Genomic DNA, 60,889 nt, shown 5'->3' on the forward strand with positions numbered 1-60,889 from the left:
TGCTGGCTGCGGTAAGACACAGCCGGCAGTGGCAGCCGAACCCGGCACGATACGACCACGATGTCTGCACCATCTCCATACTCCTGATAATAAATAATAATAAAAAAAAAATAAAAAAAAGCCTTTTATTTCATGCTTAAATTTAGTAAAATTTTTCAAAAAACGTGCATGCAAAGTAGTTTGTACATACAATTTATTAAGCTTAATTTAATGCATTACAAAGGAACGTTAAAAACATACTAAAGTTAAGGTCAAGGTGTGAAGTATGTTTAGAAAGTATTAGTAAGTATTACCTACGTAACATAACGTGGTATAAAATATATGTATATATATGACGTCATATATAGATACTTCGATAAATGGTAGATTCAAAATGAAAACATTAATAAATTGGTTTAATTGATTTGATATAGTTATCAAGAATCCTCTCTTTACTGAAAGGTAAAGTACTCCTGATACATTACCACAATGTTCAAATTCTTATATATTTTTTCATTAAAAATATCATTACAATGTTATATAGTGCAATAAAAGTTATTTATGCAATTGTTATGTAATGAGGGGTATTAAAACACGGATGTGGGTTATAATAGTGTCACATGAGTGTTTTAATACCTAATTATCAACAGTTGCATACAAGACTTTATCTACACCCAGAATATGAATCCTCTAAAAGATTCTGAAACAGTTAGCTTTCTGCTAACATTAAAACAGACAGTCCTAGTAGTAAAAGTCCTAATATCATGCAATACTGATTATATACAAATAAACTAAGTATTAATGAAAGAACTATTTATTTTAGTAGTAATTTACATTTTGTATAGTGCAATTATTAAAATTCACTTGAATATTATGTCCTTTGCAGCGTTTAAAATATCCGGCGGTGTGCTGTCAAAACTTGAATCGCTCATTTTTGCAAGAAAAATGGCGGGGTTCCGAATAACCTACTTTTTTTTTACGGCGCGCCATGTTCTGGTAGTATGAAACGCGCGTAAACGAAAATGTTCTTTTTTTGAAATTCATACAGATACCACGCATCGAGCAATAAGAATGTGGCTGTCTGTTGAAACTCTTTGCGCATGAAGGGATCGAAAAAAAAACCAAGGAGTGTTGTTATGAAGTTCAGTACAACATTACAACACTCGTTTGGATGATGTAATGATTATTAGAACATTGGGTGTATTAATGTTGGTAATAAGCTAACTGTTTCAGAAACTTTAATAGACGATTTAAAGCATGGGTGTAGATGAAAGTTATTTATGCAACTGTTGTGTAATAAGGGGTATTAAAACACGAATGTGGATTAATCACAGGGGGCGAAGCCGAGTGTGATAATAGTATCACACGAGTGTTTTAATACCTGATTATCAACAGTTGTATACAAGACTTTATCTACACCCAGATTATGAATCCTCTAAAAGATTCTGAAACAGTTAGCTTACTGCTAACATTAAAAAAGCCAGTCCTAGTAGTAACCAAATATCATCCATTACTGATTATATACAAATAAAATAAGTATTAATGAAAGAATTATTTATTTTAGTAGTAATTTACATTTTGTATAGTGCAATAATTAAATTTCACTTGAATATTATGTTCTTTTGGAAATTAATCGCTCATTTTTTGTAAACAAAACAATAAAAATATCGAAGAAAAATGGCGGGGATTCGAATAACCTACTTTTTTTACGGCGCGCGACGTTCTGGTTGTGTGGAACGCGCGTAAACGAAATGTTCTTTTTTTGAAATTCATACATTTACCACTAGGTAACTATTTGCGTATGAAGGGATCGAAAAAAAACATAGTAGTGTTGTTATGAAATTCAGTACAACATTACAACACTCGTTTGGATGATGTAATGGTTATTAGAACATTGGGTGTTTTAATGTTGGCAATAAGCTAACTGTTTCAGAATCTTTAATAGAGGATTTAAAGCACGGGTGTAGATAAAATTTATTATTTAATAGCCTGAGAACGGTCGCTCCTTTCCCAATCTGCGATATCATTAAGAAAGTCATCAATATTCTAGTGACCTGTATCTACACCCATGCTTTAAATCCTCTATTAAAGATTCTAAAACAGTTAGCTTATTGCCAACATTAAAACAAACATTACGTCATCCAAACGAGTGTTGTAATGTTGTAATGAATTTCATAGCAACACAATCACTTAACACCAGGTGACCCATACGCTCGTTTGTCCTCCTTTTCGATAAAAAAAAATATTTCTGCAGCTATTTTGTCATTTGGTAAGATCAACAATCATATACTTATCAACCAACATGTTAGTCCCGATGAGTGTGTACATGAGGGCACTGATCTCGCACCAGGAATGGTAGACACCCAGCAGCCACTCCTCTATGGGTTTGAACGAGACCGCAGCTTCTCCTTCGGGACGCTCCGTCTCTGTAAACAAACAATATTATTTGCTCATCTAAAAAGTAAATAGATCGCATAAAATGAGCACCTTGTGGCGGCGACGTGGGACGGGGCGTTCCCTTCCCTAGAATATTATAATATATAAGGGACGAGATGGTAATTGATACGCCCTGCCCATTACAATGCAGTGCCCCTCAGCATTCTTGAAAAACCAAAAAATTCTGTCACCTCGAGACATAAGATGTTAAGTCCCAGTTGCCCAGTAATTTGACTAGCTACGGCGCCCTTCAGACCGACACACAATAATGTTTACACATTACTGCTTCACGGCATAAATAGGCGCCGTTATCAATAATCTAGCCGGCAGCCTGTGCAAAGGAGCCTCGCACTGGTATATATGAACACACACACATTTCATTTCTTGTTACTAGGTATAGGCAGGCCGAGTGAGCCCCAATTGTTGCCACCTTAATCAGCTACCGAAGACAACATAACGAATACATACCACACACAAAGTGCAGTAGTGCTGCCTCATCATCTGGAGTGATGACGGCTTCCTCAGGTGACACTGTGCCCTCCGACACCCTGGAACAAAGTCAAAACGCATTGTGTGTTTGACATTTGTGTTTTTGAGTTGAGTCACTTTACTTATTGTTATTGAAATAAATTCGACGTAGTTAAAGGACTCAAACCACACTCTGGTCAAAAAAGAGATACGCCGCAGTTATAATTTTTAATATTATTTGGTTGTGGCTAATTTATGGTCGACTATTCCTGAAGACCACAGTTTCTAAAACTTATTTTGATCACCGCCCACTGTGAGAATATGTTTTTTCTAGAGTATTTCAGTGTATTTTTGCCATTTTAAACTATATTTTTTAATCTACCCACGCCCCATCTGCGCCATCTCAATGCCCCCAAATTTTTTCTGGGTCAAGTCTCAAACGCCCACAAGGGGGCGTTATCGCCCACGTTGAGAATCTATGCTGTAGACAAAGAAATACCATAGACAACCGACACATTGTCATCAAATCAAATCATTTATTAATAACACCATGTTACAAGTCAAAAAAAAGGTCGGTTAAAAATTCATATTAAACTCAAACTCAAAATCACTTTATTCATGTAGGTCACGGAAATGACACTTATGAATGTCAAAAAAATATTTTTCTTATTGAATTTACCGCTACTTCGTAAAGGGTTGAGCTAACGAGAAGAAGAAGCAAGAAACTCATTGCCACTGTTTTATATCAAGATTTACATTTCCATCGATATACAAATCATTTCAATTACAATATAATATGTAAAGTAATGCAACAGACACACTCAAACGTCAAATAGTCAATGTCTCACACGAGTAAATCAAAAAAGTAAATGTAAATTAATACAAAAGTTATTGAGTACAGTAGCTGCATCATCCACACACACCATAAATACATATATATCTATATATATAAAAATGAGTTGCTGTTCGTTAGTCTCGCTAAAACTCGAGAACGACTGAACCGATGGGGTTAATTATGGTCTTGAATTATTTGTGGAAGTCCAGAGAAAATTTAAAAGGTGAATAAATGGGAAAATGCTTGGAATTAAATAAAAACAACAATTTTGTTTTCCCTTTGATATGTCCCCCGTCGTTCAGAAATCAAATTAAAATAATAGTTTCAAATTAATAACTAATTAGAATTTTTCATTTCTTTCTTTCTTTTTTGTCACAAATTAAATTTCGCAACTAAAATAGGTATTTGACATTTGACAACTAACTACATCTTAATATATATAAATTACGTGACACATTGTTTGTCCGCGATGGACTCCTAAACTAATAAACGGATTTTAATGGGGATTACTTCATGGAGTGCAGTTTTGTCCAACTTGAGAGATAGGATAGTTTTTATTTCGATTTGGGATCCAGAATTATTTTTATTTTCAATATTTGTTTTGTATGGACATATTTTCTATTAGAGAATTTAGTGACGCACGGTTTGACCGTTCCGCTGTGAAACAATTTCATTATAACAACAGGGAGCACTTTTTACGAAACAATTATTGATGTTTTGAAATATTATTGGCAAATTCCTATATAACTGTATTATTTTTATTATCTACAGAACAACGTCTGTCGGGTCACCTAGTTATCTAATGCATAAAATTCTCATGTCTGTAGTTAAACTCCATCGAAACGGCTTGAGTGCATATTGGGTAGGTCTGAGAATCGGACAACATCTAATTTTCATCCCCCTAAATGTTAAGGGAGGTCCACGCCAAATTCTTTTTTTAATTTTTTGACATTCTTCTTTAATTTGTTTGATTATGAGTCAGCATTAAAAAATACATACATCTTCAAATTTTCACCCATCTACGATCAACAGTTACTTTTGTATCGCGATTTTAATATCGGCAATACAACGTTTGCTGGGTCAGCTAGTATATATATTATAACTTTTAAGAATCTGAAACCGAGTCTCTGGGAACAGGATCATCCTGCTACCACAAGCAGCGCCCGTTCACGAGAATGACGTATATATATATATATGTGTGTGTATATACATATTATCATTTTGAATAGGTAGGAAAGTCCTACCTCACAATAACACAGTATTATGTAATTATATAATAAATATATATTGTTTACGTATTGCAAAATAAGTGTTGCCTAGTCAAATAACTGGCTTAGTAAAACTCCTCCACTGAGTATAACTTGCAAACTCCACTTAACCGAGTAGTAGGCATTATAAACTGTGCTGCATTATGTCTGTTGCTGGTGTTAATATTATGGTTATGACAGTTTCATTAAGATTATATTGTGATGCAACAGTTAAGATGTTAATATCTTTGAATTTTGCTCTTCATGATTACTTAGGATTTTAATTTATAGCGCGAATAGCTCTCTTCTGCAGCACAAATATTGTATTAATATCGGCTTTTTATGTCTGTTTGACAGCTCTTCCAAATAATAATTGAAATCCGAAAGTGCTGTTTTCTGTCAAATATTCTATTGCCAAACTTGTGACAATTTTTATGTCACTTTGTGTTAACACTAACATGCACACGCGTGCATTGCTCAAAATATAGTTTAACTGTCAACCTCAATTCTAATATAGACGTACAAATGATTTAAGGGTAAAAAGAAAAAGTTATGACATTCGTAACTGACATTTTTTTAGTGACAATAAGGGACGAGATGAGCAGGACGTTCAGCTGATGGTAATTGATACGCCCTACCCATTTCAATGCAGTGCCGCTTAGGATTCTTGCAAAATCAAAAATTATGAGAGGTACTACAACTGCGCTCGTCACCTTGAGACATAAGATGTTAAGTCTTATTTGGCCAGTAATTTCTCTAGCTACGGCGCCCTTCAGACCGAAACACAGTAATGCTTACACATTGCTGCTTCACGGCGCCGTTGTGGTACCCATAATCTAGTTGGCTTCCTATGCAAAAGAGCCTTCCACTGGTAAACCGGTATAAAAATAATATAAAAAATAATCTTATGTCTCAAGGTGACGAGCGCAATTGTGGCGCCGCTCAGAATTTTTGGGGTCTTTCAAGAATCCTGAGCGGCACTGCATTGTAATGGGCAGGGCGTATCAATTAACATCAGCTGAACGACCTGCTCGTCTCTTCCCTTATTTTTATTAAAAAAATATCCTGTTTGTCTGCAATGGATCAAGGGACACAGCGGTTCGTTGGGTAATGGTGCAGCGAATGAACTTGCAAGGCGGACATCGACAACCCAAGTGACTGGTCCGTTGCCTTATCTGCCACTGCCCTTCAGCCACCAACTATTTGACCATCTGGAGAGGAAGAATCCGGGACCAATTTACTATGGAGACCTGGAGTCCTCCGAGGAGATCTTCTCGAAGTTAAATTCGCCACAAGTTGGCACCGTGACAGAAGAGTGATGGAGGGGTAAACCAGGACGGTAACGAAGACGCAGAATGGAAGATTTAGAGAAGATTAAGAAGGAGTGCCCGACGACGAAGCCATAGCTGTGGTCGGATAGGGGAGATAGTAATCAAGGGACGCAAAAAATGAGAACTTGTTTGTCAAGAAAATGTGCCGGACCTAAAATCCGGTACATCTCCTGTTGTTTCGGTCGGTACCTAGGTCTTGATGACCGAAAAGCTGGTAAGACCATGGGAAGGACGTGGGATATGTACCCTTCAGGCAAATACGCTCTCTCACCAACAACCTACATAAAACCCAATGGATGAATGTCTCAAGCTGTAGACAGTCGAAAGAAGCGATACCTGCACTATCGCCCAAACTGACTCGTCAACTTATCATAAACAGACATGACATCCAAATCATGGTGGGCATAAAGCGTCACACATCACTATACAAGCACCTTTTCACAATCGGCGTAACGCACTTTCTTCTGCAGACGCTTACCAACTGGCAAAAACCTTAGTGAACACACAAGGTCGCTCCAAGAAGTCTGCGAACACCCCTGGAACGTTCTGAACTTCTGGAAGGTGCTGGAAGGCTGGTGGGAGTAACTGGCCAATACTGCACCCAAAATGGACCCAACTGAGTGGATTAATTGGGGAAACAGTAGCCCCTTAACCATACCATACTTATTTGTCAGACACTTCAAATAATAAAATCCAAATAAGAAAGATATATATATATATATATACATACGTGTTATTCGATGATTGTACTTCCTCCACCGATGGTTCTTCACGTGCGTTCTCCTCGGCAGACGCCAGCAACTGTTAACAATATTATATGACTTATTACAATAATTATTCATCACATGTGGATATGCAATATACACTTAAACCAAACCAAAGCTACCGACATAGTCCAAATGATTGGGAAAGTAGTCTAGTTAATGATAATTCTCATTTGCTCAGTAATTTCACTAGCTCCGGCACACAGTAATGTTTACATATCCTGTGCAAAGGAGCCTCCCACTTCCACAGCTTGTCACTATTGAATGTCTTCTCAATTCTTTAATAAACTAATTATTTATTAAAACGCGTTTAATTAATTTACGCAATATAATATTTAATATTCCATCAGACAATTACCTGCAGTATATCCTCGTGACGGATGAGCAGGTGTTCGGCCTGGGATACAGGCTCGGCACTCAGCAGGGGCAGAAGGAACTGACCCATCGCTGGGGCTTCCACCTGCTGGAGATTCGCTTATTACTGACTATCGACTGTGTCATGGGGGTGTTCTTTCCCTAGATCGCTTCAAAACTATTATAACAGTGGGAGGCTCCTTTTCACAGGATGCCGGCTAGATTATGGGCACCACAACGGCGCCTATTTCTGCCGTGAAACAGTAATGTGTAAGCATTATTGCATTTCGGTACGAAGGGCGCTGTAGCTAGTGAAATTACTGGGCAAATGAGACTTAACATCTTATGTCTCAAGGTGACGAGCGCAGTTTTTGGCGTTTTTCAAGAATCCTGAGCAGCACTGCACTGTAATGGGCAGGGCGTATCAATTACCATCAGCTGGACGTCCTACTCGTCTCGTTCCTAATTTTCATAAAATAAAATACCTAATTATCAACAGTTGCATGCAAGACTTTACTACACACATAATATAAATCCTCTATAAAAGATTCTGAAACAGTTAGCTTACTGTTAACAATAGAAAAGCCAGTCCTAGTAACCATAATATCACCCAAAGGACATTAAAATCAAAACCACCATTCCACCTAACGTGTCCGGGTCGGTGTATGACTTAAGTCTGATGCTCGCTTCACTCTCTTTTACATCCCAAGTTCTTCTAGTCGCATCACTCATTGTCATTTCACGGAACCAACCCTGGCATTTGATCAAATCACTAGGTTTGTTTAGATTTTTTTTTTTTGGTTTTCTGCGTCGTGGCAATCTGTTATTTCAAACAATAAGCCAATGTTTTGGCTGCATATATCTGCTGAAAGAGTCATCGTCGAGAGCCCGAAATTGATATAAAATTACTTTGCATCAAACTCACCATTTATTTATTTTATTATTGATATCTTTTACTGAGATTTGTGATATCATCTCTCTTAAGCCTGAAGAACTGGATGCCACCATTTCCGCTCAAAGACTTGGCTAGCTCGTTGACATGTGTTGTTAATTGGTATTTCAGGCTAGTCTGGGTTATTTCTTGCCGGACAGTTTTAATGCCGAGCTCTAGGTACATGTATTTGTTACTAATACACTGTGGGATACTGAACATGGTTCCTAATGTTTTGTTCTGAAATCTTTCTAGTATTTCGATATTACTATTACTGGCAGTCACCCACAGCTGTATTTGATCAAATCACTAGATTTGTTCAGAGAAATGATAAAATCGTGTTGTTCTTTACACATACTCCGTGATTTGATCAAATCACTTAGAGAATTGACCAAATCTCTGTTATTATCATTTCCCTGAGACATAATATATAAATACTCACCGATCTCTTGCCCTGGTAACCCGGACTGGCATCTTCGACAGCTGTTCCTTCTTTGTCCGATGACCCAGCTGAAACAAACAGATTATATTGATAGCAATAATAATATAATAAAAATAATTAATGCTTTATTAAAAGGCATTTCTTGTCTCAAAATTGATTGCTTTAGAATTCTTTTTGATGTCATTTCTAATATACTAGATACTACTACCGCTTCGGAAACTTTTTTTTGCGCTCTGTTTAATAAAAATAAACAATATTGTACTTTCATTGCTATTGCTATAAAATAAACATAATCTAGACCCAGGCTGTCCGATCACTTAGATATTCAGCTATGGAGTAATAGGATTTACGACAGACCCATTTTTTTATAAAACATTTAAATTTATTTATACATTGTAGATAAATTTATTTATGCTTTGTAGAGCGCTAGAATGTGAGCCGCCTTGAAGTATTGCCGTGCCCTATTTATGACACCCAGATTCAACGAAGCCAATTTGGTTTTGCCTTCCAGATTGACCGCAGAGCTGGCAATAGCTTGAGATTTCGAGACCCTGTATTCCGATACTAGGCGAGGCTGTAAGGGAAGTTTTGTCGAAGAGCTAAGGTGATACGACAAATGGGGTTTTTTTAGTGGTCAACGCGCAAAATTGAGTCGTCTGGGGGTTAAATTGGACAAGGTTCATTAAACCGCGACCTTTAAGACAAAAGATTCTTCCGGCACTGGTCGATAAATTCCCGAGAGAGACCTGCATGGCCTTGTGTATACGACATTACCAGTACGGCCGTCTGCATAGCAATGTATGTTGGAATTATGTCAGAAGGAACAGTGTAGGAGATAGCACACAGCCTTGGGGCAATCTATTCTTCTGTCTTGCAAGCCTTGTGAATCTATAAGCTAGTATTTTGTAACTCTATGATCAACACCATCGTATATCATCATCATCATCAGCCGGAAGACGTCCTCTGCTGGACAAAGGCCTCCCCCAAAGATTTCCACGACGATCGGTCCTGCGCTGACATCATCCAACGTATTCCGGCGATCTTGACTATATCGTCGGTCCATCTTGTGGGGGGCCTACCAACACTGCGTCTTCCGTCGTCGGCTATCTGTCCGTCGGACTATGTCGGACCCTCCCCACTGCCATTTCAGTTTCGCAATCACTTGGACTATGTCGGTAACTTTGGTTCTCCTACGGATCTCCTCATTTCTGCTTCGATCTCTCAGGGAAACTCCGAGCATAGCCCTCTGCATTGCCCTCTGAGTGACCATGAGCTTTCTCGTAAGTCATCACTGGCAACACACACTGGTTGAAAACCTTCGTCTTCAGACACTGTGGTACCATATATACCTACATTAATTTAAAAGCTGCATCAACATTACTACAAGACACTACTTTTTATATCTATGTTCAGAGAAGCATTATTGAAAAATATTAAAAGTTTCTAAGCTAGGAATGGCCAACTTTGAGCTTGAGCAAATAGGCCACCGGGCCACATTCGATGCACGCACACATACATACGACTTACACGACCGCTAAGCAATCTTGGGGAGACAAAAGTATTGAGTGGCACGCAGTACGACGCCGAGACTGATCGCTGTCCAAGTTAAATTAGTTTTTTAGCAGTCTTTGTAGACTTGTCGCACTTACAAGTGTCGTCGAGCTCTGTCCACTGGTCGTCCGAGTCCGAGTCGTCGCCGACGTCCGAGGCGTCCGACACGTACTTGGCTCGTCGGAGTCGCCACGAAGCGCGACGCGCGCCCTTACTGCGAGCGCGGGCCAGCTGCAAACGACATACTGCATCAAAACACTTATAAATCAAATCAAATCAAAATCACTTTTTTAGGTCAAGGTCAATTACTTATGAATGTCAATTTTTTGAAGTGATAACTTCTTATGTGAGGGCAAACCACTTAGTAACGTAACGCGTTACGGCGCCAGTGTGTCTGGCTTCCCTTTCTCTCACGCATACGGCGGCGGTAGACAGGCTCCTCCTGTCTCACTCTAACCAATTGTTACTTAAATAGGATTAAAAAATTATAGTAATAATACACAAAATTCTAATTACATATTCAATTATTGTAACTAAGAATAAAATATATTTTATAATTATATAAGATTTTATTGATAAATAACCGTTTCTTACATTATTACATTAATATCTACCTATACACAAATTTAAGTCATAACCTAAGCGTTTCTTAAGTAAAACAATTTCAATATTAAATAGTTCAACTTAGATTCAAATTTGGAGTATTCTTAAATATTTTATGAAAAATAAGATTAAATTATGAGTATCTCTCCTAACACTAACGTGAGCATGTATTTTTAAGAATCTTCAGATAATTTTCTAGTCTTACTAGAACTGAGTTACTAAGAGATCTTGTAAATTCATCATCGCTGTAGAAATACTGCCTGACATTGGGTATACTGTGGTGGACATCACTGACCTTTATTATACACCACTGGACTGGCGGCTGTCAAAGTGCTTTTGTGCCTGTTTGATATTCGCCATTGTGGCGCTGTTGGCCATGTAGCGAGAGTCTGCGGTACTAAAACTAGTGATAACAACCTCAGCAAACATCGATAGATGGTGGGAAACTATTTACAAAAAAAATGTGTACTTGATTACGTTGATTCTTGGAGTATAAATTACACGGAAAACGAACGAAATTAATTCAAACAGCAAAAATACTTCAGAGTATTGTACGTTCCTATCGCAGCCATTTGTATTATACGTCAAAATTAGTTCTCTGGACGCTTGCGAGCTCTCTGGCGCTTCAAATGGGCACAAAAATTTGCTGTCAAACATATGGAACAGCCTGTACAGTGGTATTTATACAGGTCAGTGGGTTGCCATTCCACAAAACCACAATAAAAAAAAATATATACCTCTTTGTTCTTTGCGATTGGCCTCTTGCGCTGCGCGCGTTGCAGTCGCGAGGCGCGGCGGGACTTCGCCCCGCGAGCTCCAGACCATGACGAAGATGTAGATGAAGACCCGCTGCCTGACGAGCGTTGGCCTATCTGTAACGTTACGATTACGATACCTTTAAACAAACGAAATAAAATTTAAAAAATTAAAAATCTCAATCATAGATCACGCAAAACCACAATTGATAAATATCTGAAGTCATTGGACTACAATGAGACCGAAAATATACTAAAAAATCTTATTTGACCAGTAGGCGCAAAGGCATTTCTTCCCCTCGGCTACATAAATACAGTACACACATAACCCTTCACACATACACACATCCCTACACATACACCATACCCATACACACATAACAGTCATAACGTAAATATAATATAACACTTGATCGATTTTGAACACAATACCTAGCTTGGATAAGTTTGCTAATTTCAAGTACACGCACCTAAATATCGCTGATCTAAGGACGATGGATACTATCCTTTCGTGATACAATTTTTACTAGTACGAAACTTGTTAATCAGTTTAATGACAGCCACTAAGTTACCTATACTAATGAAAGTTAACTTTGAATAATAATTAGTTATATTGTATTTAGTTATTCCGTCAGATTCTGGCCGTTTGTAACACTAAAGAAATAGCTTTTACTAAATGAACGTACATGAATATTTACACAAAAGTATTTGTTATTTCTCCTTCCCTCAAATATGTGCTAGGGGAACGATGGCTGGTCCATATGTCATCTAACGGACCTATTATCGTTACTAAATCATTGTATTTGTTGGATGCAATTACTAAATGTGACAGTAATCACGACCATCGTGTTCACGAAGCATCCTTACTCAAACAATGAGTTCAAGCTCTAAGGGTCGATGCATCTAATATATGATAATTTATATTTATACATTTAATTGTTTATTACTTATTATGAAATAATTTAAATATTATTCAAACACGACTCATATATTGGGTGCAGAACCTTACAAACTAATTAGTTAAGTATATTACAGCCATTGTAAAATACTGTATTGATTGAAAAGAGTGGCCGTTGAGTTTCTTATATGTTCTCATCACGAGCTCAACTATTCACGACCATATGGTAAATACAGTAATTTAAAAGAAATAATTGTAGTGACGATTCAAAAGATCTTAGTTTAAGCCTGATTGAATAAAGTTTTATTTGAGTTTGACTTTGTTCCCAAAACCGATGCACTACCGACTGTCATATGAAAATAATTTCAGGCTTAGATATTTTCTACCTTACCAAAAATACATTTATTTTGAATGTTAAAAATATATTGTTAAACAAAGATGACATCAGTCAAACCACCTTAATTATTTAAAAAAAAACACTCATAATAACAGCACACTACACACCCAAACACACACACAGAAAACATGATATTATGCGTACATTTATTTTTTATAGTTGCTCGCTTTGCTATATGTGTTTTATCTCGAGTAGATTATTTATGAATTCATGATTATTTTTTAGTATTTGCCTTTATAATATAAAATCACTGTTGGCCAATGATCTGTACTTTATTACCTAGCTAATAAGAGATGTAATGTGCTGTAGATTTTATGAAATAAATAAATAAAAAATAAATTGAAGGTTTACGACAAAAAAAATTTGAACCTATCAAAGATTTGATCTTTCAAATACATGCTATATGAATAGAAGATGGATGAATATACATTAACTCCACAAATTCACTGAGTCTATCAAGACACATAAATAATCTAAGGTTGCCAGCAACATAAGTACACATTCTCATTTTAAACTTTACTTACATCGGTTAGATTTGCTCAATTATACATATGAATAATGGAGTAAACAGGTGGCTGCCTGGTGGCCTAGAGATGGGCATAGAAGCCATGGTCGCAAATTGAGAAGATCGGAGGACAAACTGAAGCTGATCCTAAGTCCCTGTTGGCTAAGAGGGAGAGCAGATGGAAAAGAGGTGGACTATGTTATAGTAAAATCAAAATGTGTGACAGTAGAAATGAAAGGCTTTATACAGCGATACGATTGTCAGCTTGATGTGTTAACAAGCGCTACCAACGTCATAAGATATCCCAATTAATAATTACATTCTGTTAATATTTAAATACTATTTAATATAATTATCACTATGATTAGAAATTACTTAGCATATAATATTTAGATCTTTTGTTAACTTGAGTCATATAAGTTAGTTGCCACTACAGCAGTGCCAACTAACAGTTGGTAGCATCATCCAGGTAATATAATACAGATACATATAAGCCAGAATGCTAAGTTAGAGTGGGCATTACTTATTGTGAAGTCTAACCCCTTGTTTACACCAAGGTATTATACATGTATTTGACAAGTTTCATTCAAATCTCAAATACAAGTTGTGTGCAATGTTTTCAAAATACAAAAACATAAAACTTGTCGTAGACAAAATTTTTATGAAACTTGTCTGATGAAATTGTTTGTTGCCTACTAGTTGTCTATATGTATATGATCTCATGTTTTATACTTGTTGTAGGCTTGTAGCTAAACTTTTTTGACATGTCAGTGCAGAAGTTGATGAATATTTATGTTAATTGTCTACTGGTACGGACAATAGAAAGTGAATGTACTGCGGAACTTTGCTTCATGAGTGCAGTATACTTGTACATCATAAAAAATAAAGGAAATTCAAGAAAACCACGCAAGTACAAGTCCCAATCATTATTGAGGAGACAACAGTAAGAAGGGGCCTATCGTTCCTTATTGAATGATTTAAGAACAGAAGACAGAAGTGGATTCAGAAATTTTGTTAGAATGACAATTTGCTTCAAAAAGTTGCAACATACATTTCTTAGCAGACTTCACATTATCGAGATACCATCACTCCAGCAAAGCAATTATTTTTTTTATGCAAAGGAGGACAAATGAGCATACGGGTTACCCGGTGATAATTGATCACCGTCGCACACATTCTCTTGCAACACCAGAGGAATCACAGGAGCGTTTCGGCCTTTAAGGAAGGCGTATGTGCTTTTTATGTTGGCTGTTTGTTTGAGATTTCTAGCTGCTGGTGATTCATATTCTTCTTTGTTGTATTTGCTCAGGTATCAAAGGAAAAATGTTGTTAATGAATTACTTGTGCTTGCGAGACGATTATAAAAGTATCAAAAGAATATCTTAATATAAGCCGAGATAAATTTTGCTAATAAAGCTTATGTCTTGGACCACTCCACCAAAAAAAAAGTGGTCTGTCCGGTAAATGTTTAAAACTTTATCCACCAAGCATGAATAGAGTATAAAACTTGTTTTAAATAAGTATTATACATAAAAATCAATAAAATTAACAATTCTTGTTAAAAACATGTATGTTTTATCTGTCAATGTATCAAACATGTCTCAGATCTATATGTGAACGAAAATGTGTTTTATACTTGTATAAGAGCTTGTTGGCAACACAGTGTGAACGCAAGAATGTTTCAGACAATTGCAATACATGCTAAAAACAAATAATTATGTTATGACAAGTATTCTACAAGTTTTGTATAAAAAAAAGATATTGACTTGTTTCTTGGTAAGCAAGGGGAATAAAATTAGCAATACTTGCTTAAAACTTGTATGCTTTATGTTGGTTTGAACACTGTTATGGTATTAGACTGGATCAAACATGTCTCAGGCCTATTAATGAACGCAAATGTGTTTTATACTTGTATGTAGACTTGTTTTCAACACAGTGTGAACGATGCTATGTTTCAGACAATTCTAATACATGTTTAAAACAAATAACTATGTTTTGACAAGTATACTACAAGTTTTATATAAAACAAGTGTTTGACATGTATCTTGTAGTAAACTTGATTGATGTTCCACCTTTAAAAGAAATATGTTTGAGAGGTGGTCCAACATCTGGCAGATTTCCAAAACTGCTAAAGGCATCTTTTATGGTGATATACAACCCATAAACCCTTTAAAACCGTGGTTCTACAAAATTTAGATTCCCCGAAAATCAATAGTATCAACAGTTTGCCAGTTAGGCTTAAACCACTCTTGCACTCCAGTATTCTTAGCCAAACTAAGAATGAGAGACCATTCTCTATGTGACTGTGGACTTGATGAGGGAAATGTAGACCATTTGTTCTTTAATTGTCCTTTAATGAAGTCTTCCTTGTACAATTTTATACCTCCTGAAATCCCCCACCTCTCCTACATGAAATGCCTCCTCCTTCTCAATATTAAACAAAATAATATTAAAACACAATAAATGTTTTATATAAGTATTATTATCAGTGTTTGTCCATTATAATCGAACAGCATGTTTATTTGTTTCAGGTATAATAAGAAAATAAATCTGTTTTGATTCTGGGCACCGGTCATTACTATAATCACTTGTAAATTCGTTTACACCAATCAAATGACACACTCTAAGCTTGGCGGTACCTTCCACAGGTGCCAGTAGTAGGAAGAATAGAAGCTAGATATTGATAGGTTTTTTTATGATAATAAGGGACTAGACAAGCAGGACATTCAGTTCTGATGGTAATTGATGTGCCCTGCCCATTACAATGCAGTGCTGCTCAGGATTCTTGAAAAACCAAAAATTCTGATCAGCACTTATATAGTAAATGATATTCAAAGATGATGCCAATAAGAATTCTTGTATAGTATCTCAACAACCTGTTCAAAAAACTTTTAACCCAATAGTAAAACCTTAATTAGTCAAAAAACCTCAAACTCAAAGTAAAAATTTTAACCCTATATAATATATATGTCAAAGTAATTATAAAACGATGAGCCATGAGCTAAACAAATTTCTCCCTTATGGAACTTTTCACTAACATGGCTGTTACCACTTATCTGCTTTGATCTACTGCATACCAATATACTTTTTATTCATAATTATGTATAATACCTTATTTATTACTCTTTAACTTGAAGTTGACTTACACAAAATTAAAGACTACAACATCATGAACTATTTTCACACAAAATAGATGTCGGGTGGAGAAAAAAACAAAGCACTGAATAGCAAAGACTTTGAAGAGGTATAAAATTTCATTTGTAACAAAATTTAAGACAAATGTTTAGTTTCATTAATTTCACTATCTACCCTACCCTTAAACCGAGACAGGTAGTGATGTCACTCAGGTGGTACAATGTACATTATCTACCTGGATCCTGTCCCAAGAGCCTGAGAGATAACCTAGTAATAAATAATCCATATTGTAAAAGTACTAAACATCTTACTACTTCACAGCTGAATATCTAAGTGTTCCGACAGCCAGGGACTAGATTATGATTATTTTATAGCAATATCAATGACAGTACATTATAGTTTATTTCATTAAAACGAGCGCAAAAAAAGAAGCTCTGAGAGTCATTTGTTTCCGAAGCAGTAGTTGTATCTAGTATATTAGAAATGACATCAAAAAGAATTCTAAAGGGAATTATAAATTTTGAGCAAATAAATGCCATCTGCCATCTGATATCTGGGATTCAAGTGCACACCTTTGGTTACATTCCAGGCTGTTGTTGTATATTTTAATCCCAGAAATGATAAATCAAAAACATATCTAACATTACAAAGTCCACAATCATTAAATAGCTGTCAGTATAATTGTGAAGTTTGTCCACAATACTGTTAAGAGTGTCATAGTTCATAATGGTCCGCTAACTTTAAGCAGCCGCTAAGGAGTGTTTTTCTCATTCTGTCTTAGGTCAATAGAAGAAGACAGAGTGAGAATTAGCAATGCTTTAAGTTAGCAGACTATTATGAATAAGGGGGTAAATGTTTTCACTCCTTTTGTATATATTTTGTGTAAATATATTAAAATAAATAAGATTAAGTTGTAAATATCACTAAGTACTTGTATTTAATAATTTAAGTAATTATATTTGTGTATGTCCTTTATAGTCTTAACAGCAAGTATATTTGTTTCAGGTATAAGAAAATTAAACTTGTTTCTATCTTAAGGACCAATCACTACCATTAAAATTAGAAAACAAATACTCTACGCTTGGTGGTCTACCTTAACATGGCACACTTGTAGTATACCTTCCACAGAAGCCACAGTAGGAAGAATAGAAGAGAATAATTAAATGACAGTGAATTGAATGCTCATATTAATTAAGAGACTTAATCTTAATATATATAAATTATGTGACACGTCGATTGTCAATTTCCCTACCACATACACCAAGTGTCTAACTACCTAAAATCATAAACAGGGACCACCAGAAAAGATTATTTTGAATATTCTATTCTATTCTTTCTATTCTTTCTATTGTGGCTTCTGTGGAAGGTATACCAGTACAAGTTTGCCAATGTCATGTAGAAGTAGACCACCAAGCTTAGAGTATTTGTTTGCATAATTTTAATGGAAGTAATTGGTGCTAAAGATTGATACAAGTTTTTTTTTAAAAACCTGAAATAATTATTCATGTTGTTAGATGATACACAAATATAATTACTTAAATTATTATTAAATATAAGTACATAGTAATATTTACAACTTAATCTTATTCTTTTTAATATATTTACACAAAATATTTAGAAAAGGAGTGAAAACTAGGGTAAGAAGGCATTCAAAGAAAGTTGGGTGGGGAATTTCAGCCGGTATAAAATTGTACAAAGAAGGTTGCATTAAGGGACAATTGAAGAACAGATGAATCATGTTACCCTCGTCTAGGCTACATTCACAAAGGGAATTGTCTCTAATCCTGAGTTTAGCTAAGAAAACTGGAGTACATGTGTGGTTAAGGCGTAAACAACAAATAGTTGAAATAACAGTTTTATTGGGAATCGTAAATTTAGAGAATCAGGTTTTTGAGGGATTTCAGGTTGGAGTTCTCCATTAAATTTATCTTTAGAATTTTTGGACACTTGCCATATGTTGGACCAAGTCTCATGCATCTTTGGTTTCACAATGGTGCGCAAGTTATGAGAGAAAATTTCTGAATAGGAAAGAAAACCGTTTGAGACTATATTAATATTGAGGTTGTAGCACTGTTTGAGACTTAACAAATAAAATTGCTTCGAGTATGGCAATTGATTCCCCAGTAAAAACAGTGACAGATGGGCAGCAATAACTCAGTATAATTCTAGTAGAGTGAATCCAAAATGCAATACAAACCAGACTCATGTCTGTTTTTGAAGCATCGGTGAAGATCTTATGACAATTTTGGAAATGTGAATGCATTATATGAGTGAAAATTTTATTGGCTTCCATAGGATACTTATCAATGCCCAAGTCTAAAATTCCAATTAAATGGAATTGTATATAGAAGCAATCTAGAATATTGAAAGTGGGGTTTAGAGAGGTGAGTAAATAACAGGTAACTGTGGAGGATGCAGGGTCTTTTTTCTACAGGAACACTATTATTATTATTGTACAAAGCACCTAGTTGTTCTAATTTTTGAAACAAAGGATGTCCACGATATTCAGCTAGTTTTAGGAAAAAATTATTGGCCAGAAATTGACGGTGTAGAAAAAGGGGAGGTTCCACACATTCAACTTGCATTGCATTAATAGGGCTGGATTTCAGGGCTCCAAATATTATGCGTAAGCACTTAGCCCGGATTTTGTCCAATTTATTCAGCCCTGCTTTGTTTCCTGGTATTAAAAATATAGAACCATTATCTAAATGGCTGCGAAATATTGCATAATAATTTTTGGGTGTGGGAATGAGCTCCCCACCATACACCTGATAGAGAGCGCAAGATATAAATATTTTTCTCACATTTATGTGAGACATAATCAAAATGTTTTAAACCTGATAATTTTTAACCAACCCAGAAACTTTACATGAGTGACAACCAGGGGCGTGCATTGGGTTTAGCAAGGTAGGCACTGTAGATCTAACTAGTTGTAGTTGAGCCTGGAGATTGCTTATTGTAGGAAAATTTATAAGTGGGGGTTCAATAGAAGTTTGGTTATAAAATAACGGTACCAAATTAAACTAGTTTAACTTTAACACTCTATTCATTTAGGTTTATAACGAGGTAGACACTGCCTTATCGCTTATATGATGTGCGCACCCCTGGTGACAAAAGGTAACTCTACATTATAAATTTTAATAAGAGGAAAACATCTTTTATTTGTTATTAACACAACTTTACTTTTACATGTTGATAGTGACAGCCCATTTTGCATTAAATATTCGGAAAGATATTCAAGTTCATAATTTAAATGATAAGATGAATCTTGTAAGGATTTGTTAGAAGAATAAAGGATAAAATCATCTGCATATTGCAATATTTGGCAGAGAGATTGGGATACTGTACTACTGAGGTCATAGGTATACAGATTGTATAGAAGGGGAGTAAGGATTTTGCCTTGAGGTAGACCTTTCCAAACTGACTTGGGAGGGAGGTAAGAGGATGGGCCTTTTATAGTGATTGTCCTCTCCATTAACATGTTACATATGAAACAAGATAACTTCACTGGGATACTCAGCTGGTTGAGTTTACTCCTGAGTAGAGCAAGTGATATATTATCATAGTTGAAGGGTTTTTAATGAAAGAATAGGGGATACCATCTGCTCAACTAGACCATCCAGCACAAGAAGAAGTTCAGAGAAAGAGAAGGGAAACTCTAAACTGTAGAAGACCCAGAGAAAAGTAGGGCTCAATGGCGCAGGTGGGGTGAGGGTAGATTAAAAAATATAGCCTAAAAAGGCAAAAATATACACAAAAATACTCTAGAAAAAAACATATTCTCAAAGTGGGTGGTGAGCAAAATAAGGTTGAGAAACTTATGAGTTAGAGTAATATGCTGAGGTAATCAACATTGACTTGGTCACCATTAGCTAGTTTCAGTGATATGATATCTCACTCTTAAGGAAAAATAGCGACCATTGTTACTAATATTAGAAAAACAGATAGCAATGTCAAATGACTATGATATCTATTTCAAAGACTTTTGTATATTAAATTGGTGTAAATCATTTAACAGTGTCATATGGCTTCAGAAATCTTTGTTGGGAACTTGAGAAACAAATTTATAACAGTGCTAATTGTAGATTTATTTTGATAAGCACTCTCCATCTTAAAATAGCAAAAATGTTTACTGTTTGAGAAAGTGATAACAGTTGCATAAACTTCAACTCTTGTTTGTGACAACCGGGTCACTTATCAGTTGCAATTAAATGTGACATAGCTATCTGTGGATTGTAGTTGTGGTAGCCAAAATAATTGGCTACCCAATGCACACATTGTAGCTCAAATTGAATTATTAGAGGGGAAAATATCCTTATTGGTTTTCACATTTAAAATGATAGCCCAGTCTTGAGTTTTAACCTTCCGAAATTGGCAATGCCCCACGGCACTAGATTTTACAGTTGCACTAAAACTGAAAGTGTTGTATGGTACCCTATTCCCTCACCAAGTTCTGGATGTGTGGCGGTCCTCCACAGTGCGGTTTTCAAGAAGCTTTCTTCCTCGTACTACAAAGCTGTGGAATGAGCTTCCTTGTGCGGTTTCCAGGACGATATGACATGGGTACCTTCAAAAAAAGCGCATACACCTTCCTTAAAGGCTGTCAATGCTCTTGTGATTCCTCTGGTGACCCGTACGCTTGTCCTCCTATTCCATGAAAAAAAAAATCCTAATTTTGTTCTTAAGATGGTTTATTTTGCATGGTACTATAGGTTGTAATGGGTACGGCATATTAATTACCATCAGCTGAATGTCCCGCTCGACTTGTCCCATTTGTATTGTATCAATAACTTTCAGATATACTCGCTGAAATCATCGTAATTATAAACACTCTATTGATCTCAACTCTCACCTAAAATAATATTATGCATTGACAGAACGCTGGGCAAGTGCCAAAATCATCGGGTGATTTTCCATGATCGGAGTTTCTCGAAATTGGAAGGTTATAATAATAGTGCACCTTCTTGAGTTATATTAAGCAATGATATACAGCTAATCTTATTTATTCAATTGAATTAAATTTTGTATTGCGAATACATTTAATAACATCGGTCCAGATACAGAGTACTTCTTTTTGTTGTAGCTAACCAGACTAATCAAATTGAATTATACTATGATTTCTACTCTCTCTTGAAGTTTGTTGTATGTATGGTACAACTATATATATATTTTTTTTATGGAATAGGAGGACAAACAAGCGTATGGGTCTCCTGGTGTTAAGTGACCACCACCGCCCAAATTCTCTTGAAACGCCAGAGGAATCACAAGAGTGTTGCCTGCCTTTAAGGAAGGTGTACACACTTTTTTTTAAGATACTCATGTCGTATCGTCCCGGAAACACCACACAAGGAAGCTCATTTCACAGTGTTGTAGTATGAGGAAGAAAGCTCCTTGAAAACTGCACTGTGGAGGACCGCCACACATCCAGATGGTGGGGATGATATCCTAACTTTTATATATATAAACTAGTAGTTGTTACTTAACACACACAAATACATTGCAACATACTAAACTGTCTGTTAAAAAGCATTTTACAGATACTATGTACTTTGAAGACAACATACTCCCTGTAGTATATATATTGTATATTGAAGTATACAATTTCTTTAATTTGCATGTAAAATTATTATGTTCATGTATGTTTAAATAAATAAAGTAACTTTATTGAAACAGTGGACTTCCCATAAGATTTATAAACACTTTGAAGTTTATGATCCCTTGTTCCATATTGAAGGTACTGTCAGGTAAAAGATAATGGGATGTGTTGATAAGTTTACACTTTAATACTAATTATGTTTCAATTTGTACCAATTAGCCATTAGTTAACTTATAAACCTTTGTGTTGGTGAAATAATAGTTTTACAATATCTGATTTGCGTGATAATTATTGAATGTCACATGTCAAAATTTGTAAAGGTCAACGACACGGAATGGGTGTGATATATCGATCGGAAAATACTTACTGCTATCTCGAAGAGTGATGGGAAATCTTGCTGAGGCTCGTCACCAAGCCCAGCCAGGAGGCCAAGTTCCGCTCGAAGATCGGCTAATTCGGCACCAATACGGTCCGCCCGATCTGCATCCCCTAGCTCATCCTTCAAGATATCCCCGATCTCGTCTGACACAGCAGCCACTACTGACGCTAGCTCATCAGAAGGCAAGGGTCCTTTCCCTACAGCACCGGTCTCAGATTCGCTACCACTCACTGAACATTTCTGCGTCGGAAACATTATTTGCAAACTGAAATCCGTATCATACACGGAAGAAACATCTAAAATGTCCAATAGATTCAACGTAATCACAATATATGCTTTGCAAGGTTTTTATTGAAATGAAAAATCATTTTTCCTTGCACAGCGCAATACTCCGAACTTTTGACAATACCAATATGGCGACGGTATTTTTAGGAATCCGTGATGAGTGATCCGCCGCTGATAGAGCATCATATTTCTTATGGCAAGTTTTAAAATTTTATCAATAATTAAATTATGGTCTGAAACATCTAAATTTAATTTATAGCAATTGTTTTAAATAAAAATAATTATATATCATAATGTAATATATATATTTTTAATCTATATAAATTAACTCAGAAATTTGATTTTTGTCTTTTGCGATAATTTTCTAATATAGAATATTAGCAATTAATTTAATTTGATCAATTTTTTTCTTTCATTCCATATGTGCTCCGATCCTGGGAAAGAAAACAAAATAGTAACTAAATATTGATGATACGTCTAGAGGAAATGAAATATAACCATTTGGTAACATTGTATATGACACATGTCAAGTAGGCCTACGGACTTGCATCCCATGCCACTAAATAAATTAAAATAAAAATTACATGCCAAGTGAATGACATTGACATTTGACAATGAGAATAAAAAAAAATATGTCCTGCGCAAACAAAACAACCTGTAAAGGCTCTGCGAGGTCTAAATATAAAATTCACATAAAAATAACTAATGCAGGTAAAATGCCGCAATGCGTTGCACGCTTGGATGTACACGCGATAATTCAGAACTTGAAATGTGTCCCGCTTAATTCAATATTCCTCTGCTTGCTCAATGTTTAGCTTAGTTCAAACTTCGAAGTTTGTTTTGCATCAAAATATATACGTTTTTGCTAACATTTTCTGAGGTTATACTTGGACTTTATCAGTTTTAACTAAATAATGGCAGTACAAAATAAAGTTTTATACGCTTTCCGAGGATGGATAGCATTTGTTGCTTTTATGGATATGGGCACAGCCGGTCGATCTTACATAGAAAAGCGATCGTTTCTTAGCAACAACAGTGATGACGAACATTTTGATGGTAAGTTCGTAAAGTTTATAAAGCTACTAAAATTATAGATTATACATATAATGTAGTGTATTTATTATTACGTATTCGTGCATAATGTAAGAGCCATTGCTTGTCATAGTTTATGTTAAAAATATCATTATTTAAAATAAGTACAATTATGTTTAAAATCAATTTATCACACTCGATTTTGATTAGACTGTTGGTTAAATGCTGTACTTTCTGCTCAAGTAATGAGATGTGGACTTCATCCCAGTTAGGAACATTGTATAATTTACCTATATTGCCTTATGGTTTTGGTATTTTTAATTATTTTTTGCCAAATAGGCTTCATTTTATGATCCACCAGTCTGACTTTTATATTCCTACTATTACTTTCCTAAGGATTATGTGACAAACTATAATTCAGAACCCGGTAATCCAGCCCATGTCTAGTCCGGCACCCCCTGTAATCCGACATGCCTATTTCTGCCGTGAAGCAGTAATGTGTGAGCATTAATGTGTTTCGGTCCGAAGGGGGCCGTAGCTAGTGAAAGTACTGGGCAAATGAGACTTAAAATCTTATGTCTCAAGGTGACGAGCGCAGTTGTAGTGCCTCTCATAATTTTTGGGGTTTTTCAAGAATCCTGAGCGGCACTGTATTGTAATGGGCAGGTCATATCAAGTACCATCAGCTAGACGTCTTGCTTGTCTCGTCCCTAATTTACATAAAAAAAACATGGTCTATTATTGTGTGTTGACAATTTTTGCTAATGAATGATTGTACATTTTATACTTTGTACACACCACTATTACTGTGCGAAATGCATAGGGTATTGTTAAGATTCTGATTACAGTAAAAGCTCTTTATTCGCGGGGTATATGTTCCGTAAATATTTTTTTTTTATATTAGAGGGGGCAAATGGGCAAGAGGCTCACGGGATGGGGAGAGGTGAGGCAACCGCCCATGGACATCCGCAACAACAGGTGTGTCAAGAAATGCGTTGCCGGCCTTTAAGGTGGGAGTATGCTTTTTTCTTGAAGGTCCCTAAGTCGTATCTGTTCGGGAAGACCGCTGCCGGTAGTTGATTCCACAAAGTGGCTGTGCGAGGCAAGAAATTACGAACAAAACGCGTGGTTGTGGAATGCCAGACGTCTATGTGATGCGGATGGTACTTTGCACGTAATGTCCGGTGGTGGAATTCGGCCGCTGGAATCAACCCGAACAGCTCCTCTGAGCACTCCCCGTGGTAAAGTAAAGATGCAGAGAGAACCCACATCTCTATGCAATGCTAGAGAATTAAGCCGATCGGTGATGACTTGATCGTCGATGATTCGAGCCGCTCTTCGTTGCATGCGGTCAAATGGAAGAAGCTGGTACTGGGGAGCACCCGCACAGAGGTGAGAACCGTACTCCATGTGAGGCTGAATTTGTGCCTTATAAAGTTGCAGGCGGTGGCTTTTAGTGAAGTACTGTCTCGCCTTACTGAGTACATCAAGCTTTTTTGAGGCTAGTTTGGCCTTCTCTTCCAAGTGACCACGGAACTGAACGTCGCTCGATATATCGACGCCAAGTATGCCAATACAGGCTGTGGCAGTTAGAGGAGTGATCTCGAATCGAGGGGATACGACAAAGGGAGACGTTTTAGTGGTGAACGCACAAACCTGTGTCTTCTTGGGGTTGAATTGGACTAAATTATGTCGGCCCCATTCCGAGACTTTGCAAAGCATAGTCTCGATTTCAGACACAAGTTTGTTCCGGTTCTCGTCGACGCTATCCCGGGACATGTGTATATATGCCGCGAATACAGAAACCGTGAATACGAAATGGTAATTTTTAGGGGATACGTTCCTAGATGACAAAATAAAAAACAAACATATAAAAAAACAATTTAATTGAAGCTTTTGACCATGTTTATTAAACTATCTTCAGGCTTAGGCAACAGTTTAAAGAATTTTGTAATTTTTTCTTGCTTGACTGTTTTTAATAGGTCCTTTAGTTCAAACTGATATTTAGCACTGGCATTAGCAATTTGCCTCTTTAAAATAAGACTTCGTTCCATAGACGGATCAATTTTCATAAAGAAATCACAAAGCTTATTAGCCATTTTTAAGCCTTCACTAAAATTTTTCAGAATTAAATGTTACATTTCCAGTGCTTGTTGAAGCCTCTTCTTCAATGAGCTGTGAATTTAACGTTGCCTCCAATTCGATTTCAGTCAAATCTTCATCTTGCGATTCAAGCAACTCCTGAATGTCACTTGATTCTATCTGTTCGTACCCATCTCGTCCTATTCCATTCGCAATTTCGGCTATGTTGGAATTCATTTTATTAATATGCATGTACTATGTACCGATTACATCCGCGAATAAAGAAATCTTTAGCCGCGAATATAGGAATTGGGTCACAATTTTTTAATCCGCGAATGAAGGAAGCGTACTTAGTTTGAATTTCAAGTTTGAAGAATATAGTGGTGCGTTGTAGCGTGTTTTCATTTTTTACTGTTTATTAATTGTGTATCACATATTTGTACCTAGTAATGTCGTCACAAGCTCAGAAGCGAATTTGAATACATATAACATATAGAATCTTATCATTGGATCTGTTAATTTGTCAGATTACTCTGATACTCTTTCTGTCTTAGGCATTACTATATAATACGATAAATTTGATAGTCCAAAATGTTTGTCGGATTACAGGGTGTCCATTGTAGTAAATATGTATTTTGTTATGACAACTTTGAAAGCTACAAGTTTTTGAGCACTGATTTATACCATTTGTACTACTTTTCCAATGTCAGATATTACTCTCAATGAAAAAACATTCTAAGAGTGGTGTATATCAATGATATAATGGATAGGCTAGCAATGAAGCAAGTATCTGGCATTTAGTAACAATAAATTCAAATTCAAAATCACTTTTTTCATGTACATCACGGAAATAACACTTATGAATTTAAAAAAAAAATCTTTCTTATTGAATTTACCGCTACTTCGTAAAGGGTTGAGCTAATTGAGAATAAATAACAAGAAACTCATCCAAATAAATTCTTTTGTTTGTTAATTTATTTATATTTAAATCATATTTTTTTTAATGTGTGCTCTTCACATTTAATATGTTTCATGTTAAGTCTCATTTGTACAGCAATCTAACTAGCTGCGGACACCCTTCAGACCGAAAAATAGTAATGTATACATATTACTGCTTAACAGCCGAAACAGGTACCCATAATCTAGCCCACATCCTGTGCTAAGGAGACTCCCGCTGGTAAAATGTCACTAGAGACGAAGCCTCCAAATTAGTATTTTTTTTTTATGATAATAAGGGACGAGACGAGCAGGACGTTCAGCTGATGGTAATTGATACGCCCTGCCCATTACAATGCAGTGCCGCTCAGGATTCTTGAAAAACTAAAAAAATTCTTCCTTGTCACCTTGAGTCATAAGATGTTAAGTCTCATTTGCCCAGTAATTTCACTAGCTACGGCGCCCTTCAGACCGAAACACAGTAGTGATTACACATTACTGCTTCACGGCAGAAAAGGCGCCGTTTGGTACCCATAATCTAGCCGGCATCCTGTGTAAAGGAGCCTCCCACTGTTAAATACTAGCATAAACAGCAAACATTGTATTGCCACACAAATTGAAATAAAATAAATTTTGGGCTATAAAAAAATAGATGTTTGCCGATTCTCAGACCTACCTGATGCACACAAAATTTCACACAAATTGCTTCAGCCGTTTCGGAGGAGTTTGGTAACAGTGACACAAGAAATTTATATATTAGATAGATTATTGGCCGTTTTCAATAACGTATCTCTAGTAACAGATACATTGCTGTCACCGTTAAATGACAAGATATTTATTATCTATCCATAGTTATGTCCAATATAGTTATAGTCCAATGCTTTATGTCGATAGGTTATTGAAGTGTAAGTAAGCGTAAAAGGATAGATTTGTCTACCTCTAGTAAGTTAAACTAAGGATAGATTGAAGGTTATTGAAAGCGGCCGTAAATGGTTAGCACTGGATGTTCTTCTACAACTGAAATCAATAAATCACAATCTATTTTGTACATGACACACCACAAATTATGATATAATCACCACCATCTGGATGTGTGGCGTTCTTCCATAGTCCCTCCACTACTCTCTTCCACGCATGACCAAGCTGTGGAATGAGCTTCCTTGTGTGGTGTTTCCAGAACAATATGATATGACAAGAAAAAACCGGCAACCCTCTTGTGATTCCTCTGGTATTAAAGGAGAATGTGGGCGGCGGTGATCAACTTGATCTTGACCAGATCGTCGGTCCATTGGAGGACTTTTCTGCCTCACAGGCCATCTGTCTATCGAGCTATGTGCCTGCCCACTGCCACTTCAGTTTCGCAACCAACTAAATATATGTTAATACTAGCTGACCCAGCAAACGTTTTATTGCCGATATTAAAATCGCGATACAAAAGTAACTGTTAATCGTAGATGAGTGAAAATTTGAAGTTGTATGTATTCTTTAATGCTGACTCATAATCAAACAAATTTAAAAAAAATGTCATAAAATTAAAAAAAAAAATTGGCGTGGACCACTCTTAACATTTAGGGGGATGAAAAATAGATGTTGTCCGATTCTCAGACCTACCCAATGTGCACTCAAAATTTCATGAGAATCGGTCAAGCCGCTTCGGAGGAGTTTAACTACAAACACAGCGAAACGAGAATTGTATATATTAGATATTATATTGTTAATGATATTTTTAATGAAAAGATTTCATTAAGAAGTAAATATCGTTTGTTTCAGGTGCAATTTCGAGGATGCTGGGCATGTTTTCAGTGTTGAAGGCTCTAGCTCTGATTCACTGTACATTGTACATACACTACAGACCGTGAGTTTATATTATTATTATTTACAAGCTGATCCGACAGACGTTATTCTGTATATAATAAATAAAATAATGTTTTTATATGAATTTGCCAATAATATATCATAACATCAAAAATTACTTCGTAAAATATGCACCCAAACCGTGCGTCAATAAATTCTCTCATAGAAATTATGTATGGACACATCAAAGGAAAAACAAATTTGTTGTTTTTATTTAATTTAGCAGTATTTTCCTATTTATTCACCTTTTAAACCTTCTCTGGACTTCCACAAATAAATCAAGACCAAAATTAGCCAAATCGGTCCAGCCGTTCTCGAGTTTTAGCGAGACTAACGAACAGCAATTCATTTTTATATATATAGTTAAATCATGCAAATAGCACAGCGGAAAGTTTTTGAAACCCCAGAATCAATACACTTAAAACCTGAGTTACACAATTCCATGCAATAGTTATTGTCTATATATTGTAGTTTTAAGCTCTGTTCAAACTGAGGCGAATAACGCGCGGTACGCGGTTTAGAGTAATTCGCTCGCTCGCTTAGCCTTTCAAACTGCCGCGACTTCCCGCGTGTCATTTTTGGTTCTTCAGTTTAGAAACATCATGCATTGTGAGATCAAACAATCCCGCCGGGCGTCCCGCTCTTGTTTCGCTTCAACTTGAGCGACTACTCGCGTCAATTTGAATCGTCAATCGATTGCGAGCGACTTCCGTCCCACGTCCGGCGTGTTATTCGCCTCAGTTTGAACAGAGTTTTAATCAGTGGACGACCTAGCCTTGTTCGGATTTTTACGAACGTACAAAACTTGAACAAAAAAAAAACTAATAGTATCTAGTAATCGGTCGTGCGCTGCCCTCATCCAACGTATTCCGGCGATCTTGACCAGATGATCGGTCCATCTTGTGGCGGGCCTCAGCTGATGGTAATTGATACGCCCTACCCATTAGAATGCATTCCGCTCAGGATTCTTGAAAAACCCAAACATTTTGAGCGGCACTACAATTGCGCTCGTCACCTTGAGACATAAAATGTTAAGTCTCATTTGCCCAGTAATTTCAATGGCTACGGCGCCCTTCAGACCGTAACACAGTTAACACATTACTGCTTCATGGTAGAAATAGGCACCGTTGTGGTACCCATAATCTAGCCGGCTCGCCTGTGCAAAGGAGCCTCCCACTGGTAGACTAGGTAGGTGACTGTACGTTAAGGCCGCTATCAACAGAAATCTCTAAGATAGCACTGAATTGAAACCATTTCATAACAGCTTATATAAAGCTTTTATTTTTAATTAAAAAATTATTACATGTCTACAGAATATGAGAAGGAAATTAATTTTACTTTACGTTTCTGTCTTTAATAGTAAAAAATCACATAAGTACCCCTAACTCCTACAGTTGAAGCCATTCTAATCATTCAATATATATAAATATTAATTGTTTACCAATACTATTTAATACTAGCTGACCCGGCAAACGTTGTTTTGCCATATATCGTATAATTCACACGATCGTTTTACAAATAATAGCCAATGTGTTATGTAAGCTATATTATTGTAAAGTTTCATCAAAATCCATTCAGTAGGTTTAATACTATTTAATATGACATAGTGTTGTTATTTTATGTAAAGAAAATTGTATTATGTTTGTTATAAATAAAAAATGCTTCTAATTTTGAATTAAAACAATGGCGATCTTGTGCGAGAGAGGTAACCTAGTTCCGCTCGTATCCTCAAGGCCGTTGGCTCGGTCCCCAGCCTTAACATCTTAATTGTCAATTTTGAAAATGGCAAAAAGTACTGACTGACAACTAGCTAATAAGTAAAAAGGCATAAAAGGCATTTATTTTCTCAAAATTGATTCATTTATAATTCTTTTTGATGTCATCTCTAATATACTAGATACTACCACCGCTTCGGAAACAAATCGCGCTCTGAGAGAGAAGAAGCGGCGCAATAAACTCTCCCGGCATTTTTGCGCTCTTTTCAATACATTATTGTACAGTCATTTCTGTCCCCGGCTTGTCCGATCACTTAGATATTCAGCTGTGGAGTAAAAGGATGTACGACATTCTAAGTTTATGGTAATATCAGATTTTTTTATGCTTTGATAATATTGAAATATCGAACTATTCCCAGCGCAAACTTGACTCTTAGTAAAATAACATTATTAAGTGCACTTCAATGAATGACACTTCGCGTGACAAAGTGACGTACACAGCCAAGTGTCCATCGCTGACAACTCGAGTGCTACGGCCTATTTTTAAAAGAGAATAGAAACACTTTAGTAGCAATATATATATATAAATGAATTGCTGTTCGTTAGTCTCGCTAAAACTCGAGAACGGCTGGCTAATTTTGGTCTCGAATTATTTGTGGAAGTCCAGAGAAGGTTTAAAAGGTGAATAAATAGGAAAATGCTCGATAATTAAATAATAACAGCAATTTTGTTTTTCCTATGAGTTGTCGTTCAGTAATCAAGCAATTATTGCAAAATAGTTTAAAATGACTAACTAATTTAGAATTTATATCGTACTAACTTTTTTTTTATGGAATAGGAGGACAAACGAGCGTACCTGGTGTTAAGTGATCACCGCCGCCCACATTCTCTTGCAACACCAGAGGAATCACAAGAGCTTTGCCGGCCTTTAAGGAATGTGTACGCGCTTTTTTTGAAGGTACCCATGTCGTATCGTACTGGAAACACCGCACAAGGGAGCTCATTCCAAAGCTTTGTAGTACGAGGAAGAAAGCTCCTTGAAAACCGCACTGTGGAAGACCACGAAGGTGGAATTCGGCGGCAGGAATCAGGTTTAACAGCTCTTCGGAATACTCCCCGTGATAAATGCGAAGACACACAATGAAGCGACGTCTCTACGCAACGCCAAGTAATCCAGCCGTTCACAGAGCACTGGGTCCCCGACAATTCGAGCTGCTCTGCGTTGCACGCGGTCAAATGGATCCAGCTGATACTGGGGTGCGCCAGACCGGAGATGACAGCACTACTCCATGTGCGGCCGGACCTGCGCTTTGTACAGCGCTAGAATGTGGTCCGGCTTGAAGTATTGCCGTGCTCTATTGATGACGCCCAGCTTCTTCGAAGCCAATTTGGCGTTGCCCTCCAGATGGCCACGAAATTGGCAATCGCTCGAGATTACGAGACCCAGTATTCCGATACTAGGCGAGGCTTTAAGGGAAGTGTTGTCGATAAGCGGTGATACGACAAATGGGGTTTTTTTTAGTGGTAAACGCGCAAACTTGAGTCTTCTGGGGGTTAAATTTTTAACTTAAATTAAGTTTCTTTCTCAGGAGATAAAAAATAAACTCAATTTTATATGCAGAACAACGTCTGTCGGGTCAGCTAGTAAGCAATAAAAACAATCACCTTCAATTTATAGTATAAATCTTAAAATAATGAATAAATTAAATAAGTAGTAACAAAAATTATGGAAATATAAAAAACAAAACTATGCGGCGCGTGATTCCCAGCTAAAAGGAGCTGAAAGTATCAAATAACTTAAAAATTTAATTTGATACACCTTTACCTTAAATATTAATAAAATACTATTATTTGTATGTGCTACATATTAAAAACAATAATATCATCAAAGTAAACAAAAATGTTCATAAAATAAAAACTACTTGGCCAAACTATCTAAATTTTTTATGGGGCCAAATTGCATCTATTCTGCATCGAACTAAAATTACGTAAATCGGATCATAAATCTCAAAGTAATACGTGTACCTACAAAAAAAAAATACCGATCGAATTGATAACCTCCTTTTTGAAGTCGGTTAAAATGGAGAGACAAATAAATCAAAGCATATTAAAGGTAATTGGGATCCAAATTTAATTTTTTTAAGCCTCCTAAAGACACTGTAACAATCTAATTTAAAGTGATTATTATTATAATGAAATTACCATTCATAATAGCAACCTATTTATTTTCTATATACTTAGTAGGTTTAAATATGTCGTGGTCTTCCAAAGCATACCTAAATTACTAATCTGCAACTAATGTAGATTTGACAATAAAAGAATGTTGATTTAAAATTACGAGTACATACATATTTATATTATAGATAAAACTTAGCTATTTTTATAAGATTACCTTAAACTAGGTCGATACAGTTTTAGATAAAGAAGTCAACCCTAATGTTGTCAGAAAAGGTAAGAGACACGCGATAGAAAGAGAGGCAACTTCTAGGTGAATAAAAATTTATATTAGTAGCGCTGTGCGATCTGAATTACACCTTATTGTATGACCGCAAGAGTCCCTATTTCTTTAATTGATTTTGCGGAGTCTGACTCCCGTACTTGTACTATTGTATAGTTCAGTGCCCGTACGCAAGTTTGTCTCCCTGTTCCATAAAAAGTAACCGAGTTTTGTTTTCAGAGTTGTGTCTATGGGCTACTGGTCCCTCATGCTGGCCATAGTGCTGTACTTCTCCGAGGCGTTCTATTTCCATTCTACGACTCTCAACTTCTATGTGGTGTTCCCCTGTGTACTCAACAGTAAGTATTTTTCAAACCCTTTTTATTATACAAGTTTAAATTTTCTTTCATTCTTTCTTCTTAAGAAATTCTTCATCAGATTCACTAATTTTGATAGACAGAAAAACGAATAAAAAAAATACGGGCCATCCGGGAGTGCCGGCAGAAGTGTGAAAACTTGAAAATGAACGTTTTGAATATTTTTGAATGGTTAGGGAATAATTTGTCAGTATAAAAGTACTAGCATTTATGCCGTTCAATACAATATTCATTTATTGCGCTATCGTACACAAAAATGGAAATTGATATTACATAAAGAATTTTACTACTTATTACGATTATTTTACATTAAAAAGTTCATCTCTCAGAAAAATCAACTTTCATCCATAACATATTATAACACTAGAAATAAGGGATTGCTTGTAACTAATTCTAGTAGGCTTCATAAGATACATAATAGTTTTAAGGGTAAATGTATACACTTCTATCATAAAGTCCCAGCCTCTGTTCAGGCATTATCTATAAATAAATTTTAATGTTTTATAAAAAAAATGGCTCTGTCGTAAATCCTCTTACTCCACTGCTGAATATCTAAATGATCGGAAAGCCTGGTACGATAGAAATGACTGGACAATATTGTATATTTTTATTGAAAAGAGCGCAAAAAAAGAATGCTGGGAGAGTTTCTTGCGCCGCTTCTTATCTCTCAGAGCGCCATTTGTTTCCGAAGCGGTAGTAGTATCTCATAGTTATTAGAAATGACAAAGAATTCTAAAGGAATCAATTTTGAGAAAATAAATGCCTTTTATGCCTTTAACTTCAACGGCTGTCTTTGGAATTTTCGGTCAGGTCACGTGTCCTGACGCGAGTTTAACATTTTATACCCATCCCAAGAAAAGTGCTCAACGCGTCTAAAGAAGTTTTCACTTCAAAAGACATTACTATCACCGCCACCATATTTATGTTCTCCTAGTGTCTATGTAGTAATACTTCGTGCGAATGACGTCATAATATATTGGTTAATACTCGCGTCATAACTCATAATACATATGGCAATCACTTCTTCAATCCCAAGAAAAGTGCTCAACGCGGTTAAAGAAGTTTTAACTTCAAAAGACATTACTATCACCGCCACCATATTAATGTTCTCCTGGTGTCTATGTAGTAATACTTCGTGCGAATGACGTCAGAATATATAGATTTATAGTCGCGTCATAACTCATAATACATATGGCAATCGCTTCTTCAATCCCAAGAAAATTGCTCAACGCGGTTAAAGAAGTTTTAACTTCAAAAGACATTACTATCACCGCTACCATATTTATGTTCTCCTGGTGTCTATGTAGTTATAATTTGTGTTAATGACGTCAGTATATATTAATGTATTCTCGCGGACATTACATAGGACAATGTTTTCTTCAACTATGATCGCCTGGTACCAAAATACTTTATAAACATATCTTACAAATTTTCGATCAAGACACGTGCCCTGGCGCGAGTTTAACATTTTATAGTTTTATTTCAAAAATCGCCGGAACCAACACTACTCATTTGCGTCTTTTTTGTTTAAATCGTAATCTTGCATCAAAACCAGCCTACAAATAGTACAGCCAAATAGATTTTATTCCAATTTTATACGTACAGTATGCTGAGTTTTTCCCGACCCACATTTTAATGTCATCGGTCGCTGCAAAGTGCAAACAGAATGCCTACAACTCATAAAGTGGGGCGGAAAGAAGACCCTCAAATTCCACATTCATTTCTGTAAATCTTTACTAATGAGGTTACAGTCCTAGTTTATATACATATTATTGATAAACGCTAAGTATGTAAAGTTATTCGAAACTACCCAGTAATAGTAATTATTATTATTGTTGATATCACCGTTCCGTGTGATGATAGCCTTGTGAAAGCTGAAAATACACAAATTGTCGAAGTACCTAGACCTGGCATTTGATGTTACAGACATGTGGGATGTTGATTCAACAATAACTGTCCCAATAGTCGTTCCCGTAAACGGTCTTATAGCAAAGAGCCTCGACCATAAAGGGTCAGTTACAGAAAGCAGCTGTTTTCGGAACGGCACGCATCGTGCGGAAGTTCCTCAGTCTCTCGCCCTAACCACCGGCGCAATTGTCGTGAACCAACGCCGGCGGGACTTTATTTTTTATATTTATATTTTGTAATATTGTTTTTGATGAATATGTTATCTTATATTTAAGTCACTTTTAATAATTAATCGATATAGACATTCTTTTACAGTGTACTACAATCAAAAAAAAATAATATAAAAAATACCCACCGCCATACAGAAAATACCAACAAGTAATTCTAACCTCGGAGTTACTTAACACTGCGTTTATTAATAAGATAGATAGTGAGTAGCCATAGCATAGACCAAGTATAGTAACTAGACTAATTGATAGCTTCCGTCTCACTCACACAAGAAAAAGAAAAACTTATGCGAGTCTTATATAAAGAAATGAGATAGAGTGATTAGATTTTTTGTTTCACCATGCGTGACGGTTTTTTCAAGGTCAGCACACCCGGTGTGCTAAACAAACTTGATAGCGCTGCACAGATATTTTGTTTACTTTTATTTGCGTCTATAAAAATAGCTATTATTGTTGTGAAACGTGTGAAATATCCACTATTTATTCAAGATCAGTGACAATTTTAAGTAGAATCGAAGGAAATATGGTGCGATGTTTTGTTTTACGATGTAAAAGTGATAGTGAAAGAACACTTGTGTTATATATTTTAACTATGGTACTTATATATATACAGTGTGTCCCAAAGTTATGGGACATGAAGGGAAAGTACCTTAAATATCGAAGATAGGCTATTTTACTGGAAGAAGACTTTATGTTATTTTTAAAAGTTAGTAATTCTGCATTCAAAGATTTTCTAAAAATTATTTGCCTCGTCTGGGAATCGAACCGACTTAAATGTAAAAAAAACACCCCTACTCTTATGATGCCAATCGAAAGAATGGCCAAAAACTAATAACTCTTCTTAAGTAACATAGTATTTTAAAAGACTACTCTATTTGTTACAGTTTTAACTCTTCTGGGCTTGGTCTACCTGCCATCGAAATTAAAACTCTGGGGCACTGTGCCTGGCACGTCGGGAATGGAGAGAGACGTTGACGATGAGAACGTACAGCTGTTGCGACAAATGGGGAACTTTAGACGACGGAAAGCTGGCAACCCCGTGAAGAACAAGCATGTCTGATCGACGTATGTCGTTTTGTTTTGACGTTTGTAACGAGATTATTGGTTTTTTCTTTATAAAGGACGTGTCGTATCCACTAGGCAACATTTGCGCGCAACACGTGCCGTTCAACATTTCAGCCGCGCAACGTTGTCCATCAGCGCGCGACGTTGCCAACTCGCGCGCGTCATTACGCCAGGCTTGTTGTTTGTTTCCGTGCAACATACAGTTGAGCATAAATTATAACCACTGCCGCTGAAATCAAAACTCGTTCCTCTGGCGACATGTTGTCTAGTGGATACGAGGCCTAATTAGTCTGGTTGATGCTTTTCCAAGCCAAGATTCCCTTCCTCTTCCACTGTCCTTCGGAGAACCGTACGAACACATTCTCCTTCGTTATATATGAACCTGGTATAAGATACTTGCGGCGACGTCGTGTGTTCGTTGACCCATGCATCAAAACTCCTCTTACTGTCAGCTAGTGGTGAATGTTCAACCTGTTTAAGTAATATAATATTTGTTTTTGACGTGAAACTTCTTTATTGACGTATGAGATACATTTTATAGCAATTCGTCACGATTTTCGGTTACGCGCCATGTTGGTTTTTTTTTATCAAATATATCTTGTGCTCGTAGTGCGTGTCTGGACAGGGCGCGGGGTGCGCCGGTGGTGATGACGAGCACGGTATGACTGACACTATGTCACCATTGGTGTCCATGGGTGCACAAAATGTACCCACAATGTCCACTACATGATCATCGGCACTATGGATCTTAGTATTTTCTTTGATTAAAGCGAGTGTTACACATTTAAATAAAATACTTTTAAAGGATTAAAACGCGTGTAATTGTAACGGTTTTACATTACTACGGTTTTTATTATAACGGTCTTATTGAGAGATGCGTTTAAGAACACGGGTTTCCACGTAGGTGGCAGAGCCAAACCCTTGTCTCTATTAAAATTAAGGTCGATTTCTATGGTTTCCAAAAGCTTACCAGACACAAGTTTTTTATCGCTGGCCAAATCTTTCACCCTATCGAATCTAATGTAATGTGACGTGTCGGAGTTTAGGGCATGCTCTGCCACTACCGAGGTGTTGCTGTCCAAATTTCGTGCACTGCAGATGTGCTCAGTAAGTCTGGTTCACCAAAACGTCCGCAGTAAGAGATGGGACCTTCGGGCCTCATGAACTCTTATTGCGATTCAATTGACAACCTAAAATGAACTGCTTTGCTATTTCGTACCACGACGTGATTAGAGCTATCTAATTTAGGTTGACGTCAAATGAACTGATTAATTCGCAATGATGTCAATTGAATGTCAAAAATGATATCAACTGAATCGCAAACTGATTTAGTTCGTTCATTCATTCATACCATGAGGTGTTATTTCAACCTAAACTAGATAGCTTATTTGTCAAAGTGACCGATTCGAAAAAAGTTGCTACTTCCTCAGAGGAAAGTGAATCGCGTTGTTAATAACTTTAAAAAAATAGTGAAAACATAGAAAAGAACAATTTTATTGATTAAAGATGAGATGAGAATACTTTATTGGACTTTATTGTAAAACAAAATCCTGAAAATAAATACCAAAAATGAAAATACTAAAGACGAGGCAGTAAGGGCCCGGGCTATAGCCTGTTCGCAAGAACGAATTTAAAAAAATGTACTCTGTGGTCCTGTCAAATCAAACATCAATGGAGGTGCGTTCTTAACTCGTTATTTTTACGAAAACACACAAGCAAACATTTAATTTGTAATTCAAAGAACTCCATTTATTTATATTACTATTATTTAATAAGTATAAAAAAGGGCTTAATAGTTTATAATTTGACGCAATTGCGTAATTTTAAAATGTATTTTTAGTATTTTCTACGCAAAAAAACCGCTAAAATCATATCATTTTAGGTTTCGAAACACAATTTTATTTCGTTCATTCTTCATAAGCGATCCAAACACCATTCAGTAAAAGGCATTTCATGGTAAGAATTTTAGTGATTCAGTTTAGGTACCTTAACTGAACTGCATCGGATTCGCATCGCTTATTAGAAGTTGATGGTAGGCCCTTTTATCGCGAACCCAATACACTCACCCCAATGAAGGACCTCCGAATGGTCCGAAACTAGTCGGTACCGACAACGATAAATCGTAAATGAAGCCATATAATAAGTAACGTAACAATTGCTCACGAAAGTTTTAATAATTTAATTATGAAATAGTTTTAATTCTTAGATCATTTACGGCCTTTCCCAATATTCAGTCTATCTCCGGTTGTGGCCTACTTGAGATAAAAATCGTAACTATCGTTGACTTTTCTGTGCGAATAAACTTATCGACGTTAACTCACCTTATCCGTACACGCTGTCTGTCAATGGGACGACATATAGCTTAGCAGCGATAGAAGTTTGTATGGAAATTGCAATTCACGCGTCCCAATATATATAGATTTTTTCTGTGTAGTTATAAATATGTAGTAGAAAAGTTCTATGTCGTATAGAAGTTTTCCTTATTACTTGTGTACTCTCCGTACACACATTTTTTTTAATGGAAGCGGGGGACAAAGGTCCATACTAATAAGACACCTAATGGTATGTTATTATGACGATGCTTACGTTGCCATAAATCGTTGGTCGTAAATTATCGATATCGATATTTTTTTATGAAAATAGACTAGACGAGCAGGACGTCCAGCTGATGGTAATTGATAAGCTCAACCCATTACAATGCAGTGTCGCTCAGGATTCTTGAAAAACCCAAAAAATTCTGAGCGGCACTGCAATTGCGCTCGTCACCTTGAGACATAAGATGTTAAGTCTCATTTGCCAAGTAATTTCACTAGCTAGGACGCCCTTCAGACCGAAACACATTAATGTTTACAGATTACTGATACACGGCAGAAATAGGCGCCGTTGTGGTACCAATAATCTAGCCAGCATCTTATGAAAAGGATCCTCCCTATAACCATTACCTGAATGTCCTTCTTGTCTCGTCCCTGATATTCATTAAAAACACAATTTCTAATTTACTTGGAATTTTGAATCAATTTGAAATGATTATTTTATTTCTCTCGTAGTCGCAGTGGAGTGCCACTCCGCTGCAGCCTCCATTTCAGGTCAGAGCATTAATCATGTCGACCTAGTTCGATTTCGTTTCAAGTACTTATTGGCGGTCTAAAGTAGTGTATTCACTCACCAAGATGTGTGACGCAAGCTAACCGTTCACAATTAAGTATATTTATTTATAACTAGCTGGCCCGACAGACGTTGTTCTGTATATTATAATAAATAAAATAATGTGTTTATATGAATTTGTCAATAATATATCATAACATCAAAAATTATTTCGTAAAATATGCACCCAGCTGCTGTCGTAATGAAATTGTTTCACAGCAGAACTGTCATACCGTGCGTCAATAAATTCTCTCATAGAAATTATGTATGGACACATCAAAGGAAAAACAAATTTGTTGTTTTTATTTAATTTACCAGCATTTTCCTATTTATTCACATTTTAAACCTTCTCTGGACTTCCACAAATAATTCAAGACCAAAATTAGCCAAATCGGGTCCAGCGATTCTCGAGTTTTAGAGACTAACGAACAGCAATTCATTTATATATATATATATAGATTTCTTACAGTTTTTACGTTTTTGTTTGATTCAATACTAACTGACCCGAGAGACGGTGTTTTTCTATATGTTCTAATGATCATACGGTCATTGGACCAGTGGTTGATAGTGGTACTTGTATTTATTATTTTGTTTTTTGCTTCAGCTACCATAAACCTATTGTATCAGTTTTAGAGATTTCCGATGATGATGCTGGCAATGAAGATGGTGAAAGACTCGTTTGAAATTGTGGATGGAAGTTGAATTTTCTGAGAGATAAACAGTGTTAAATTTTTTTTTGTAATATAAATTGTCATTTTTGTTTACGATAGCGCTATATATGAATACTAGTGGACCCAACAGACGTTGTCTTGTACACACGTCTTAAATTTGCAAAATCTGTCCAGCCGTTAGGAGGAGTTCAGTAACATACACATGAGCAGGAGAATTATATTATATGGACGGAATTGAGAATCTAAACCAATCTCAAATTCACTGAAACACACAAAAATATCATCAAAATCGGTCCAGCCGTTTAGGAGGTAGTTCAATTGTGAATCTAAACCATCCTCGAATCCCCTTGAACTCACACAAAAAATTTCATCCAAATCGGTCCAGCCGTCTAGGAGGAGTTCAGTGACATACACACGCACACAAGAATTATATATATAAAGATTGTATTTACCACAACATGCTAGTACTTTTATACTTTTAAAGCGATTCGTACTAAATTATTCCCTAGCCATTCCAAAATATTCTAAAAGGCACAACGTAAATGTTCAAGTTTTCGCTTCTGCCAGCACTCGCGGACTGCAATTCATATTTTTAGTCCTTCAATCATATCGACTGTTGCAGAGAATAGTGTATAAAGAATTATTATGTATTTTGTGAAGTTGTCATTTAACGTCGCAATCGACTCGTTTATTTGAGTCTTGATGTTCTGTTAAGGCCAATTCTATTTGCGTTTGTTTTTTGTGAATGGGGAAAATTTGGTCCTTCGAACCGGAGATTTTCGTCGTCGTGTAACTCTTTCATAGATTGATGCATATTTAAACATCATTTTTTTTTCATAATTGAATTCCACACAGCACTCTAGAGTCTTAATTAGTGTATACTCTTATCTTATTCCCTACACTAATTATATTTAAGATGAAGCGCACTTTATGCAAGTTTTACTTTTTGCGCTTTTTTATATTCATTCTATGTATCTTCAGACTTAGTTGTATGACCTTCTTCAGATGCAACGAATTGTATCGCGCGTGTTATGTCAATTTTGTAATTGTATTTCAACTAACGGATTTGTCTAAACGATGTCTGCCACGGGTATACGTTTCGAGACAAAACTATTAGTTATAAATGTTATTGTCTAGTTTAAAAATAGTATTTTCTTTGACTAACGCGAGTGTTACACATTTAAAGGATTAAAACGCGTGTAATTGTAACTGTGTTTTGATATTAGCTTTTCAGTTAACCCGACATTTCAAGGCTTTTCCAGATCTCGTTTTCAGGGGGACTGAAACGTAGGGTTAACTAAAATAAAAATGTAACTTTAACGCAAAAATCTAATGTAAAAACACAGTTACAGTTACACGCGTTTTAATCCTTTAAAAGTGTTGTATTTAAATAGTATAAGATTATAAACTGTTTTGATAGTTTGAGTGAATTGCGTTTTTTGTCAGCAATAATGTACGATAGTGCCAATAATTAAAACCAATATAGGTAAGATGCTCCAGTTCTAGCCACATACTAAACTCAGATTTCTTTATTGTGCGCTTTATCAGAATTACCATAACTTTTTATGTAGGTTTTTTAAACTAAGTAAAATAATTTCAGTGTCCCTACCGGCCGTTCCCAATATTCACTATATCTCCGGTTGTGGCCTACTTGGGATAAAAATCATAACTATCGTTGATATTTCTGTTCTAATAGACTTATAGACGGTAACTCACCTGTCTGTCAATGGGACGACCGCGACGTATAGCTTAACAGCGATAGAAGTTTGTATGGAAATTTCAATTCACGCGTCCCAATATAAGGCGATAAGAATGACTTTATTAATTAATTAATGACAGTAGATGATATTAATTTATCTCTATCTGTAGATAGTATATTGGGAACGGCTGTAAGTGGTTTAGTACTAGAACTGAAGCATCTGCTCAACTTATTCATATACACGTTTGTTATTAGGATCTCTATTAATTATTATAAATATATTGTAGAGTAAAAGCTCTGTATTCGGGCCAGATGTACCAGAAGATACGAATGCAGATACCGTAAATACTAAATAGCTGTTTAGGGATTATTATTTTTATGGGAGACTAGCTGACCCGGCAAACGTTAAGAGGCATAAAAGGCATTTATTTTCTCGAAATTGATTCCTTTATAATTCTTTTTGATGTCATTTCTAATAACTACTCGATACTACTACCGCTTCGGAAACAAATGGCGCTCTGAGAGAGAGGAAGCGGCGCGAGAAACTCTCCCAGCATTCTTTTTGCGCTCTTTTCAATAAAAACATACAAATTCAATATTCTACAGTCATTTCTATCGCTATAAAATAATCACAATGTAGGCCCAGGCTGTCCGATCATTTAGATATTCAGCAGTGGAGTAATAGGATTTACGACGGAGCCATTTTTTTTATAAAACGTTTAAATTTATTTATAGATAATGCCTGAACAGTGGCTGGGACTTTATAATGAAGCCTACTAGAATTAGTTACAAGCAATCCCTTATTTCTAGTGTTATAACTATGAAAATTACTATTAAGAGCGTTGTTTTGCCATATAAAATATTTTGAGAGTTAAACCGTCTCTTAGACATTGCAACATTACTTTATTTCTCTTAAACAAAAGATTTTTTCTAAAATAAACGTAGCCTTAGTGACTCCTTATTACGCCAGGTACCTGCCAAAAACTGTCAACAACAAACAGACAGACAGACAAAAATTGTAATAAAAAATGTGTATTTGGTGTATGTACCGTAAATATATTCATATTCATGTAGTAAAAAGCGGTTATTTCAATATTTCCAAACAGACACTCAAATTTTATTTATATGTATAGATATTGGCAGTTCACACCACCGCAGTATTTAAGTGGTGAGTGATACTTATAAAGTATATTCTGCAACAAGTGAGACAAGTTGTCGATTGCCCACGAAAACGAAGTTGAACTTTGTAATGTTTGGTCAGTCGCTTGAGTGGGTAATCGACAACGTCGCACGAGTTGCATATACTATTATGTATTACAAATGCGACGATTTATGTATTATTTCCGACTCCATATTCGTATTTAAACTTTTGTAACTTAAATTATAATCTTATTCATTAAACACGGACTAGTAATAAAATAAGGACTCCGTGTCACCTTACATAACAGTGTATCACCAAAACAAGCCGATTAACTTGTAAATACATAGCTCCACTCACACACTTACAATACTACAGGCCGATAGGCGGCCATTATGAGAATTGTCATCGTCTGTGATAGATCAGTTTGCGTCGCAATAAAATATTTTAAAAATGCCGTCGTGTGTTGTGAAAAAGTATAAAAACGATAGTATATATGATTATTTAAGGGAGAAAAAATTGTGTAACTGGTATCCCCCGTAACCGTACACACACTAGCTTAACGGTGCATCACTTGCTAATATCACGGTATCATTAGTATTTTGTATTTGCAGTATTTTGCAGGTTTTAAAAATATATATTAGTTTATGATGGTATGTATTCAAGAACAAAGAAACTGGTTTTTCTTAGACCCGATTACAAAGAGCTTTTACTCTACAAGAGGACTGTTGAGGGCGGTCGCGGAGTAAAGCTCTGTTCAAACTGAGGCGAATAACGCGCGGGACGGAAGTCGCTCGCGCCGATTGTGTCAGCTAACTTGTATGGACGTGTTCAAATTGCCGCGATTAGTCGCTCAAGTTAAAGTGAAACAAGAGCAGGACGCCCGGCGGGATTGTTTGATCTCACAATGCATGATGTTACTCCACTGAAGAACCAAAAATGACACGCGGGAAGTCGCGTCAGTTTGAGAGGCTAAGCGAGCGAGCGAATTACTCTAAGACGCGTCCCGCGCGTTAATCGCCTCAGTTTGAACAGTTTTAAGCAATTGTAGGTCATCCACTTTCTGTATACAATGTAAAATAAAACAATCGTTCTGGTTTTAACGCCATTTAAGGCAAAAGGAACAATGTGATCTGCAGGCGCGACCGTACCTTAGCAACGCAGGTGCGGTATAGTGGGCTCATGTGTCAATATATTCTGTTGAATACGTGTTTCGGGTTGTTACATATTTAAGTTAAATTTAATTTTCATTTAGTTTTATTATGTAGGTATTTAAAAGGATTGTAAATAGGCTGTATGCAATCAATAAGGTATTCAATTGTACGATAATTTTCTATATTATTTAAGTGTTTAAAAAATTTGTAATAAGGGCCGAGTGCAATTGATAAAAAACTAATTTGTGCTATTTTTTTTAAATGATTACTTAAATGTTAAAATTTTGTGAGTAGGACTGAATGCAATTATAATTAATAAATTTATGCAAACCAAAACCGCATGCATGTACCGCGCGTGCGTTGTTTGGCAGTGAACAAGCACCATTGTTTGAATTGTTATCCTCAAAGTTTTCCCTCGCATTTGTAAAGCTTCGTAGTATAGGAATTAATTGTAGTTATTCGATTATTAATATTTATAAAATAATGTGACCAATTTTATTGACTATGCTTATATTTTACATAATTCCAAGATTATATTGAGAAGTCAACAAGGCTCATACGTTTTAATTGTATTGAATTAAAAGTAAATAATTCATGTTAACTTTATTACTGGGGTGCTATTCTAGTAATTTCAAAATCCTTGATGTTAATTTATGATCCTATCCACATTTGGCTCTAGTTTCGTATTCCCCTATCATTTCCCTACAGCGTTAGCTGAATCGGAGATTCGAGTCAAAGACATTTACGGCCGTCCCCAATATTCAGTCTATCTCTTACGTGGTGGCTGTATAATCTTGTTACCGGGAGGTCTGCTTGATGTGTTTTTTATTATTATTATTTCCTTTAAAGTTATTATATATTTTATTTTATGAAATGCTCACATAATGCCTCTATTTATTTACGGTATGTGTGGATTGATACATCTACTATACTCAATAACTCTTGTGTTTATAAGTATTAATTTTCATTTTTTTTTTCTATTTTTGACTTACTCGTGTAAGCCTTTCAGTTTTTGACATTTGAGAATTTTTGTTGCGTCTATTTGCATATATTGTAATTGAAATGATTTGTAAAACAATTAAAATGTAAATCTTGACTTAAAAGAGTGGCAATGAGTTTCTCGCTACTTATTCTCATTAGCTCAACCCTTTACGAAGTAGCGGTAAATTCAATAAGAAACAATATTTTTATTTTTTTTGACATTCATAAGTGTCATTTCCGTGACCTACATGAATAAAGTGTTTTTGAATTTGAATACTTGAGATAAAAATCGTAACTATCGTTGAATTTTCTGTCCCAATAAACTTATCGACGGTAACTCACTTTATCCGTCAACACCACATATATTGGGACAGCTTCAGATTATTGACAGCTAATTACTGACAGTAGAAGGTAGTTATTTATCTCTATCTGTAGTTAGTAGATTGGGATCTGTCTGTCAAATATGTCACTTGAAATGTACGGTTTGCAAAAAAAATAACTTATTTGCTTATCAATATTAATAGTCTTACATCATATTTAAATAAAACTATTTATAGTTGTAACTTATCCAAATAATTAAAATCATAATTGACTGACTCTACTCCTATTAATACCTATACATAATGCACATTTTCTTTTATATTTTTCATTGATTATTGATCTTAGCGAAAATTCACCTATTACAATGGTAAAGAATTTTCGTTTATATCGACATATATAATATAATATTATATTGACACATTTTTTACACAAATTATCTTGCCCCAAGTTAAGCATATATAGCCTGTGTTATGGATTACAAGACAATGATATATATAATACAATATACTTACTTAAACATACATATATTCATATAAACATACATAAATACATTTAAACATCCATGACTCGGTAACAAACATCCATATTCATCATATAAATGCTTGCACCTACCGGGATTCGAACCCGGGACCTCTAGCTTAGTAGGTAGGATCGCTAACCACTCGGCTATACAGGTCGTCAAAACATAATCACTTGGAATTGAATATTATGTACTTTTGGAAAAATAATGGTATGAACCATTTGCACCAAGTTTCTATAAAACCTATGCACATGCTGAACTTGGAATCAAATAGATTTACATTTTATTTTTATAAATTCTAACTGGTTAGTACTTTTTCGGAATAAAAACAACCTTAAAGCAACCTTTTTGAAATATAAAAGTACCTAATGTTTAAATATTTGGAAAATACTTTCCCTACGATTACAATTGTGGTTCTTTAAAGGTATTTTTAAAGCAGTCAATCATTATGTATCATTATACCCATCGCCACACCTCTCTTCTCCTCAACCACCTCTAGTCTATTCGCCTCTCACTTCACACCGCAACACTAGCGCCACCTTTTCGACACCCGCTCCTCACTTCACTTTACTCGTTACAATATTTTGATAAAATATTTAAATGTCAGCAATTTTAAGATTCGTCTTATAACAAGACCCGAATCATATTATATGTTTTCTTATGTAAATTTAACTGAATCTATTGAATCGCTCAGATAATGCATAATTGTTACTTATATTGAATGTATTTAAGGTTGATAATCGAATAACTATTGTAGCGAATGGACCACACAATAGTGCCATATCATAATATTATTGTTACATTTTTAATAAAACACAGTTTTCCATAAATAGTCTTTTATTTAATACATTGTAGAAAAATAATACTTTGAATCTCTATATATAAGTAGTATATATTTGATATAGCGACAGTTAAGCGACTGGCGTTTCGTGGTACGAGGGACGCAGCTGTTTACAAACGCAACTAGTATAGTATGGGGTGGCAATTTATAACTTTAAACACTGATTTTATTTTATAAACTCTCAGTGAACAGAACTTACATTAAGCTCGTATTGGAATGTTCAATATATCATAATAAATTCGAATAAAAAAATACAAAATATACACATATTTTTAAAATATTTCTGGTACATGTTAAAAACATCTGGTAAATCATAGATTTTTATATACAGCTGCAGATAGTGAGTTTAAAAAAAAAGAGTTCAAGTTATTTAAATAATTTTCACACATAATTTACATTATGGGACACAGAATGCTTTGAAGACATGAATATACAAAAATATCGAGTTTCTACATTATTCCCGACAGATGGCGTGCAAACTAATAGTAGTCTGGGACCGGAGCGCAGGCAATCTTCACGAAATCTTCATAACGAATCAGACCGTTGTTGGATACGTTGGCTTCTCGGAAGATATTGTCAATCTGAAACGCAATGGAGATGTTACTTAGTCACATTTTCTAAATAGGAGCGTATTAGAATATCTTTCTTGGGTAATACATTTTTTTTATGTTACGGAGGGACGAGACGAGCAGGAGCTGATGATAATTGATACGCCCTGCCCATTACAATGCAGTGCCGCTCAGGATTCGAAACCCTTCTGAGCGGCACTACAATTGCGCTCATCACCTTGAGACGTAAGATGTTAAATCTCATTTTCCCAGTAATTTCACAAGCTACGGCGCTCATAGATAATAATATAAGGCTAAATATATATATATATATATGTGTGTGTGTGTGACGGGTGTGCTCCGAATAGTTGGTCGGATTCATTCCAGCAGCCGAATTCCACCTGCATTATGTTGACATAGAACTTCGTGCCACGCAGTCACTTTGTGGGATCAATAAATGGCTGCAGCTTTCCCGAAACGATACAGCTCAGAGACCCTCACGCATAGCGCATACTCCCAACTTAAAAACCGGCAACGCATTTATGTATGTATTTAATATATTTATTGCATTGTAATGGGCAGGGCGTATCAATTACCATCAGCTGAACGTCCCTTATTTTCATAAAAAAAAGGTGTCCTGAGGGTTGCCTTCTTTTATTAGAAGAAATAGGGTATATCTGATTTCATGGGAGGTTAATAAAAGGAATAAAGGCATTTATTTTCTCAAAATTGATTCCTTTAGAATACTTTTTGATGTCATTTCTTATACTACTAGATACTACTACCGCTTCGGAAACAAATGGCGCTTTGAGAGAGAAGAAGCGGCGCAAGAAACTCTCCCAGCATAATAATGAGTACGGACAGCCGAAAAAGATTAACATTCATTTTATATTTTTTTATAGGTATTTTATTACATTTTGCAGCACATGACAATTTTTCAAGGTTTTTAAAATAATTGTGTAAAAAATTGTATTTTAACATACCTACTCTATCCAAATGATTTGAGTTTTCTTTAGTGTTAATTCCGCCAATATTTGTCTTTAAACAATTTGACACGTGTTTTGCCATGAGGCATCCTCAGGACGTGTTGTCTCGCCAAAATCTGTCCGTCCCATGAAATGACGCGCTGTGATTGGTCGTTTGTTGTAACGCATTACCCCCGGAAGAGATACGTAACAATGGTGAAGGGACTAAATTTGTTTGTTCATTCAACAATGTAAACATGTTATTTTTTTGTTTTATTATTTCTAATTACTCTAACACATTAAAGCAAAATCCTTTAACACATGTATGTAAAATATTAAAATTATTATTGTTTCCGAGTGAGTGACCGGTGTCAATTAAATGTTCGCGAAGTGTGATTTTTCGGGATGATTATTCCTAAATGCGGCAATATGTTCCTTTAATCTAATTTCGAAATTTCGACCTGTTTGACCTATATATACTCCGTTACAAGTGCCACAACTTGGTAAAAAATATCACGTTATCACTTGATAAAGTTATCATTTCTGTCTGAAGTCATAGGGAACAGATCGCTACCTCACTGTTGGAACAACACAGGAGCTGTGCCGGCTTTTCAGGAAGGCTATTTTAAAATACTCATATCATATGGTCCTGGATAATAATAATAATATTGACACACTTTTTACACAAATTATCTTGCCCCAAATGAGGCATATATAGCCTGTGTTATGGGTTACAAGACCACGATATATTTAATACAATATACTTATTTAAACATACATAAATACATATAAACATCCTTGACACAAAACAAACATCCATATTCATCATATAAATGCTTGCACCTGCCGGGATTCGAACCCGGGACCTCTAGAATACACCGCGCAAGGCAGCTTAATGGTGAAGAAAGTTGCTAAGATACCGCATTGTGAGCGAACGATTCAAGATGGTGAGGAACTCAGAATGGTAGCCAATTTTATGGAGTGTAGAGCGAAGACCAAATTTCAATGGCAGAAATCAGGTTACCCTTGGATAAATGCGATAGATTAAACCACGGATGTTCGCGATATCTACAAGCAAACAACAAATTTATAATACCTCCCGAGCCGATAGTCCTTCGCCCCAGTTTTGCAACAGATTACGAAGCTGCTTAGCAGGAATTGTGCCCTTCTTCTCTATATCTGCAGCCTTGAATGCGTTTACCACCTGCGCAAATCAATAAAGTCTATTCAAATTCAAATATTTTTATTCAAAATAGGATATGATATCATTTATTGGAAGTCAAAAACTATCACCCATTCCAAAAAGTACGCCTCAGACCTGAGAAGAACTGGCGCAAGAAACTCAGCGGGCTTTCTTTTTTTTTCATAAAAATATGGTTACAAAGTAACAAGATACAATTAAACTTATTATTTAATAGCCTGGTGGTCGCTCCATTCCCAATCTCAATCAGTGTCATTAAGTTATAGTAACCTTTACCATACAAACGTTTTTTAGCAATTCTTTTGAATTTCGTAATAAATTTGTTTTGAACATTTTCTGTGGTCTTCATGTAAAAGCATATATATAAATCGCCCAACAAAAGACTTACTAACTCGATTTAGCCTTGTAATGCCTACATTATAAATTTGTGTCTGTCACTTAGTGTGACCTGAATCAAGTTAACAATAATTCCTTCAGAAAAATATACTTTCCACATATGTTTTTTATATTTATAGAATAGGAGCGCATATTAACGCTGCCCACTCTTTTGAAACACTAGAGGAATCGCAGGAGCGTAGCCGTTTTTTCATACATACTAAATACACATACCGAATAGTAGAGTTAAGTTTCAGGTAATAAAATCACCTTATAAATAAACAGATACTTTATAGACCTGGCGGGTCTATTCATTTTAAATCGCACTCGGTTGACGCCTGCGGTGGACTCGTAACACATTGATAAATTAGTTTACACTCACTAAGATCTACTCAGCTTACTTATCGGGCATTTTCTCAGGGCTGAGGCGTGTGATAATGAATGCAGGTACAATTTTCAAGCTATTTAGTTATTTACTACCCATTTACTTCAAGAATCAACGTAATAAAGTACACATTTTTTTTTGTAAATAGTATCCCACCATCTATCTGTGTGCTGAGGTTGTCATCATTCGTTTTAGTATCGCAGACTCTCGCTACATGGCCAACAGCGCCACAATGGCGAATATCAAACAGGCACAAAAGCACTTTGACAGCCGCCAGTCCAGTGGTATATATTAGAGGTCAGTGTTAGTACCTTACAACTTGAATAACAAAAGAAACAATGACATAATAACTGCTTTACTCGATACCTAGGAGTAAAATGTTATATTTTTAAAGTGATAACCCTCACTTCTGGGATTAATTACACAAATTAAATTTAAAAACAAAACTTTATGAACGATGCGGGACCCCAACCCGTGACCTCTCGCGTTCCTTGCGAGCGCTCTTCCACTGAGCCATCCGATCGAGTGACGTAAAGTTCACAAATCTTGATATGTCTTTTTGTTCAACTCTCAGATTGTGGCTTCATCTACAGGATCTACTTTACAGTTGATAACTTGCCCAAGCACAATATTTTTATATTAGGAAATTGACTTGAGATGTCGCTCTTGTAAATCTAAACAATTTGTTATGTTTTAAAGTGATAACCCTCGCTTCTAGGATTAATACACAAATAAAATTTGAAAAACAACAGAATTTCATGAACTATGCGGGATTCGAACTCACGACCTCCGGCGTTCCGTGCCGGTGCTCTAACCAACTGAGCTAACCGTTCGAGTGGAGCGAGATCGTTATAAAATCTTGTATGCGTTGTTCAACCCTCATGTTGTGACTTCATCTACAGGATCTACTTTACGGTTGATAAGATACTCAATCACAATATTTTTATATTAGGAAATTGACTTGAGATGTCGCTCTAATCTAAACAAATTTGTTTGTTACTGACAATGAGAACCAATGAAAACAGGCCAGGTCTATCACTTTATTGTGAGTGACAAGCGAATGCTTACACTCGCGATACATATGCCACTTTCTGTAAGTCATAGACATAGACATAGACATATTTTATTTCACATCATCATCACACAATTTAATTTACAAAGTTTTATTATACACCTTAAAGTAAAACATAACAATATCGCTTAAAGTTAAATAATATTTGTGAACATAATTATATATTTTACAATAGAATCGATAATGATGCGAAAATGGACACCGCTCAGCGTATGCTGTAGCAAATGCTACAGCGCTGGTTTTCAGCGTAGCCCATTACGAGACAAACTCGCGCTGTGGTTTAGAAACGTTTTAAAATTTTTAATTACTTACAGCATAACACATACTTACTTAAAACTGAAAACCTACCCAAATACCTTATACGTAGAAAAACCAACATTAAAGAATAAAGAAAGACAAAAATTACCAATATAAAAGATACAAGTAAGTGTGTTTGCATTGCTCAAAATAGAGGTTAAACCTCAATTTTTTTTCGATGTTTTCACAGTTGTCGTGGTCTATCTAGACGTATAAATGATCTGAGTGTAACGGATTCATTTCTTATACACATTTGACATATTATTATATATATAGAGTTAAATAATCGCTTAGCACTTTGGTAGGTCACACCACCAAATTGATACATAAAAAAAAACCTCACCTCATGTGGTAGATTCTCAGCCCTGGAATGTATATGCATCACCTCCAGGAAGTCCGCAAATGACATCTTACCACCTTTTCCTTTTAGGTAACCTAAAACAGTCATTGTTAAGTTCACTCGCCGCATTTATAAAGACCAACTCCTGTCAGCCGTACGGGCGCGTAGGGGACTCGTTACTTCCTCTTTAGGTCTCGACGGCCCGGCTAACAACATATACGTGGGGGATCATCTAACTCCGACCAATAAGCTGATGCTCAAACGCGCTCGCCAGTTGAAGAAAGATGGGAAAATTGCTTACGTATGGGTTCGAGATTGCAAAATACTGGTGAGAAAAACAGAAACGTCGAAAGTCACGTTGATAAACAGGAATCTCGATTTAGACAAGATAAAGTGACTAGTACATAATTATTTTCTTATTTTCCTTCTTTTACTTATTATATTTTGTAAATCATGTTACCTAATCGTTATTTTAAGAGTTCAACCTGCAACCACCGACTATAAAGGTATTTATGTTTCATTTAAACTACAAACTACACTACAAAAAACTTTACCTACAAACATTTTTCAGAACAAAACTTTAACTGCATGCATTTTTCACTATTTCACAGAAATAATTCAAGTTTTAAAATTAAGTGTACCGCAATACATCTTTAATAGTAATTTATATAATAATTACACATACACTTATGTAAACATATTTTATTTCCGTCAATGATGTCTAACTTTACGACTAGCGGTTATTATCAAAACGTACAAGGATTACGTACAAAAACACAAAGATTTTATTCACAGGTTGCACAGTCTGGTTATGATTTCATTTGTATTACCGAAACGTGGCTAACGTCAAATATTTATGACGGAGAAATTATTGATAATAGATATTTAATTTATCGGTGCGATCGATCAGCTGAGGCGAGCGGATTGGAGCGAGGCGGAGGAGTGATGGTGGCGGTGAATCGCGACTATCTGCCTGTGCGCCAGAACTGGCCATGCCCCCCGCGCGCCACCTCCGACTGCGTATGGGTTACAATACCGTTGTCTCCAAATATTAACAGCAAAAACAAATCATTGCATATTTGTTGTGTTTACATTCCGCATGGGCCTCTGTACAAAGATACACTTTTAAACTTCTTTGAAATTTGTACTCAATTAATTACAGAATATTCTAATGATATTTTTCTTATAACAGGTGACTTTAACGTAACACATGCTCAGTGGTCTAGCACGGATAATCATAATATGCGTCTTGACAATGGTACCGACTCGAGGGTGGAGCCACTAAATGAGTTTCTATGTTTTACTGGCCTACAACAATTTAATACTAGTTTTAATTCAAATCAGCGGCTGTTAGACCTTATTTTATGTAATAGAAATTGCAATGTTCTCACCAGCGACTGTCCTATTGTAAACGAAGTGGTACATCATAAAGCGTTACAAATTGAGTTAAACTTAATTCACCCACTCTCTCTTATACCCGCGCGTATTCTTAAACATTGTTTTTTCGACTCGAATTTTGCTGAAATTAATAACGAGCTGTCTAAGATTGATTGGTTTTTGCTATTTTCAAGACGATCATTGGAGGAGTGTATTTTAATTTTTTATGAAATTCTAAATCGTTTGATAGACACGCATGTTCCAAAGCGCCCTCTACGCACATATTCAAATAAGCCTCCCTGGTATACAAAACCCCTCATAAGATTACTGAATGAAAAGAAAAAGTACCATAAACTATGGAAGACATATGGCAACCCATTAGATTACGACAGTTTTAGATGCATAAGAAAAAGAATTGATAAATTAGAACGTATATGCTATAAAAATTACATAATCTCCACAGAAAATAAAATTACGTCTAACCCAAAGTTCTTTTGGTCTTATATGAAGACAATCTCCGCAAGGAGTGGTCTTCCACAAGTTATGTATTATAAAGGTGTATCGGCTTCAACTGGCACCCAGATATGCGACATGTTTAACGAACACTTCCACTCTGTATTTGAAAAAGCTGGTACCATTGAGCTGCACAATCTTCCACCAGTAAAAAATACAGTTTTTGACATGAATACCATAATTTTAACTAAAGACCTTGTGCATAAATATCTTAAGTCAATCAACATAAATAAGGGAGCCGGTCCTGATTGTATTCATCCAGTTATCATAAACAAATGTTCTCACGAGTTATCTGTTCCTATCACTTTACTATTTGAGAAGTCTCTTCGTGAAGGTTGTGTGCCCTCTATTTGGAAACGTGCGCTTGTTACTCCGATACCGAAAGGAGAAATCAGCTGTGACATTGAGAAGTATCGGCCCATCTCCAAACTATGCCAATTAGGCAAGATATTAGAGAAGATTGTCACCGACCAGCTGTCTGCCGCTGTACGTCGTCATATTAGTATATATCAACATGGTTTTGTAAAAGGTCGCAGTGTTGAAACAAATCTTTTATCGTACACTGAAATTATTTTGGAAGCCTTAGATAATAATAACCAGGTGGATGCCGTGTACACTGATTTTGCCAAAGCATTCGATAAAATTTCTCATGAACGCCTCCTCTTGAAACTTTGGCAACTTGGTATACACGGGGATCTTTTTCGCTGGATAAAGTCGTACATTGAAAACCGGTCGCAGGCAGTTGCAGTGGATGGGTATACCTCTCAGTACAGACTCATTACTTCTGGCGTTCCACAAGGGTCACATTTAGGACCGTTGTTATTTATATTATACCTTAATGATGTCATAGAAAGTGTAAACCGTTCCAATTTACTGTTATATGCCGATGACACAAAAATTTTTAAAGTCATCCGCGATATTGGTGACTGTGATACCTTACAGAGTGATTTAAGTAATTTCGAGACATTTTGTAAACAATATAACCAATTTTTGAATACCGATAAGTATTTTGTTATAAGTTATAGCAGAAAAAGAGAACCTATACAATTTCAATACAAACTTTTTCAAAAAGAACTAGCCCGCGTTGATCAAATTCGTGATCTAGGTGTAATTATGGATTCTAAAGTCACTTTTGTACCTCATATAGATAGCATTATAAATAAAGGTTTTAAACAATTAGGTTTCATACTTCGGGTAGGAAAGCCCTTTAAGAGAGCTTTAACGTACAAGGTGCTGTTTAATAGTTATGTTCGCAGTCATCTCGAGTTTGCTAGTTCTGTTTGGAATCCATTTTTTAATATCTATGCAAATAAAATAGAAAGGGTCCAGAAAAAATTTTTAAGAGCTCTCGATTATCGTACAGGTCACTTATATATGGATTATGACACATCACTGAAAAGGCATGAAATATGCTCATTAAGTTGCCGTCGAAATTGTACTGATATATCAATTATTTTTAAAATTATAAATAATATTATCGATTCCCCACCTTTATTGCACTCACTGTCATTTAGAGTACCTCAACGTCGCGAACGAACTTGCCGGAGCAAGCCTCTTTTTCTAATACCTCGTAGTCGTACAAACTACGCAGAAAACGCATTCATAAGACGTGCTTGCAGGTTGTACAATGATAAGTTATTACACATAGATTTATTTAGTGAATCCCTAAGCAGTTTGAAAGAATCTGCTTTGGAGTATCTTTCTGATAAAAAGTAATCAAGTTATTTTAAATAGATATGATGGTTTTCAAAAATGATGTTTATATTAAGTACGTATTTGTTTTATATCAATTAATTAATGATGTAGTATTACAAATGTAAGAAACGGTAGGTCTATAATGTAGGTATGTTGCTCTTCAAAGTTATGTTAATATTGTTTGCTTTAAATAAAATAATTAATTAAGTAGTTATTAAAATTGAAGTAGTGTGTAACTCCTCAAAATGTATATCTATAAATAAGTATTTGTGTTATATAAAATAATTAATAATGTAGTTTGTAAAATGTAGGAAACTCTTCAATACTTATGTTAATATTGTTTGCTTTAAATAAAACTATAAAATAGATTTAAAAAAAAAAAAAAAAAAATTGTAGGTTAATAATGTAGATGGTATGTAACTCTTCAAAACTTATGTCTATAATTAAGAATTTGTATTATATAAAATAATTAATGATGTAGTTTTTAAAAATCTAGGAAACTGTAGGTCTATATTTTACTAAATGTTTCTCAGCTAATATAGTTATAAATGACTGTTTGTTTCTGAATAAAATAAATAAATAAAAAAAAAAAAAACGAATAATCAATTTAGAAAAATACTATATTTCATTGAAATGAGTGGCCGTCGAGTTTCTTGGATGTTCTGCTCAAGAGCTCAACTTTTTACGAACATGTTATGGTAAATTCGGTAATTTAAAAGAAATATTTCTTCAAAGCGATTAGTTTAAGCCAAATTGAATAAAGTAAATTGGACTTTGACTTTAAAGTTTTTTTTGTTTATTTTAATTTGCCACTGGACCTTTAACAAAATTTTAAATCAAACAAAATATGTTATACAAATACTCTTATTCGTCTGTACTGGGTAAAATTCAAAGCTAAACAGCTAATATTGAGACAGTGTGTATCAGTTACTTAGCAATAAATAATAAAGCAAAAACAAATATTATAAAAACCGAACAAATGCGAGTCGAACTAGCGAAGGCTTCCGTTTTTTTTTTATGAAAATAAGGGACGAGGCGAGCAGGACGTTCAGCAGATGTTAAATGATACGCCCTTATTACAAAACAGTGCCACACAGGATTGTTGAAAAACCCGAAAATTCTGAGCGGCACTACAATTGCGCTCGTCACCTTGAGACATAAGATATTAAGTCAGACCGAAACACAATGTCCCCGTGGACACGGCAAGACAGCCGTCAAAAAACTGCCAATATCTACGTATCCCCAGACAAAAACACAGAGAGATTTCTTTACCATGGTGTATTATTAATTGCTCTTGGTTCTAAGAGCCCATAAGACAAAGAGGAATGCTTTTGAAGACAAAACATAGTTTTTATTTGGCTTTAACTGGCGGCGGCAATATTTGTTTAGCATACAACGGGAACATTATTGTGTATGTGTGTGTTTTTTTAAAGAAATCGTGTCCACTATGAGCGACGCGTTTAGCAAAATTTATTTATTTATTTATTGAAAAGACCAACAGCATAAATATTACAAATTAGTCTTAAAAATTAGTGTACATATAATAGCCAATTACAGGTCTCTCTATATAAACAAAAATCAACTAATGAGTTTTCAACTTAAATTACTTTAACAAAAAAATCGATCTAAATGTATTTCAACTTAATTTACTTTAACAAATAAAATATTTTTAAAATAGTCACAATTTCTCGTACAACTCTGAAAGGGGCGATATCACAACACGAATCTATCATAAATCATGTTTTTTGTTTACAATAACCAAGCATATTTATCTAGCAACCCACAACATAGCCCACATAATGAAAAATACCTTGAGTATTATAAACATTTGGTTTCATGTGGCCAGAACTGGGATTGGCGCCAAAACAGCTCATCAAGTGGTTTCTGCGGGCGCGCGACACTTGTTGTCAAACAATTTTGTTTTTCTAATTATTTAAAAAGTGTTAAATACCAGTTCTTTAGCAGAAGGACTCCAAACTATCTTATTTATATGTTAAGGCTCTAAGTCATAAACATATCTATTGGAGGTTTGATCATAGCATCGTTGAGGATAGTATAGAGAAAAAAAAGAATATTAAAAATACTCTAGAATGTACCTGTCAGTTCCTGTATAGTTGGACTCATTCCCAAGGATCTCATCACTACAGTCAGCTCATCCAGAGAAGTAATCTGGCCAGACCGGGCAAATAGATAAAAGCACTCACGGAATTCTGTAATATAATAATCTGTTAATACCTGAAAACACCTGCAATACACTCTTGTTAAACCAGAGATCACTCTATACCGTTAAACATACATATTGAATTAAAAAACCGCAGTAAGAGTCAGTGGTCGTACCTATTACGCCTGAGACATTTTTTTTAATTTAAGATAATAGCTGATAGAAAAAGTAAATTAGCCTGACATTGGGCATGAGTGTATGAGTGTACTATGATTAGTCATCCTACTAATATTATAAAGGTGAAAGTTTGTATGTCTGGATGTATGTTTGAACTTCTTTAACGCAAAATCTACTGAATAGATTTTGATGAAACTTTACAATAGTATAGCTTACACACCAGAACAACAAATAGGCTATAATTTATAAAACTATAGTTTGAATTATACAAAATATAAAAGAAGTGTGATTGTTACTAATGAATACAACTAGCGCCATCTCTTATCATCTAGCAAGCAAAAGATCAATACAATTTATATGGCAAAACAACGTTTGCCGGGTCACCTAGTAATGTCATAAATACACCTATCATTAAACATTGACCGAATAATGAAACATACCAAAACCAAAACATGATAACAGGCCAGGAATATTAGTTTAATGTGTGTGACAAGTTTTCTCTTACACTCGCAATTTATATGACACTTTGAGTTAGTGTGTGTGCATTGCTCAACATAGTTTAGTTCTAAACTCAAGATTTTTCGATGTCAAGTCAAGTTGAGAGAGACAAACAGGGCCAACGTAGTAAGTATGAACTTAACTGACAACTGTGAGCAGTGTAAAAGTGTTATAAATTGTATATCGCTTTGAAACGAACAACACACTACAATGTTAACAAGTATTAGTAGTAAGTAAATAAAAAAAAATACTTCCCTTGATTTTTGTGTTTTTTGAATTTTGTAATATGACAGTTGGACCGGTACAACAAAGTTGTATTCCATTATCTTCTTGAGATTATTGCTATATTCCACACTTATTTTATATAATTTGTAACTTTAATGTACACAACAGCAAATCAAGATTTATTTATTTTCAATATTTCTAATTATTTAAAATAAAATTAAAATCAGATGTTAATTTTACGTCGCAGTGCCAGGGTTGCCAAGAAAAACAAAATTCAACAGATATGTTTGAAGCGCTTAAGCAAAAAGCAATCATATATTGTGAACTATAATGTCAAATAATGTCAAGAAAAATGATGTTTTCACAACTTTCATAGTCTATCTAGAGTCTAGACATAAAAATGATCTAAGATTAAATACATATTTATATTCACAAGTGGACATAGTTCTTGAAAAACGTTCCAAGCCACAAACATCACATTTTAAAGAATTTGTGTTTAAAGTTTAATAAATCTTAGTGTATTCCATACATGTGGGTTGGACTACTAAGTCATGATGTCATTTAAAGAGTGACAGTAGGGCTGCCATATTTTGTAAGTCCATTAATATGAATCACATGACCAGCTTTGTATTCATAACTCAAATTTGACATGATTTTTTGAACATTTTTCTGGAATTACATCCAATTATTTTACAGCAACACTATGCCCAGTGACATGTTGCTTAGGTTCATTAGGGCTTAAGCCAAAGGTTTTAAAAACAGGATAACAAAGATGTTATTCTAGCTAGTTATTTAAACTGTTAACATTGGAGGAATATGTTTGCCTTTGTTCTGGATAAGTCTGTTAACTTTCCAGACTGAATTTGAGTTGAATATCTGTTGAGGCCAACATGTAATTCTAAAGGTCTCATATTACACAGTCGTACTCTGGCTTTATTGTCATCAATATTATTAAACATCACTGTTTATTACATAAAGAAACTACTAAAATACTTATATTGATAATAAGTTAGTTTTACTTGACCTACATATATAATATTCAAATATTTTATTTCTTATACATTATACTGAATTTATATTAATTAATATATAAAGAAAATCTATGTGACGTACCATCTATATCTTGTTCTTTAAAATATCGAGCCTGAAAATAGGAAATTCATTATATTTATTAGTTTACAAATCATTTCCACTTGACTGTTTCATTACCATAATTATAAATAACCTATGAAACCCACCATTGCAATAACAAATTAATTGTTTACTAGATAATGAGAAATGTAATAAAAAGTATACAAGTACACTTTTTAAAAACTTTATTTTTTAGATTTTCAGTTTTCACACCAAAGTCAAACTACGTAGGTACTGATCGTAGAGTTTATATACTCTTTGTTACGTATGTAGTATATCCTTATAGTCTTAGAATAATGATACTATAGAAGTAGTCGCCGCGTGCCCCTTTGGGATAGCAATAGTTTTAACAGGAGTAATTTTAGGTGCTGTCATATAATTATTATGATTAAAATTACCCCTATCGGATTTACATCTTACGACACAAAATCACATACTCAACAAATGATTGGGAATGTAAATGAAGTAAACACAATTACGAAACATGTACTGATAATTATATAATTTTTAAGGAGCCATAACATAACAAAAAATAAGTAATTTTATGAATTAATTCAATTTCTTTATTCATTTAGATAAAATATGTATGCTTATGAAAGTCAAGTTTGATGCCATATTGGTCCAAGAGACTACTAAGCAAATTGAATTGAAATTACACAAGTATTTTCAATAATATCAGGAAATATATTGTCTTATTTTTAATTTGTATTCTGTTCATTTTAATGTATTTATTTTCTTTCTTAAATCTAAGTTTTTTGATATGTATTAAAAACTATGTAGTAATTCATTAATCTAATACATAAGATATTTTTTATAATAAAAACAAAATGCATCGACGTACTTTAAAAAACTAGATACACAATCACTTAATAAAAGGTCGTCAAAAATGTCCAAGCGGCGTTGTACATACGTATACATTAACTTATACAGGTAACA

The 60,889-nt window shown here is 35.2% G+C and overlaps 2 protein-coding genes across 2 annotated transcripts; one reads left to right on the top strand and one right to left on the bottom strand.

Annotated features, from left to right (window-relative positions):
* Window positions 1–23,544: 23,544 nt before the first annotated feature.
* LOC126975062 (uncharacterized) lies at window positions 23,545–46,982 on the top strand. Its single transcript, XM_050822868.1, has 4 exons — window positions 23,545–23,947; window positions 28,712–28,796; window positions 33,188–33,306; window positions 36,344–46,982. The coding sequence occupies exons 1-4, from the start codon at window positions 23,806–23,808 to the stop codon at window positions 36,517–36,519; spliced, it is 522 nt and encodes a 173-aa protein (XP_050678825.1). The 5' UTR covers window positions 23,545–23,805; the 3' UTR covers window positions 36,520–46,982.
* Window positions 46,972–59,733, bottom strand: LOC126973802 (calmodulin-like protein 4). Its single transcript, XM_050821143.1, has 5 exons — window positions 59,672–59,733; window positions 57,858–58,039; window positions 52,180–52,271; window positions 49,603–49,710; window positions 46,972–47,574 (listed from the first exon to the last, which is right to left on the bottom strand). Exons 1-5 carry the CDS (start codon window positions 59,731–59,733, stop codon window positions 47,473–47,475), a joined length of 546 nt encoding a protein of 181 aa, XP_050677100.1. The 3' UTR covers window positions 46,972–47,472.
* Window positions 59,734–60,889: the final 1,156 nt, after the last annotated feature.

The sequence above is a fragment of the Leptidea sinapis genome, chromosome 2 (genome assembly GCF_905404315.1).
Source record: "Leptidea sinapis chromosome 2, ilLepSina1.1, whole genome shotgun sequence".
In the NCBI taxonomy this organism is placed as follows: domain Eukaryota; kingdom Metazoa; phylum Arthropoda; class Insecta; order Lepidoptera; family Pieridae; genus Leptidea; species Leptidea sinapis.

Excerpts from the sequence above, each read along its gene's own strand:
- LOC126975062 (XM_050822868.1), top strand. The coding sequence starts at position 23,806 with ATGGCAGTACAAAATAAAGTTTTATACGCTTTCCGAGGATGGATAGCA. Across the intron at positions 23,948-28,711 it reads TGATGACGAACATTTTGATG|GTGCAATTTCGAGGATGCTG; the intron begins GTAAGTTCGTAA and ends CGTTTGTTTCAG. Across the intron at positions 33,307-36,343 it reads GTTCCCCTGTGTACTCAACA|TTTTAACTCTTCTGGGCTTG; the intron begins GTAAGTATTTTT and ends TATTTGTTACAG.
- LOC126973802 (XM_050821143.1), bottom strand. The coding sequence starts at position 59,733 with ATGAGACCTTTAGAATTACATGTTGGCCTCAACAGATATTCAACTCAA. Across the intron at positions 58,040-59,671 it reads ACTCAAATTCAGTCTGGAAA|AGTGATCTCTGGTTTAACAA; the intron begins GTTAACAGACTT and ends TTAACGGTATAG. Across the intron at positions 47,575-49,602 it reads AAGGACTATCGGCTCGGGAG|ATTGACAATATCTTCCGAGA; the intron begins GTATTATAAATT and ends ATTGCGTTTCAG.